This window comes from Sus scrofa, chromosome 6 (assembly GCF_054392235.1).
Source record: "Sus scrofa isolate SSC_HxYL_T2T_F1_AM1 chromosome 6, Sscrofa_HxYL_maternal_Yorkshire_Landrace_v2.0, whole genome shotgun sequence".
NCBI lineage: Eukaryota > Metazoa > Chordata > Mammalia > Artiodactyla > Suidae > Sus > Sus scrofa.
In genome coordinates, this window is record NC_139388.1 from 48759820 (window position 1) to 48826427 (window position 66608).

The window sequence follows — 66608 nt, forward strand, 5'->3', positions numbered from 1 at the left end:
GAAGCAGGTGAATCTGAGAAGAGAGTGGGAAAGAGACACTTAAAAATACTTTGTTGCTGGCGTCCAAGTGGGAGGCAGAGGCTAGAAGCTGGAGGGGGCAAGCAAAGGGATTCTCCCCCTCAAGCCTCCCTCTGGATCCAGATGCTGACACCTTGATTTTAGCTAAATGAGACCTATTTTGGACTTCCAACCTTCAGAACTATGGGGTTATATATATGCGTTGCTTTAAACCATTAAGTTTGTATTAATTTGTTACAGCAGCGTAGGAACTAATACGCCTTTCCTCCAGATGTCTACTTGCCCAGTTTTTTGTTATTCAAAAACGTCAAGGCTCTGGAGTTCCCGCTGTGGCTTAGTGGTAATGAACACAAGTACTATCCATGAGGACACGGGTTCGATCCCTGGCCTCCCTCAGTGGGCTAAGGATCCAGAGTTGCCATGAGCTGTGGTGTGGGTTACAGAGGCAACTTAGATCCTGAGTTGCTGTGACTGTGGCATAGACCAAAGGCTGCAGCTCCGATTCGACCCCTAGCCTGGGAACTTTCATATGCTGCAGGTGCGGCCCTAAAAAGAAAAAAAGAATAAAAGTCAAGGCTCATCTGAAATGCCATCTCTTCAGAGAAGCTACCCCCTGGCTTCTCTAGTTCAATAAATATTTGTGGAATGAATAATCGAAATGTGAACACTTGACCCCCATAAAGGCTGAAGCAAGAGCTCATGAACGAACACCCATGGACTGAAGTTAGCTGGCAAATGTATCTTATTTTGCTGGCATTGTGTTTGAAAACATTTTCGAGCCTACATTCATACATTGGACAGTTTCACTCAAACATACTCAGTTTCCGGAACCACATGGGACTTTCAGAAGAACCAGGCCTACAGGTTCCTTTTTGTCAGAATTTTATTGCCCAGGCCCATCAGTACCCCTCCCCCACTGCCCCATCGCCCAAGTGTAAGACCTCTTACAGAGCAGAAACCTCCCAAGGCCTGTCCCCGCTTTTTGGCTTTGCTCATGGGGGCCACTGAGTTAGCAACCCTGGTGTCTCAGGTGAAATTCCCCAAAAAGCAAATATGAAAATAGAACCTATCAACAAGGAGATAGAAGATACTCTATCAGTGTGTCTGGGGGATGCCCAGAAGCCCCTTTTCGCTCTCCCATCACTGGCCCCTTCCCAAGTTCACTGTGTGACCTCAGGCAGCTTGCCCCAGCCGCCTGTGTTGATGTCCTTAGCTACAAAATGAAGTGCAAAGCCAGCCTAGCTTCATAGGCGGCCAGGAGGACACAGTGTTTGTGAAGGGTGTGGGTTCTGACCACAGCAGGAATTGCAAAGGGTCTGCTATTATTTTCATTATTCTCTGCTTCTGCTTTCCCATGGACCCTCCGCACCCCCCCGCTTTTGCTTTTTAGGGCTGCACCTGCAGCATATGGAATTTCCTGGCTAGGAGTCGAAAGAGAGCTGTAGCCGCTGGCCTACACCACAGCCACAGCAACGCGGGATCCGAGCTACATCTGTGACCTACACCATAGCTTGCGGCAACCAGGATCCTTAACCCACTGAGTGAGGCCAGGGATGGATCCCTCATCCTCGTGGATACTAGTCGGGTTCATTTCCACTGAGCCACAACGGGAACTCCCTCGATGGACCCTCCTTCGTTCTCCAGGCCTTCCACGCTCTACAGGACCAGGCATCTCTGGGTACCACGTGAAGGCTTAGGTGTTTTGGCAACAGCGTTCTGTTCCGGACGTTTCAGATCTGCCTTGTTGTTGCTTTACAGGGGACTACCAGGCCAGGGCATTTTAGAGGGCATTAATATTTTATTTCTCACTCTTGCACTCTGCTAAACAGTATCTAACATTTATGGGAATGGCTGGGCCTGGTGATTCCCAAAGGTCCTGGGCCAGGCCTGGCACCTGGTCCCAGTGGAAGGGCCTGTGTCCCCTTCTCAGGGCATCTGAGGGGGCTTTCTCCACCGAAAAAGCCAGGAAGAGTCACACACGTAACTGCTGCCTGGTGGCACCTTTGACTTGGGGGAGCTGTGGCAAGGCTGGGAGGCCCTTGGCACACTTGAGGCAGGGTGGGGCCAGCGACTGGTAGGGAAGCAGCCCAGTGCAGACCTGGGGGCCTGGGGGACCCACTCCCATCCCCACCCTTGTTCTTGAGAGTGTGTGGTGAGCGAAGTGGCCTATAGTTTACACCCCCAGAGGCTCGCCCCCCAAATCACCTCATCCCACCCCTCCCTTCCGCTCTGCGAAGCGTGCAGGCCTTGAGCTGGGCAACCTGAGTTTGAATGGGAGCCTCTCTACCTCCAATCACAAGGCAGGGAGTCCAGCCTCAGTTTCCTCAGCTGTGCAGTGGGGATTGCGATGGAGTTAACAGAACAGAACCCAAACCAGGGAGAGGTCAGTGGCCCTGGGTCTGTTTGGGTCCATACGTGTTCAGAGTGAGGAGAGTGGACCCAAGGCAGGGGCTATGGGAGGACAGGTGAGGCGATGAAGGCACAAGAGACCCCGAGGGCTTGCTTTATTTCACCACCAGCAGCTGGTCCCTCCTCCGGCCCCAGGAAGGATGGAAAAGTTTGAACAGCACCCCAAGCAGGCCCAGGCCCGTGCCCAGCAGCAGCATCAGCTTCAGCCCCTTGAGGACGGAGTCAGCCTTGCCTTTCCAGGCCTCTTCTACCCCCGGCTGTTGCTGAAGGTCCTCTGTGTTCAGAGATGCCAGAACGTCCAACTTGGACCTGGGGTTGAACCGAGCTGTGAGCTCCTGCTGCAGGAAGCACTCGTAAATGGCCCCCTGGAACACCTGCAGCCGACTGCCGCCGTTGGAGGCGTCCAGGACCGTGTTTACATCCTGGCCGGAGAGCTGGCCCTTCCAGGTCAGGGGGATGCTGTTGGCTTCCCAGGTGATGGGCCTGCAAAGGAGGACAAGGTCAGCTGCAGCGCCCCAGAGAAAAAGGGAGTGCTGACGTCTGAAAGGGGAGGGAGGTGGCTGCACCCTTCCCCCTGGGAACAGCAAACGGAGCACCCCCTCCAAGGACGTGCTGCTGAGCAGTGAGCAGGGGGAGGGCGGGGGCAGGACTGCTGGGTGGCTCCCAGAGCCCGGCCCCTTACTGCAGGGCCCCTGGCCAAATGCCTCTAGCTCTTTCTCTCTCTTCCTCTTTTTATTTTATTTTATTTTACTTTGCTTTTTAGAGTTGCACCTACGGCATATGGAAGTTCCTAGGCTAGGGGTTGAATAGGAGCTGCAGCTGCCAGCCTACACCACAGCCCCAGTGATGCAGGATCTGAGCTGTGTCTTCAACCTGCACCGAAGCTCGTGGCAACGCAGGATCCTGTTCCCACTGATTGGGGCCAGGGATCGAACCTGTGTCCTCATGGATATGAGTCGGGTTCGTAACCCGCTGAGCCACAAGGCAACTCCTGCCTCTAGCTTTTTAAGGCTCTATTTCCTCATCTGAAACCTGGGGTGTCATGACTGCACCGACCTCAGGGGGTCTGGAGGCATTAGCAAACACAGTCCCTAAAGGATGCCTGCCCCCCTTTACCTGCCTGGCCCCCCCTCTTCCGCTCCCACCCACCCCCTCTCCCCCCGCCACACAGACCGCCTACATGCTCCTACATGTTCCATCCACCATGCTGGGCAAGTCCTGCCTCAGGCCTTTGTCCTGGCTGTGCCCTGGTCTTAGAACATTCTCCCTCAGGGCACAGGGCTCACTTATCTCCTTTCAGTCTCAGCTGAACGGCACCTGCTCAGAGACACCTTCCCAGACCCATCCTTTAAGACTTTCACACCCCCCTCACCTCCCATTCCCCTTCCTGGCCTTTATCACCATCTAAAATGCCATGTGTTTTATTCATATACTTGGTTTATCACTCCGTGAGGGCAGGAAATCTTTTTTTAGTTTGTTCTTCCTTGCACCTCAGGTACCTAGAGCAGTGTTTGGCTTATAAATGCTCGGCGAAAAAGCTGGTCAATGGATAAGTGAATCAGGCATGTGCCGTGCCCATCGGGTCTGGGGGACAGAGGGGACTGTCGACAGACAGCATCGACAAGGCCTGTGACCACAAATGCGATAGTGACACCTGTCGGAGTGTGGGACCCTGTGTCAGATGCTGTCGGAAGTGTCTTTACGGGTTTGGCGCCCTCCGAGATCACAATGACCCCCCAAGGCTGGGGCCAGCGAGACCTCTACGCAGAGCTGGATGGTGTCCTCCTCGAATTCACGTCTTAACCTGAACCTCAGAGCCGAGGGCGACCTTATTTGGGGAAAGGATGGTTGCAGAGGGACTTAGTTAAGTTAGACCAGAGTCAGGTGTGCCCTAAATCCAAAGTGATCTGTATCCTCCTGAGAAAAGAAGAGACAGAGACCCAGACACGTGGGAGAGCAGCAGGTGGTGACAGAGGCAGAGGCTGGAGGAGTAGGTGCCATCGTGGCTCAGCGGTAACAAACCTGACCAGGATCCATGAAGACGCGGGATTGATCCCTGGCCTCGCTGAGTGAGTTAAGGATCTGGCGTTGCTGTGAGCTGTGGTGTAGGTCGCAGATGCGGCTGGGATCTGGCATGGCTCTGGCTGTGGTGCAGGCCAGCAGCTGCAGCTCCGATTCAACCCCTAGCCTGGGAACGTCCATATGCCGCAGGTGGGATCCTGAAAAGGGACATAAATCAATGAATGAATTAATTTTTTTAAAAAAGTCAAGGCAGGCTAAGGATTGCTGGCCACCAGCAGCAGCTAGAAAGAGGCGAGGAAGCACGCTACCCAGGGTCTCAGAGGGTACATGACACTTTAATCAGACTCTGGCTTCCAGAACTGTAGGAGAAGAAAATTCTGTTGTTTTAAGCCACCAGTTTGCGGTACTTTGCTACGGCAGCCATAGGCAACGAACACGACCCATGTACTTGGATAGGAAAACCGAGGCCCAGAGAGAAGCCACAGGCTCCAAGTCACGCAACAGGAAAGTGGCAGAGCTGGAACTGGAACCCAGGCCTGGCTGAATCCAGAGTCCCAGTCAGACACCTTACATGAAATGTCACTCCCCTCGGCTCCCGAGAGACACGGCAATTCTGGAAGCCTTGCTGCCCTCTCTTTTTATCTCAGGTTCCCTGAAATGGGCAGTTGGGTTCTCCCTGTCTGGCTAAGGACACGGAGTGTGGGTGTCCTTGTCTAGGTGGGAGGCTCATTCAGGGGTTTCTGAATTGCGGGCCGTTTGAAAGAGTGGCTCTTGTACATAAAGGAGGAGGAAGAAAGGAGGAAGGGAGACAGAGAGAGAGGAGAAGAGAAGCGCCAGCTTCTGCTACAAGGAAAAGAAAACCAGATGGGCCCAGAGCGCCCAAGAGGCTGCTCAGGCTCCCTGATGGCAAGAGAGGGCCCCAGCTGGCAAGGGGGGAAGGAGGGCCAGGCGGGCCCATGGCCAAGGATGTGAGATGTAGGGTCTACGCTGCCACCTGCTGCCACGGATTCCTGCCACAGCACCGCTCTGAACAGCAGTTCCCCTCCCTGGAGTTTACAGCTCCTGGGAGCAGGAAGAGGGATGGAAGAGGATGTGACTTATCTTATTTCATTTTGGTTTTTGACTTTTTAGGGCCACACCTATGGCACATTCAAGCCCGGGCTAGGGGTTGAATCCAAGCTGCATCTGCGACCTACGCCGCAGCTTGTGGCAATGGCAGACCCTTAACCCACTGAGCAGGGCCAGGGATAAAACCCACCTCCTTATGGATACTAGTCGGGTTCATTACCACTGAGCCACGGTGGGAACTCCCGAGGATGTGGTTTAAAAAGAGCGTTTTCCCAAGGACCAGCCCGTGGTGAGCTCGCAGCACTGCGAGTGGTTGTCGTTCTGATTACAGGTGGGCTGGGGGATAAACGAGGGGAGAAGGAGATTTCCCAGGGAGTTCAGGCTGGAAGATAAGAACATGAAGCTGAGCTCCAGGAGGGGGTGGGCAGGTCTTGATGGGCACCCTTGGGGCACATCCTCCCCTCCCTCAGCTTGCTGACTTTCCCCGATGAGTCAGAGGCTTCAGAATCTCCCAGCTTCTCCGGGCTGCCCCCCGAACACACTCTCATCACTCGCCTGGGCTTCTGTCATCCCAGCCCCAGCCACCACCCTGGGCTGTCTCCCCACTTGGCTGGGGGCTTTCTAAGGGCCAGGCCCGCAGCTGTCTGATGGCCACCGTGTCCACCGTACCAAGGCTGGGCACAGCATCCACCAGGCCCTCCCTGAATGCCAGCTGTCCTGGTTCTACCTGTGTTTGACTCTGGGCACCAGGAGATTCTTGCCAAAGGAGCATCCAAAGAAGTCAGTGGAGAGAGCCTGGGGGGGCCGATCCACGCAGAACTCCTCCCTCTCCGCACAGATTAACCACAAAGACTCCCACAAAGATGGGTGGCGCCGGGCTGGGGGCCAAGGGCAGGACTTGGTACCTGCTTCCATCACCTGTAGATGGATCCTAAGGGGCAGGTGAGCCAAGCAGATTCTGAATTCTCACTGAGCTCGAAGTCGTCAAAAGTGACATGTTCCTCACTTAATGATGTACACGGGACGTGGCAGGTTTCCACCTGCATCTCAGGCCGCATGCGGTGGGACCACAGCTTCATATCTCCCAGGTAGAGCCAGCAGGGCATGGGTTTTTCCAGGGACTCCTCGATGTAGCAGAACCCCAGGCGTTTGCGCTCACCTGGCTTCCCACAGCGGTTACAGTCCTGCCAGGGCTCCCAGTGGGTGAAGACGAGCTCCTTGCCACCTAGACTCAGGGTCTCATTCTGCAGGGGCTTTTGGCCCAGGTCTTTGTGTGTGATATGCATGGTCTCGACATCCTGGAAGTCGATATCGTACTGCACCACCTTCCGGCCCTCCTGGTCCCGGCAGCTGTAGAAGCCGGTCTGCGAGGACAATGGGTTTCTGATGAGAAGGCTGCCATCAGGCATTGTTTCCATGTTGGACGTGCTGGCGGGGTTGTACACCCAGATGGCCTTGTTTTGCAGGAAGATGAAGTGCCACTGTGCCCCAGAGGTATTGCAGTGCAGCATGATGTCATTGTTTGAGAGAAGGGCCCGTTGGCAATGCCGGCGACTGGGACAGCTGACGGAAAAGTAGGACCCTTGCACTGGGACAGCGAGGCTGAGCAGCAGCCACAGGGAGGTCAGCATGGTGGACTGGGACTTTGGCAATGGGCTGGGCACTGCCCTGGACTTTGTGAGGTCGCCCATGAAACTCTGGCCTCAGCCCTGGGCAGCTTGTAATTCACCCCAGGGGGTGTGAGGTCACAATTCCCACATTTGTTCTGTGACAAGTGAACAATCCTATTTCGTTTCTATTCTACACCCCCCACTCTGCTGAGGTAGGAGAAAACTTAAACGGTCTCTTCAGGATTTTCTCTACCACTCCCTGGCTTTGGCATTAAAATATTCAACACACTTTTTTCTGGACACCTACTATATTCTGGGCACACCTCTTAGTGCTGGGGATGGAGAGGTGAATACATCTTCTTTGCTTCCATTCTGACCTCCTGTTCCCTCCCCACCTGCTCCAGCCAGGCTGGCCTCCCTACTGGCCCCTGAACATAGCAGGCAAGCCAAGAGTTCCTGCCCCAGGACATTTGCACATTCTGGTCTTCCCATAGATATCTGTATGACTCAATTCATTTTAAACAAATGAATATTTTTCTCAATGGCTCCTTTCCCACAACCGTTTCCTAAACTCCTCCTCAGTTCTCAAAAATAATTATTGTCAAAAAAAAAAATTATGGTCCAGCTTGACCTGCCATTGTTCACCCCTTCCAAAAATGTTGCCTGAATTCCTACTATGTGCTGGCCGTTATTCTAATCAAAGCAGTGAACGGGTTAAACGAAACCTCTGGCCTCCTTAAACTTACCTTCTCGTGGAAGAGACAGATAATAAATATATAATACATAACATCAGATATCCTAAATTCTCGTCATTCATGGAGAAATGTTCTATAAAGTCACTGACTTAAAAAATAGTGAAAACTTGGTCCTGGGAGAAATACAAGCTTTGAGTTCTATAAGACTTTGGCCTAGCGTTTTTGTCAGCTGATCAACACTTAACCTTGTTTTATGCATGTTTTGGGGGTTTTTTTTTTGGTGTTGTCTGTTTGCTTGCTTGCTTTTCAGGCCTGCACCCGTGGCATACGCAAGTTCCCAGGCTAGGGGTCCAATCGGAGCTACGGCTGCAGCAACGCCAGATCCGAGCCTTGTCTGCGACCTACACTGTAGCATATGGAAATGCCGGATCCTTAACCCACTGAACAGGGCCAGGGATTGAACCCACATCTTCATGGATACTCGTCGAATTTGTTACCGATGAGCCAGATGGGAACTCCTACGTATGTTTTTGTTGAAAGACACTTAAGATACATTGCTGATTCATCAACACTGAAGTTGTCGCCAACAGTATTGCTAATTCATTTCTGAACAAAGCTAATAAGCATTGCCTTCTCTTTGTAAGGCACACCACAGCCTTCCTGCACTTGGGAACCCTTCAGTTCCATGCTTGGGAGCCACTGTAAACAGCAAAATCACCAGTAGAAAGTGCAAAAAGCCAAAACCAAAACCAAAAATGTGGCATTAAATAGACCGTGAAAAGGATACTCGCTAACAGGGTATGGGAACCGAGACAAGAAGGCAGAGTGTCACCTTGTTTGACCTCAACTAAGGAATGTGCATTATGAGGTGACTCAATTTTCTCACCACTCTGCGCATGTCTGCAAATGACTGTGGAAACACTGTGGGTGTTGACTTGGGGGTTCCAAATACATTTTAGCGAGTCGGTGAATTCGCAAGTGTGGTTTCTTTTCTTTGCTTTTTTTTTCCAAAGCACCTGCCATGGAGTCGGCCATTATTTCATTTATTTTTTATTTTTTATAATGATTTTTATTTTTTCCGTGATAGATGGTTTACAGTGTTCTGTCAATTTTCTACTGCCCAGCGAGGCAACCCAGTCACACATACATGAATACATTCTTTTTTCGCACATTATCCTGCCCCATCATAAGTGATCGGACATAGTGCCCAGTGCTACACAGCAGGGTCCATGGATGTGGTTTCTTGAGTGATGAGGATAATAACTGCTAAAGCAGAAAATAAAGCAGGGAAAAGGGGATGGAATGTGAGAGGCTGGTGTGTAGGGCGAGCTATTTTGAGAGAGAGGAGTCTGAGCACCCTCTGCGTTTCACAAACACCCAGATGAGGTGAGATAAAGAGCCATAAGGAGGTTTTAAAGGAAGGATATGTCCAGGAGAGGCCTGGACCCTGACACGGCTGCCGGATTAGTATAAGCAGAGTTGTGATAAGCAGTGAGATCCTGCTGTGTAGCACCGGGAACGGGGTCTAGTCACGCACGAGTATAATAATATGAGAAAAAAGGATGTATACATGTATGTGTGACTGAGTCGCCTTACTGCACAGTAGAAAATTGACAGAACACTGTAAACCAGCTATCATGGGAAAAACAAAAATCATTTAAAAAAAAAAAAAGTTGTGGAGGCCAGATGACTAAGGAGGAACAGACTCGAGGGAGAGTCCTGAGTGGGTGGGATCAGAGGTTCCTCTAGGTTTTTGCTAAGACAGCCTGCCTCCCTCTACCTGGCTCCTAATGGCTGGGAGCATGTTTTGTCATGCTCCTGCCCCATGTGGGGACCTCTCCAGGCTGTATGTGGCATAAGCGACTTGCTTAGACTCTGAAACTGTTTCCTCTATGGTGTCTTGCTGCTGGGTATCTGGACCCTCCGGGGAAAGGGTCCCTTCTGCTCATAGATTGATGCAACCACCGAGCGTCTCTGACGGCTCCCCGAACTTTATAAAGATTCTCGGAGACACATCCCACCCCCATCCGATCTCCCTCTCTCTGTCTCTCTCTTCAGCCCAGAGAACCTTGTCTAAACAGGTAAACAGAGGGCTATGAGGACACTGTGAGAAATTCTCACTTTATCTAGGTGAGACATCACACTGGCTGGATCCAGCCTGAAGAAATGTATTAATTGGCCTCCCTAGGGTGTTTTTTAGAATATTTAAATCAGTGAGACCAACATGTAAAGAGATTTCATATAAGACTCCAGATTCCATGCTATTCTTGAAATAATCCGTGTGTGATTTCTGCTTCTTGCTACAGTTGAGTAACATATCAGAATACCCTCTTGCTAAGAACAAGTGTGACCTTTAAGATAATTATGATTAGTATGTCTAAGGGATGACAAGATGAGAAAATATGAATGTATATAGAAGAATCAAATGGAAATACTAGAAGTAAAAAATAAAATTTGTGAAATTAAGAATTCACCAGGCAGGATAACTACTTTTTTTGCGGGGGCGGGGGGGGGGCATCCCTGAAGCATCGAAAAGTTCCCAGGCCAGGGACTGAACCTGAACCACCGCAGCGACCTAAGCCATTGCAGTGACAAAAAGATACACCACTTTCAAAGCAACAATAACACTCTACCTTGACTTTTAAAAAGAAATAACAGAACTTTTCAGAAGCTTTTCAGAAGACTGGCAGCTTCAAAGCACTAAGAGAAAATGACCACCAATCTAAAATTCTACATATAGAATCTTATGCGAGAATGAAATTTCCTTCAAAGATGGAGGCAAAAAAATAAAGATGCTTTCAGAAGAAAACAGAGAATTCACCACAGCAGAACACACTAAAGGTTATACAAAAGAGAATTCTCCAGACAGCAGGAAAATGAGTCCCCACCAAAGCAAGGTAGTACAGGAATGAAAAGCACCAGAAGAATAAATATGTGTTTAAAACTAAATTAATATTGAAAGTGTTTTAAAATGTCATAGGGTTTAAAATATATGTAAAATAAAAATACCTGATAATAGGAGTACAACAAACAGAAGAGGAATAAATGGAGCTAAAGAGTCTTTAAGTTCTCTGCATTGTCTAGGAAATGGTACACGTACAATTTTATATTACATTCAATGAGTGATGGTTAATGTAATTTATAGGACAAATAATAAAAGAATAATAAAGGAATACATATCTAATAAACTAAGAGAGGAAAAATGGACTAATAATTTTAAAAAGGACTTAGTGACTCCAAAAGCAAGAAAAGACAAAAGCACTAGAGACAGAACAAGTAAAACAACAAATAGGAAGATGGTACATTTAAACCCAACCGTGTCAATAATTACATTAAACACTCCAAATAAAGACAAAGATTTTCAGTCGTAATATCAAAACAAAAATATATACTGCTTAAAAGAAATTCACCTTAAATACAAGAATATAGAAAAGTTGAAAATAAAAACATGGGGAGGAGTTCCCGTTGTGGCACAGTGGTTAACGAATTCGACTAGGAACCATGAGGTTGAGGGTTCGATCCCTGGCCTTGCTCAGTGGGTTAAGGATCTGGCATTGCCATGAGCTGTGGTGTAGGTCGCAGATGAGGCTCGGATCCTGCGTTGCTGTGGCTCTGGCATAGCCTGGTGGCTAGCTCTGTTCCTAGCCGCAGGAACAGCCCAAGAAATGGCAAAAAGACCAAAAAAAAAGAAAAAAAAAAAAAAAGCACGGGGAAATATCAGGCAAACATTTAAGGAAAATTGATACAGTAGTTATAACAACAAAAAGTAGATATAAGGACCAAAACATTAACAGAGATTTACAAGAGACCTTTTATAAACTGCCAACGGGAAGACATAAAGACCCTAAGTTCGTTTAGGCCTCAAAGTAGATGAAGCAAAACCCGAGAGTATGAAATGTTGAAACAGACAAATCCACAATAAGACATGCAAACAAAAATTTAGTAGAAAGGTGGAAGAATTGAACCCGATGATACGAACTTGACCTAATTCATCTAACATGGAACACGGCACTCACCTCTGGTATCAAGGTGATTCAGATGCATTAAAGATTCAGATTCATCTTTTTTATTTCTGTAAAGATTCTGAAGGCTTTAGGCCATTTCTTTTGATACCAAAACCTGATAAGGACATTACAACAAAGGACAACATCAGGCCACTTCTTCATGAATGTGAACACAATATCCTAAATGAGACATTAGCAAACCACCTCCAATGATAAATAAAAAGGATAAACAACGTGACCAAATTGGGTTTATCCCAAAAAGGCAGGATTAGCTTTACATTTGAACACCAGTCAATGTAATTTACCACATTAACAGAATAATGGAGAAAAACCATATTATCATCTCAGCAGAGGCAGGAAAATCATTTGATAAAACTCAACACTCATTCATGGCTCAAAACTCTTGGCAAAATAGGAATAAAAAAGAATCTTAATATGATGAAGTTCTATTAAAAACCAAGGGCAGAATTATATTCAATAGTGAAATATTAAGAATAACATAAGCACGAGGTCATACCAAATATATTTTATATACAATAAACGACCAGAAAATGAAAAATTTTTTTTCTGTCTTATTGTCTTTTGGGGCCAAACCAGCTGCACATGGAGGTTCCCAGGCTAGGGGTCTGATTGAAGCTACAGCTGCCGGCCTGCACCACAGCCACAGCAACGCCAGATCCGAGCTGCATCTGTGACCTACATCACAGCTCACAGTAACGTCAGATCCTTGACCCGCTGAGCAAGGCCAGGGATCAAACCCTCAACCTCATGGCTCCAAGTCGGATTTGTTTCTGCTTTACCACAATGGGAACTCCCATTTTTTTTTTTTTTTAACAAGGGGCCAAGAATAACGAAGATAATTTTGAAGAACAGATATCATGACTTAATATAAAGGTATAATAATTAAGATATCCTAGCACTGGTTCAAGGATTGATGGACGAATTGTATCAGTCAGAGTCCAGTGAAGAGATAGAAACCACACTAACGTCGGAGTTCCCGTCGTGGCTCTGTGGTTAATGAACCTGACTGGTATCCATGAGGATGCGGGTTTGATCCCTGGCCTTGCTCAGTGGGTTAAGGATCCGGCGTTGCTGTGAGCTATGGTGTAGGTCACAGAGGCGGCTTGGATCCCATGTTGATGTGACTGTGGCGTAGGCCAGCAGCTGTAGCTCCTATTGGACCTCTAGCCTGGGAACCTCCATATGCCATGAGTGTGGCACTAAAAAGACAAAAATAGAGAGAGAGAGAAAGGAAGGAAGGAAGGAAGGAAGAAAAAGAAAGAAAGAAAGAAAGAAACAAACAAACAAACCGCACTAGTGTCTGTGTGGGCGTGAGCATGGGCCTGAATGTCCCATTTTATATTTGGTCTACCCCTGAATATCAGAAGCCTATGAAGGCAGGGACTAGGTCTTTGTTGGTCACTGCTATGTCCCCAGCATCACCTGCCCAGGGCAGCAGGGAATTCTTGCTGAATAAACACCTGAACAAGCCAGTGAAAGGACCCCCTTCCTGCACAGATTGACCTTGAAGGCTTCTGAGCCAGGAGGTAGACCCTGCTTTTCTATTGGCAGGTAACCCCCTGGCCGGAGGGGGCAAAGGAAACAAAGCCTGGGTGAGGGTCAAAGGCAGGGCTGATGTCCTGATCCAGTCACCTGTAGATGGAGGCCAAGGGGCAGGTGAGCCACATGCTGTTGGTCAACTTGCCCAACTGGGAAATGTCAAAGGTGAGGTAGGGCTGGTTGAGTTCCTTGATGTGGTTGCAGCGTGTCAGGCAGGCTTCCACCTGCATCTCAGGCCGCAGGCGGCTATTATGCACCTTCTCTGTTCGCAGATAGAGGCTGCAGGGCATGGGTTTTTCCAGGGACTCCTCGATGTAGCAGAACCCCAGGCGTTTGCGCTCACCTGGCTCCCCACAGAGGTTGCAGTCCTGCCAGGGCTCCCAGTGGGTGAAGATGAGCTCCTTGCCACCTAGACCCAGGGTCTCATTCTGCAAGGGCTTCTGGCCCAGGTCTTTGTGCGTAATGTGGAGGGTGGTGACATCTTGGAAATCAATCTCATATTCCACCACAAGGGCTTTGTCATTGTCCTGGCAGTGATAGAGGCCTGTCTGGGAGGGCTGAGGGTTGGTCAACTGGAGGCTGCCCCCAGGCAGTTTCCGTATGTTGGGCATCGAGGACAGCAACAAAGGCTCCTCCCCCAGGAGGGAAGAGAAGTACCAGTGGGCCTTGAGATGGTCACACTGCAAGACGACATCGTTGCCTGAGAGGAGGGCCTGCTGACAGAGACTCTTGTAGGCACAGCTAATTAATACCTGGGCCCACGAAGCGCGGATGGAAAGGCTAAGCAGCCACAGCATGGCCAGCATGGTAGCCTGGGACTACGGAAGGAAGCGGGGAACCCAGGCATTGTGAAGTCACCCACAGAACTCAGGCATCAGGCCTGGGCAGTGGATTGGACCTCGAGCCACTGCATTTCCAGGAATCCACTTCAGCTCATGTCATCAAATAGCTTAGTGGCGGTCATGGGGTGGAAAACTCAAATGTCCATAAAAGCTGGGCAGAGGCATGATACGTGAAGCTATGTCAGAACAAGTGAACTAAAAACTCAAATTATCTGCTCTCCAGACACCCATTGTACAGTGATGGAACGGGACAAAGCAGCTTCATACCAATGCGAAAGTTGGAAAGGGGAAGAGGGGTAGACCCACAGAAAACACTGGTCTCTACCATTTCTCAAATCCAGCGAAAAGCTACTGCAAGGGCTTCTGATCTTGTAGACGGGGGGGCGGGGGGGGGGGCCTCCTTAATGCACACCAAACCAGCTCCTTGAAGGAGGGGAGCTTCCCAACCCTTTGCTCCCTGTGGCTTATGTCCTTGCTCTCCAGGGAAATATCTCCTTTTCACTGTCCTCCTTGGCTACAGCGGAGGTGGCATTGGAAGAGGCATGCCCTCCTTGGCACATGCGCAGTTTTCTCAGCCTGCTTTCTGCCTCTGTGGGACCTAAGGGTTCTTATCAGCCTCCAGTCAACTCCATGTGCAGAAAAACCTCATCCACGGTTCTGTTCATGATGTTCCTTATAATTCCCTCTTTCTCGCTTTCTCTCTCTGTCATTGCAGGCACCTTAAACTCTATCAGGCATCCATGGAAAACCATATTCTGAGCCATTTGTCTACCTGGGATCTTAAGGGTTTCCTGGGAGTATCTTAATTCATTCAGAGATCTTAACAATGGTTAATAATGATTTAATTAGTGTTATATCTTAATCTTATCCCCTTTTTTTTTGTCTTTTTAGGGCCACCCCCATGGCATATGGAGGTTCCCAGGCTAGGGGTTGAATGGGAGCTATAGCCGCTGGCCTACACCATAGCCACAGCAACACCAGATCCGAGCTGCATCTGTGACCCAGACCACAGCTCACGGCAATGCCAGATTCTTAACCCACTGAGTGGAGGCCAGGGATCGAACCTGTGTCCTCATGGATGCTAGTTGGGTTCACGATGGGAGCTCCTTAATCTTATCCTTGATGAAAGCTGAGTTCTGATTAGACTTTGCCTCTCAAAGATCCTTCCAATTGGGGGCCAGCTTTGGCCAACATTCATTTCTAATGTTGTGTGTTCCAACTCCTTCCCCTAAAGCTGAGAGTTCAAAGAGTATAATATCCCCCTCCCAATAGTACTCCCCAAATACTTTGGCAATAATCTCTATCCTTCTGATTTTTTTTTGTTTGCTTTTTTAGGGCCGCATTCCTGGCATATGGAGGTTCCCAGGCTAGGGGCTGAATCGGAGCTGTAGCTGCCAGCCTATGCCACATCCACAGCCACAGCAATGCGGGATCCAAGCCGTGTCTGCGACCTACACTACAGCTCATGGCAACGCCGGATCCTTAACCCAGTAAGCAAGGCCAGGGATCGAAGCCGAAACCTCATGGTTCCTAGTCGGATTCGTTTCCGCTGAGCCATGACAGGAATTCCCATCCTTCTGATTTCAAATGGTATTTCTTGTTATCTGTGCTTTCTGTCTAAGCCAATGCCATGTGTTTTTATTTTTTATTTATGACAGAAGCACCCCGCTCCTGATACTATTCTGTATCACTCAAGATAGGCTATTTGCTATTATAATAAACTTCACCCAAATCTCAATGACTCAAGTTTCCTTCTCACTCATGCTCCATGTCCTTCGTGGGTTGGACACGGATCACTCAGGGATCCAGTGTGATTAAGCAACTGCCCTTTTGAACATTTCCAGTTTTATGCTAGAGGAGGAAGAAACAGAGCTTTTGGAGTTCCCCAGTGGCACAGTGGGTTAAGGATCCAGTGTTGTCACTGCTGTGGGGCATAGGTTGGATCCCTAGTCCAGGAACATTCGGATGCTACATGCACAGCCAAAAATAAAAAAGAAAGAGCGAGCTCTGTAGTCAGTCATGTCTACAAATAAATGCTCTGGCCTTAAATGTCACTTGCTCATAAACCGTTGGCCAGAAAGGGTTCCATGGCACCACTAATCCAACAAAGGCAATGGAATTCTACCATGTCCAGGAAACATTTTGCAAATGGCAGTCAATAATGCTTACCACAGCCACCGTCTATGCCGAGGCGTGTTCTTTTATACCCTAAACCTAAAACCATTCCCCAGGGAATTCCCCGTGTGGCTCAGTGGTAATGAAACCGAGCCACGAGGACACAGGTTGGATCCCTGGCCTCATTCAGTGGGTTACAGGATCCCTTGTTGCCACGAACTGTGGTGTAGGTGGCAGCACGGATCTGGCGTGGCTGTGGCTGTGGCTTAGGGCAGCAGCTACATTTCCGATTCCACACCTATTCTCGGAACCTCCACATGCCCTGGGTGTGGCCCCCAAAAGACAAACAAACAAAAACAAAACCATCCCCCAAGTCCTCCCATCAGATCTCCCTTAAAGTTCCATTGTCCAGAATTAGGTCCCACATGCAGATCCAAGCCAACCTCTGAAAGAAAAGAAAATTCCCCTAATTGATTTAAGCCAGTCAGAATTTGGTCTCTAGGATTAGGGAAGTATAACCTTCTCTGACCACAGAAGTTATTGCAGCTCCCCTGCCCCCAAATCGGGGCTTTGTATGCAGGAAAGATATAGAAGAAAATGCTTATTTGGTGCAACTAACCATGTCTGCCACAGCATCCAGGAATGGGAAATATCAGTTGTACCAGGATGGCAGTGGGCACTACGCCCGCTACCTGACCTTAGTTGCTGAGGCTTTTGCTACGCTTCACTTCCCCCATTTGTAAAATGAGACATTAGAGCTTTCCATCGCAAACTCTGTTATAAAGCAGTCAAGAGATTTTCTTTTTCTTTGTTTTGGGGGGGTGGGGGCCACACCTGCGGCATATGGAAGTTCCCAGGCTAGGGATCGAATTAGAGCTATAGCCACTAGCCCACACCACAGCCCCAACAACCGCTGGATCCAAGCTGCATCTGCAACCTATGCACAGCTCACGGCAATACCAGATCTTTTAAAACACTGAGCAAGGCCAGGGATCCAACCCTCCTTCTCACGGATGCTAGTCGGGTTCATTACTGTTGAGCCATGAAGGGAACTCCCACGTTTCATTTCTTGATCCACCTTTTATTAGACCTGCTTTTATTAGAGCAATCCATGCCCAGCAACTTCACTGTCTTGTGCCTGGCACATTCATTTATTCTGTAAATAATTATTGCTTACTCACTTTCTACCAGGCCCTAAGGATCCAGGTTAAGTCCCTGATCTCCTGGAGCTTACATTCTAGTGGGGGATGCATTAATAGGGATAAGTCAGGTTATGCTGTATAACAGAAGAATTCTGGGATCTCAGAGTTCCCTTTGTGGCTCAGCAGTTAACGAACCCAAATAGGATCCGTGAGGATGCATGTTCCATCTCTGGCCTCGCTCAGTGGGTTAAGGATCTGGTGTTGCCGTGAGCTGTGGTGTAGGTCACAGACGTGACTCAGATCCCACATGGCTGTGGCGGAGGCCAGCAGCTGTAGCTCCTATCTGGCTGGGAACTTCCATGTGCGGCGGGTGCAGCCCTAAAAAGCAAAAAAAAAAAAAAAATTCTGGGATCTCTGCTTACATGAAGTACCCAGAATAGGCAATTTGATAAAGAAAGTAGAACAGAGGTTTCCAGGGGCTGAAGGCAGAGCGAAGTAATTGTTAAATTGGTACAGCGTTTACCTCGGGGATGATGAAAGAGATTATAGACAGTAATGATGAGTACACAACAATGCGAACGTCATTAATGCTACGGAATCGTACCGTTACAAATGCTAAAATGATTACAATTATGGTACGTATTGTTTACCACAATAAAAGACCAAAGAGAAGTGAGGGAGGGATGCAACCCGATTGAAGTTTTATACAAAGTGGTCAGGGAAGGTGTCACCGCAAAGGCGATCCTTTAAGAAAAGCTCTAAAGGAGGTGGAGGCGACCCCCGCGGCAATGGTGGGGGCAACGGGCCTGAAGTGGGAGGGTAGGAGGCACATTTTGAAAGCTAAAGAGGCCAATGTGGCTCTAGTTGGGTGAGCTGGCCGGAGAGGGGTGAAGTCAGGAAGGAATCAGGCCACTCTATGTCAATTTCTGCTAGGAGGGGGAGACACGGTAAGGTTTTGAGCAGAGGGTCGTGATCCAACTTGGATTTTAACAGGATGTGGTCAAACAAAACATCCCTGGGTACCTAGCCCGCCAGCAAGGAACCAGTTTGCGAGCTCCAAGGAGTCGCTTCAGCAGCTGTGTTCCCCAGGGCGCGCTTCCCCTAGCCACCATCGGGAGGCAGCAGAGCCGCGCCGAGCGCCCCAGGTTCCGGGTGCCATGCCTCGCTCCTGCCCTGCCCTGGGCGCAGGTGGCCCGTCCCTAGGAATCCTTAGGCAGAAACCCGTCCCTAGTCTCGCGCCTCCGCTCGGCCCCTTTAAGAGCCATAGTTTCCGGAGGCCAGGCCTGGGGCGAGGTAAGCCCCGGGGCCAAACCAAGAGTTAAGAATCGGGGGGAGGGTGGCGGAGAAAATTTCCAAAGTAGAATTCCAACTTTCCCTAGGCTGGATTCCCTTCGGACGTCCCTAAAACGGGGGAAGGGAGAGCAGGCTTCCTTTCCGAGAACTTCGCTTGCTCCTTTATATTATCTAAGAGGAAGGCAGTCCGGCAGCGCCTCCGTCCACCTAGAAGAGAGGAACCCCCAGGGCTAGCGGAAAAGGCAGGCGCTAGGAACTAGCCTTTTCCAGCCCAAAGCTCACGCAGACTCGCCCCTCCCCGCAGGGTGGACCTAGGCGGGTCCATCGCCAGCCGAGGAGAGGGGTGTGGGCAGAGAGGGAACAGGTGCGCGGCGGGGCCCGCCTCCCTCAACAGGTGAATCACCCCAATTGAGTCTCGGTTCGCCTGATTCACGCTCCGCTCGGTGTGACCCGAGCAGGAGGGGGCCAGACGGGAACCCTGGTCTGCAGGCGCCCTCCCGGCGGGCTGGTCACTTGGTCCCGACCCTCGGGGGCTGGAGCGCACCTGGGTCAGCCCACTTCCGGGGAGGGAGGTGGAGGAGCCCCTCCTCGCCGCCCACCCCATTAGCCCAGCCCTCGGTTCTCACCCTGTGTACCTGGGTCGATCCATTCCCCAGAGCCATGGGGGGTGGAGTGGCTCGGAGATCCACAGTGGGTCAAGCAAGTTTCTTCTAGAAAGCGGGAGGCGTGCTTTTCGTCCACGGTGTTTCCTTTCGTTAAAATCCTAGAACAGGGTAGTGTAGGCTTGGAATAGGGACAAGAAACGGAAGCGGGAAGGGGAGGAGCAGGCACCCCTCCCAACCTTGGTGCGCGCCGCGCCCCCTACCCTCTCGGTACCTGGAGCGGGAGCGCGGGCGGGACGCGCCCAGACCGCAGCGATGGCGCCTTCGGCCCGCCGTCGCGGCGGGGTTTTGGGCTCCCATTCGGCCACCCCGGGCCGGGGTGCGGTCGTCTTCGTGTGGCTTTTCCTCAGCACCTTGTGCACAGGTACGGAGAGCGGGTCCCCTGCTGCCGCGGAACGGCGGGCGGGCGCTATAGAAGGGCGATGGATGGAGTTCTACACCGCCCAGGAGGCAGGACTGGGGGAGGGCGAACACGGAGACTAAGACCTCCTGGTGCCCAAGGTCTCTGGAGATTTCTTGTGTGCCAGAGTGAGAGGAATTCTCTATTCATGCCTGAGAGCGCTCCCCCGCCCTTGCTCATAGATAGCAGGAAGTGAAACTCCCTGGACGGCGAACCCGGGAGCGGCAGGGAGAATGGGACCCTTTGTGGGGTAGGGGAGAGGGACCGCCCGATCACTGGGATGAGGACTTGGTAACACGCCGAGACTTCTAGGTGGTGGGGTAATGGGGAGAGGACACTCGAAGGCTGGATCAGACGATTCCTAGAGGGAGAGATCAAGAAACAGTGCCCAGGCCTCGGATGGGTGCGGTATTGGAAATTCCCCACTCCCCAACGCAACCCGAGTCCCGCGGGCTCCGAAGTATCCGTGTGGTAAGGGTCTGGCGGAGTGGACCTACGGACTTGGTTGGAAACCATCGTCAGCTGGCAAGCTTTCACCTGGATCTGATGTTTGTTTGGATGGGGGTACCAGGAGGACTTTTACCTTTCGGCAGGCTCTTTTGGTGTATTCACTTGGGATGGCTTTGGGTAGGGCGCGGTGGGAGGCTGCTGGAGACGTTATGGGAGCTGTAGCGACCGTGTGGCAAAGCAGTTCAAACAGCTCTGAAATGCCCACCACCCCCCACATTCAGAAAACCTGAATTAACTTGGAAGCTTGGTGGGTGTTTTTGAAGGGGGTGCCTTGAGTACTGGGCTTTGTAGGGGGCCATTTGGGCTTGCCTGTACAGGCCACAGAGAGGCCCTTTCCATGAGAGAATGGCCAAGGGAGGAAGGGGCCAGGGCAGTTGAGAGGCCACACTCTGGGAAGAGGGATGGACAGAAAGTCCCAAGGAATCTGGCTAAGTGACCTTGCACTGGCCGCTTCAGCCCCCTGGGTTTATAAAATAGGCATAATTATTGGAGCTCGCTCACCGGTCCTGGGGATTAAGGAACAATGTGTGCCAGGCGCTGTGTAAAACTGGTAAATGTCAGGCTGGTGACAAGTGATGGTGCTCCTTCATGCTGCAGAATTTCCTTGGGCTCACAGCGGTGCCTTGCTGACTCCCTTCTTGTCCTCAGCCCCTGCCAGCGCCATCCAGGTCACGGTGTCCAACCCCTACCACGTGGTGATCCTCTTCCAACCCGTGACCCTGCCCTGCACCTACCAGTCGACCACGACCCCCACGGCACCCATCGTGATCTGGAAGTACAAGTCTTTCTGCCGGGACCGCATCGCCGATGCCTTCTCCCCTGCCAGTGTCGACAACCAGCTCAATGCCCAGCTGGCGGCTGGTAACCCGGGCTACAACCCCTACGTGGAATGCCAGGACAGCGTGCGCACCGTCAGGGTTGTGGCCACCAAGCAGGGCAATGCTGTGACCTTGGGAGACTACTACCAGGGCCGGAGGATCACCATCACTGGAAGTATGTTGGACGTCGGGGAGGGGAGAAGGCAGGGGGCGGGGCCGGCGGGCTTGGGCGATGGCTCTGGCACCCTCGCCCTCAAACATTATCCCTTTGAGTTCTCCTGCTACCGAGGCCCAACGTGGAGTCCCCACCCAGAGGCTCATCAGTGCCAGTGTCAGAAGGAATTGACAGAGGGAAGGCTCCATTGACAAAGGCATCTGTCCATTCCTTGATTTATTTAATTAACAGCAAAGATTTTCTGAGCACCTGCCATATACCAGGCACTGAGGCCCTGAAAATACAGCAGCAAACACAGTCCTCAAATCCCTTCCCTTCTGGGGCTCAAATTCCAGTGAGGGAGATGAACCAGGGAAAGACTACACACGCTGTCCACTGCTGGAAGATAAAGAAAAGTGGATAATAGAGAGGCAGGGGTTCTAAGATTATATTAATAACGTCAGCAATAAGAAGTAACATTTATATGAGTAACAACTTATAAAGGGCCTCCTGTGTGCCAGGCTGTAATCCAGGCTGACGTGGATTGACTCATGTAGACCACAGTAATTGAGTGAGTGTATTTTGTTATTGTCGTTTTATTAGAGACCTGGAGTCTCTGCTGTCGTTTTATTCTAGACTTGGGGTCTAGTCTCCAAGCTCGTTGCCCCTTTGGTTGCCCAGCAAGGTCAGCAAAGCCCTCACCAAGGAGGTAACGGGAGTGAAGCGAAGGGATGAGGGATTTAATGGAGAAAGCCTACCACTCGCCAGGTGCTTTACAAACATTATCCCTTTGAGTTCTCCTGCTACCTTGTACACTCAGGACAGCCGAGGCACAGAGAGGTTAAGTAGCTCATCTCAGGTGCACAGCCAGTAAAGAAAGAGCCGGAGCTTGGATCTGAACCCAGGCAGCCCTGAGAGCCCTCGTCCTTAAACTGTAATGCTGCCTGCAGATAGGAGGTGCCTATTGGGACTAGGTCAGGGGCGGTGGGAAAGTCATTCATTCATGCCTCCATTCATTCGGTATTTATCCCGCATCTTCTAAGTGCCAGAGGCTGTGGTGGATGCTGGGGCTAGAGGGGTGATCAGGTCAGCCGAGATCCCTGCCCTCAAGGAGGTGGCGTTATCATGGGATGAAACAGGCAGCAGACAAGCAGAAAAGAAAGAGGAAGAGAATTTCAGAGAGTACTAAGTGCTATAAAGAGAACAGACCTGGGCGATGAGCTATCTGGAATGACTCAGGCTCATCATACCTTAAGATTGTGGCGAATGTGATTTGAGGAGGAACTAGGACTGAGCCTGAAAGAATCTAGCGGGCAGAGAGGCAGGTGATGGGCAGCAGTGGGTGAGGGGTGAAGGCTCACCCACTTAAGCAAGGATTCACGTTCTAATCGCAGCATGGGGGCGGAGGAGGGAAAGGGGCATCCCTTTGCAGACCCCAAGAGACTAGGCCGTGGAACACATCCCTTCCCTCCCTGTCTATAGACCGTGGACAGGGACCTAACCTATCAGTCCTGCTCCCTGGAGGGACTGGCCCTGCTGGCCCCAAACTTCCACGGGCAGCTCATCCCAAAGCAGCCTTGAGAATAAAAGGTTTTGGGGGGTTCAGCCTGTACACGCCCCCTCCCCCATACCCCAGGGACCTCTCCAGCCTGAACCAGACATCACTGGACAGCCCTGCAGCACTGTCAGGACACCTCCAGTGCCGAGAGTACCCTTGAAGGCTGGTGGCAGCCATGCCCTTCTGCTGGGTCCAGACTCTAGAGTCACCCTTGGGCTCTATCTGAGCAGACTCTTCCTGCTCCAAAGGCCTCGCAGGCCCAGGTCTTACGAGTTGCTTGACCTGGGCCCATGTTTGATAGAGGCCAGGGTTTGTAAACATCCATTGTGTGTAGGCCCTTTCAGGAAGCTGAGCGGCCATGGGTGCTTCCTCCATTTCAGCTCTGAGGATGGAGGAAGGCTCCTTTTGGTGTTTTAAGGGTGGCCAACCGCCCAGGTTTTAAAAGTAAAAGTTGTCCTGGGCCAACCAGAGCAGTGTCCCTCAGCTGGGGCGGGTCCCACTTCTCCATCCGTTCTTCTCTGCTTTGGCTGATGGCGCCTGGATTGGGCCCATGTCCCCACCCCAACTCAGCAGCGCTGGACCTGAGAGCTCATGGGCCCCCTGAGATCACGAAGTGATCTCTTTAGTGTACGGATGAGGAGCAAGCGCCCAGAGAGGTAGAAGAAACCCGGCTTCTGTTCCCACCTGGGGAGTTGGCATCTTTTCCCTTCCCCGTGAACAGTTAGAGCGATGCCCAGCCCAGGTGATGTCAGGACCAGATGCACACTGAGAACAGGGCGCGCCTTGCAGGAAGGAGGTGGGTCCAGGCCTTAGAATTGATCAAAAGAAACTGGAAAGCCATATTTTTCATGGGTTTTGAAAAACATTGTGTGGGCCAAACAAAACAAAATGCATTGAGGCCTGGATCCGGCCCACGGGAGCCCAGATTTCAGCTCCTGGCCTATGAGCTCCTGCTTGTGGCCGCGGCTGCCCTCCTGCCCACCTCCAGCTTTGGGCGAGGATCTGCTCATGGGCTCTGGTTTTGGAGAGGTGGTTTTGGGAGTCTGGTTTAAAAGTACAGGTAGGAGAAGGGGATGGGCTGAGAGGGTGTCACGGAGAGTCTGCAGGATTTAGGAGAATATGGTTTCGAGTTGTATGGTGATTCCACAAAAGAACGTACAGAAAGGGACCCAGAGCGTAGTAGGAGGTCAGCTGGATGCATGACCATGAAGGGGAGCGTGCCCTCGACCCCGGGTCTGCCCTGAAGGTCACTGTGCCTGGGGGCCTTCCCCGGTCACTGTACTTAACCTGGCCCAGCCCCCACCTCCACACCAGAGGCACTTCCCGTCTGACTTCTCTACTGCTTGTCGCCATCGGATCCATGATATATTTAAATTTTTTATTTGCCTCTCTTTCCCCATTCAGATCTGGCTCTGTACCGGCAAGGATTCCTATCTGCTCTTTGTAGCAGTGGTTCTCAAACCACCCAGGTCTTAGGGCCTCTTTACACTTTGAATTATTCAAGTCCTCAGAGAGCTTTGTTTTTCATGGCTAGGAAATACAGAAGTTTAAAAATATTGAAAATGATGATGATGCAGCCTATACATTAAATGACATATATATAGATATAAAATAACCATGTTTTCCAAAAAACAAAACAAAAAAACTTTAATGACAAAGGGTGGCATTGCCTTTAGGTTTTAATACCTTTCCTTCAAGTCTAGCTGAATAGAAGCAGCTGGAGTCTCAAGGCTGCTTCTGCATTCGGTATATTCCAGGGTAGCCTCTGGAAAACTGCACAGTACACTCATGAGATTAGGGGGGAAAGGCAAATACCGTACTGTTACTATGAAAATAACTTTGAACTCAGGGATTCCCGCGAAGAGGTCTGGGAAAACCCCAGTTTCCATGGATCACACTTTGAGAACTGCTGCCCTGGAGTTCCTATCATGGCACAGTGGCATGAGGTTGCAGGTTCGATCCCTGGCCTTGCTCAGTGGGTTAAGGATCCGACGTTGCCGTGAGCTGTGGTGTAAGTTGCAGACGTGGCTCAGATCCCACGTTGCTGTGGCTCTGGTGCAGACCGGAGGCTCCAGCTCCGATTGGACCCCAGCCTGGGAGCCTCCATATGCTGCGGGAAGCAGCCCTTAGAAAAGGCAAAAAGACCAAAACAACAAAAAACAAAAAACAAAACAAAAGAACTGCTGCCCCGGGTAAACCAGGAGCCCCAGATACTGCCTGGAATGGCAGATGCCTTCAGTAACCATGTGCTGAGGATTGAATGACCTCTTCAGGTGCCTCTCTGAATACAGCCATGTACAGAACCCAAAGGAAGGTCAGCCTGAGGAGGGAAGGGGTCCATTTCCAGGTCCTGGCCAGGCCCTGGGGACTCAGCAGTGATCGAGACAGACCAGGTTCTGTTCCCCTGGAGCCCACATATCCCTGGGGGCAGGATCCTGGGCCATCAGCCCCTAAGCTGGCTGATACCACTCAGCGGCCAGGTTGGGTAGCTGTGCAGGCAGGATGGAACCAGCCCTTTGAGGGTCTGAGAGCCCCGCGCCAGGCAGAGGGAACCAAACTGGCACATTGGGAGACGTGAGAAGGCCATTGTGTCTGGAGTTCAGGGAGCAAAGGCGAGTGGCAGGGACGAGGCCAGCCCGGTAACCAGTGGCCAGATCACCCCAAGGGCCCTGTGGGCCAGGGTAAGGCGCTGGGAGCAGTGTAGATTGTTGAAAGGTGGGTTTTCTATGGATGTGAGGTCTTCCTTCCAAAGAAAGCTCTGGTCCTTTCATTCCTTCGGCAATTGACAGATGCCCTGCTGGATGCCAGGTGCTAGGGACCGGGGCACACACAGTGGCTGCCCTCGGAGCTATTCTGGGGAAGGGTGGGGCATCTGTGGGGAGAAAGGCTGTAGGGTGCCCATCTCTGGGCCCGTCCTATGCCTGCTCCTCCGTAGACCTGGGGTGGAGTTGCCCAGTGGGCCCCACCCTGTCCTGCCCCAAAGGGATTTAACTCCTGAGGGCCTGAGGAGTAGAGAGGAAACCGGATGTGCAGAAAGACTTTCATTAGTGGCGTAAGTAATTAACAGGCTCCCTGCCCCGGCTGCTTCTCTGGGCTGCTTCCCTGGAGCGTCCCCAAGCCCTGGGCCTGACCTGGAACATGGGGCTGACTGATGGTGGCTGGTGGACAGGGAATTAAGTCTCTCCCTCCCACCCCCGCCTGCCCGTGCCTGGCCGTCTCCTGACGCCTGGAATCTGCCCTGTTTATCTTTGCCTCCTGATTCTGGGCCCAGGCTGTGGGTCCCCACCAGGCGCCGTGGCGGGTCGTGGCGGGAAGCTGACTTCTGCTTCGAGAGCTGCTGCAGAGAAAGGCTCTAAGGCTGAAGCGCTGGAACTTCTGGGGTCAGACCGCCCAGCTCCACTACTGATGCGCTGCAGTGGTCTCGACAGCCCCCTTTCCCCCTTCACACAACCAGGAGGCCAAGGCGCCCACCTCACAGACCTCCTGAAACGCCCCCATCTTAAGTATCTAGAACAGCCTGAGAGGTAGCACGCCCTTGGTCTGAGCAACTCAGTTTCCCCTCGGTCCATCTGCAGCCCCCTTCCTGGTGGCGGGGGTGGGGGTCTCTGGCCCTGCTGGGGTCAGGCGCCCTCACCCGTCTCCTCCCCCCCACAGATGCCGACCTGACCTTTGACCAGACGGCTTGGGGGGACAGTGGTGTGTACTACTGCTCCGTGGTCTCGGCCCAGGACCTCCAGGGGAACAACGAGGCCTACGCAGAGCTCATCGTCCTGGGTGAGTGGGCACCAGGCCCTTGCGGGAGGCAGGGCTGGGGGCCTCTTCTGCCACTTCCGCACGTCTGCCCTCCGCCCTCCAGCTCACTCTCTGGGCTCTGTTGCCTGCTTTGCTCTCCCCTCAGCACCACCAGTCACTTGGGCTTATCTGTATCCTGCACCCCAGGCTGGGACCCCTGCCCCCACCACATTGCCAATAAGCCGGAGCCAAACTGAGAGGGGAGAGAAAAGAAGACTCTACCCAGTCTCAGTTTTCAAAAATGCAGAAACGCTCAGAGTTGATGGCAGTGAGCAAGGAGGGTTGATGGTGGGTGTGATGGAGGGGAGGCTCCTGCCCACCCCCAGGGCTGCGTCTCACCCCGGAGACCCTTGCCCCCAGCACAGGAACCTGCCCTCTGCATTGCTGGGGTGGCGCTGTGTGGCCTGCATAGACAGAGTGGCTCGCATAGTGCTCCCCTCATGCAAGGCTGCCCCCACAAGCCCAGGGCTGGGCTGGGGTATCCGCCCGCAGCCCCTGTCCAGCTGTGAGGCCCCCCGCCTTCCCGCCATGTGTGGAAAGGTTGCTTGAGCCAGATGCTCTGTTCTCAGCCAACACATATAGTCCCGCGTGGCGCATGCTATATGTGCAACACTACCGGGACACACATTGCCATCGTCATACGCACGATGCAAGGGTTCACACGTGTGGGGATGTACCCTCCCTCCAGGGTGCTCAGGTCCTGCGACAGAGCTCACGTATGGGTGACAGAAAGCAGGCACCAGCGACCCAGAGAAGCCTGTGTGTCCTTTGGTGAAATGCACAAGCTACAAAATTTTGTCTCAAAATCGACATCTCAGGACCCTCTTACACTAGAAAGTTATTGAGGATCTCAAAGGAGTATTGTGACGTGTTTTGGGGTTACATCCATAGTTGCTTAACCTATTTGAAATTGAAGCTGGGAAATTTTGAAAGCACAGGGCACACACACGCACACGAGCCATTATCATCCAAGCGGTGACACGAGCACACATCACAGCCTCCCGAAGGCCCCCGCACCTCTACCAGAGGAGGAGAGTGTGAGGGGCAAATAGCAGCGTAGTGTGCTTAGGAGAGTGGCTTGGCCTCGGGGACAGGACCACACTCCCAGAAATGCCGGGCTGCACACCAGGTCCCCCTCCTGGGGGCACGGGCACGAGGGGTGGAACTCTGGACCCGGCTTTGTTGATGTTGAGCCAGGGGTGCAGATGCCCCTGAGACACAGCACTTTGGGGCATGAGGTGATCGGTGGCACCCAGAGGAAGGCTTCAGCTGGGCCCTGAAACTTTCACAGGGGACCCTGGTGGGCAGAGAACCAGGGCTGAACTGTGACTTGCATGGGCTGTAGGTACTTTTGTCTTCATGGGCCCCTTTAGATTTAAAAAAAAAAAAAAAAAAAAAAGTTCTATCTTATGATCGTCTTGCTCTAAAGACAATTCATGGTTATATGTTTGGTGTCATTACATGTTTTTCTTCAGGTTTTGAGATAAGATTAAAACATTTTCACCCGTCCTAGCCCACTGTGCCTGCCGCCCCTCTCACCTGGCACGGAACCCCTTGGGGCCATAGGACACGTTTCTGTGGGACAGAGTGCCCAAGCTGATGTTGAACCTGGGATAGGTCAGAACCCACAGGATAGGCCCCGGAACCCTTGTGGGCTACAGAGTCCCCCGTGGCAGGAGAGAGTGAAAGAACTACGTGGCGGACGCCTTCTGGAAAACAGCACCCACACAGGGTGGGGGCTTGGGGGGCGAGGAACTGCGTGCTGGGACCCTTCTAGGCCACCGACCCTGTCTCTGCTGCAGGGCACACCTCCACCCTGATGAGCCTGGAGCTCGGCCTCAGGGGAGGGGCGGCCTGGCTGGCTCTTGCCAGCGTAATCTGTCTCTCTTTTGTCCCTCCAGGCAGGACCTCGGGGGTGGCTGAGCTCTTACCTGGTTTTCAGGCGGGGCCCATGGAAGGTACGGGGTGGAGCCCCCCACCCACACCACTTACTGTTGTCTAAGTATCCTGCCCCACCCTGAACGCGGCTTGCTCGGACCCCCCTAACCCCTCCTGACTCCTACTCCGTGGCATCTAGAGACCTGGCTCTGGGCTGTGGGGTGGACTGGGCTGCTTGACGAGGGACAACTGGGGTGCAGGCAGGGGGCTCTTGTGACTGGTGTCTTCTGGGGGCTGGGATCCGGGCAGCTGGCCCTCTGTCCCCTCTCAAGGTTACAGCCTATCTCACTCTGGCCAGGTGGCCTCTCGCTTCCTGCCTGCTCCAGAGGAGCCCAGGGCCAGTTCCAAACACTGGGGCTGGCCTGGGTCGTGGAGGAGCGGGCGTCCCTCTGCAGCTGCGCTCCAGCCTCTGCTGTGGAGGCTTCGGCAAGGGCTGCAGCCTGCCCCACCTGCTCCGCCTGTGTCCCCGCTCCCTTCCAGGCCTCCCTCCTTTCCAGGCCTCCCGGCTCAGGGCCCGTCCTCGTCTCTCCACAGACTGGCTGTTTGTGGTCGTGGTCTGCCTGGCGGTCTTCCTCGTCTTCCTCCTGCTGGGCATCTGCTGGTGTCAGTGCTGCCCCCACACCTGCTGCTGTTACGTCAGGTGCCCCTGCTGCCCGGACAAGTGCTGCTGCCCAGAGGCCCGTAAGTGCCCTCCGCGTATCCCCCCCGCCCCTTCCCCAGGCCTCCCTCCTAGATCCGAGGAGGGGAGGTGGCCGTCTTCCTGCCTCCCGGGGCAGTGCCACTCACCTGGCTGAGCAGCTGGGGGGAAAGGGGCCAGGCAGGACCGGCTCCTTTGGATTATCATCTATATACTCCAGCTTCTCACTTATTTTTCCCTTCTATTTATTTTGGGGCTTTCCTTTTGAAAGTATAATCATGCATGTGGTTTAAAAAAAAAAAAATCAAACAGTATAAAACATCATTCACTGGAAAGTTAAACTCCCTGTAGAAACAAAATCTTAAGGAGAAAAAGGTAAGAAACCAAGGTTTGCAGCCCCAGCGAACTTAAGCACCTCTGAACAACCCACGTCCACATAAGCACAGCAGAGGCCCCGCAGATGCCACTTAAGGACACAGCCGGCACGCCAGAGTGTGTACCTGCACGGCTGGGACACGGGACCAGAGATGGGGGGAGAAGCAAACCAAACAGGAAGGGGGTCAGGAGGAGAGAGCCGCCCTCCTCCTGCCACCCAGGTCCCCCCACCCCCACCCCCGGAACATCAGCACGGCCAGTTCCCTGCGTGCCTTCCAGGGAGGGTCTGGGTGAAGCAGCACCTCTGCATTCAGTTGTTTGGAAGTTTCTGTGAATATTTTCATCAACTCTGACATGGAAGTTTACAGTGGCCACTTTCTGATAGTCAGACACAATCTGCTTTCTTGTCCCCGGCACGGAAGGTGGGCCACAAAAGCCTACTACTTCTCTACTAGCTCTGAGTGAGGGCACCTCGCCTTTTCCTTTGTCAGGTTCACCTCCGGTTGATGAACAGATGCCGCTGGCAGTTAGAAGCAAGTAACTTTACATGTTAGAAGCACCAAGACCCTGAGAGACCAAAAGAGGGCTAGACCTGCCCCTGGCACCTGCTCACTTCTAGGCCAAGAGTGAACAGGGGCTGGAAAGAATTACCCATGTACTGCAGAGAGATGCACGCTGGCATCCTTCTGTTCAAGGCCTCCATGCGCCATAAATGCAGCCTAGCACCGTCCGAGTACAATCCCAGGCAGCTGTCGCGAGCCTGGGCAGCTGGAGATTTGAGGCCTGGCCAGACACAGTACCTGTTGGGAGGCCCGGTGTTCTCTGTAAAATGGGGCCACAGCCGAGCCTGCTGTACAGGGTGAGTCAGGATCCAGTGAGCTGGTGCATCTGGCATTTAGCGCAGGGCTTGGCCTACCTAGAATGCTCCACGCCCACTAGCTCTCGGACGTGGCTGTTGTCAGCGTCGGTAATGACCGAGGGCCAGGATGCAAACGTGTGAGTCCTGCCGCTCACACCGTGTGATTGGAGATGAGCTGCTAGTTTCCTTCTCTGCAAAATCGCGCCATCACAGGCATCCTGAGCATTACCGAGGGACTGTGTGAGAGGGCCCCGCCTGGGGCCTGGCTCAGTCCATGCTGGTCACTGTTCACGGTCATTAAACTCAGCGCCAGGCAGCCTGCTTCATCAAAGTATCACTGCCCCCCAAAAAGAGATCCATGGCTCTCTGGATACCTGCGCTGCTGTCCCTTCCCTCTTGTCATTTTTTAATTGAGCTTCTTGGTTCTTGCTTATGTGGTGGGTGTTATTCTATTTCATAGGTTGGGCGGGACCCCCAAGGCCTGCAACCAAGGTGGCAGTTATGCCATTAAGGCTGGATGAAGACTGCAAATGCCTGTTCCAGGGCCCCCTTTCCTCCACCCTGAGACCCTGTTACCCCAAACCGAGATTCCATTAACTCCCCGCCGCAGGTCCTGTTATTTCTGCCAAAACCATAGCCCTGATGAGCCATCCTGGGGCAGCAACTCCCACAGCTAATTATAAAAGAGCAAATCAGCTGAGCCACTGAGGGGCTTCGAGGTGGTGGGCCTGAGCATGGAGCCTTCCGCTTCCCAACTGAGTCAGAGGCAAAGGGAGCTTTCTGCGCCTTGCTCCCCAATCCATCTTCCTGGGGAGGAAGCGACTGGCCTAGGCCCATGACTTTGCTGCAAGAGCAGCCACCAGAACCCCCAGCTTCATACCTGGGGAGGAAGGATTTGCCCTTGAGCTGTCAAGCCTAGAACCAGGCGAGGGTGGAGTGGGCGTGGCCCCCAGCTGGAAACACTAGAGTTGCCGCTTTGCTGCTTGGCTGTGGCAAGTGCATGCTGAGGCTCTGACTCCCATCAGATCTGGGTCTGGAAGAGCCCATGGGGAGAGCCTAGCAGGCACCCCCTCCCCTTAGATGGTCCATTTTTCCAGAGCAAGAGCTCAGCTGCCAAAAAGAATACCTGACTTGGGCTTGTGGGTCCAACACATGGGCTTTACCACCTACAGGGCCCCTCTGCCCCTGTCGCCCTGGAGGAACGCAGGCACAGGGCAGCCCCATCTCGTGCGAGGTCTTGGCAGCCCATCATACTGTCAGACAAAAGCTACTGGCCTGCCAGATTGGGGCCTCAGGCTGCCACTGTGCACCCTGTCCTCAAACGGTGAGCAACTGCATAGGAGGTGTAGACTAAGCGAAGCTGGTGTCCCCTAGCCTCAGGGACCCTGCAGAAACGGACCAAGCACCTCAGGCAGCTCCTCAGCTGAGAGGTTGGGGAGAAGGCGCACGGCTCCTAGGGGGCCTTCTCATGCTCTGTACGCCCTCCCCAGTGTATGCTGCAGGCAAAGCGGCCACCTCAGGCGTCCCAAGCATCTACGCCCCCAGCACCTATGCCCACCTCGCCCCTGCCAAGACCCCGCCCCCGCCGGCCATGATTCCCATGGGCCCCCTCTACAACGGCTACTCTGGAGACTTCGACAGGAATAGCTCAGGTGAGGCTGGGGTTGGGGGTGGAAGCCAGGAGCACCTGGGGTAGAGGGGAGGCTGGGCATTTGGCCATTGAGGGGTCTCAGGCTGGAAGAGGGGAAGGGGGGTGAGAATGCTGGGGTTTGCTCCTGACACCAATCTCCCCTAGTCGGTGGCCACAGTTCCCAGGTGCCCCTGCTTCGCGACACAGACAGCAACATGACCTCTGGTGAGAACCCATTTTTATGAGGTTGGAGGTGCCTAAAGGGGGAGGGGGCTGGGTCAGCATCCACCCTCCCAAACCCATCACCTCCTGCCCTGTCCCTAGACATCCGGAGCGGCTATAGGATTCAGGCCAACCAGCAGGACGACTCCATGAGGGTGCTGTACTACATGGAGAAGGAACTGGCCAACTTCGACCCTTCTCGGCCTGGTCCCCCCAATGGCCGTGTAGAGCGAGGTGAGCAGGAGCCTTGGGGTCTGAGGGCTTCTTGAGGGGGCGGTGGAAGCATGTCTCCCTGATACCTGCCCCAGGGATGCTTACTCCAAATCCCGGACACAATCCTTTATTCCCTGCCATGACCACAATCAAGTGTACAGGACCCTGCATATCACGAAATACATGAGAGGCCTAGGGTCCCCCAGGGTGTATGAGCCAAGTGGGTCATGGTGCCGGCCCTGGGGGCTCTTGATGTTAGGTCCTGACCTCCCCCCAGCAAGTCACTTTCCTTCCCTTACAGCCATGAGTGAAGTCACCTCCCTCCATGAGGACGACTGGAGATCCCGGCCTTCCCGGGGCCCTGCCCTCACCCCGATCCGGGATGAGGAATGGAGTCACCATTCCCCCCGGAGTTCCAGGAGGTGGGAACAAGAACCCCCCATGGAACGGCCAGGGAGTGGCTGGGGGGCTGGGCGGCCCCGAGCCCGCTCTGTGGATGCTCTGGATGACCTCACCCGGCCCAACTCGGCTGAATCAGGGAGGAGGTCTCCCCCAAGTAGTGGGAGGAGAGGCCGGGCCTATGCACCTCCCCGAAGCCGCAGCCGTGATGACCTCTATGACCAAGACGACTCAAGGCACTTTCCACAGTCCCGGGATCCCCACTACGATGACTTCAGGTCTAGAGACCGCCCTCAGGCTGACCCTAGGGCCCGTTACAACCGCTCCCGAGATCCTCGGGATGATGGTTCCAGGTCCAGGGACCCCGAATACGATGGGCGGCTACTGGAAGAGGCCTTGAGGAGAAAGGGGCCTATGGAGAGAAGGAGACCTTACAGGGATGAAGAGGAAGAAGAGGAGGCCTGCTTCCCTCCAGCGCCTCCCCCTTACTCTGAGACTGACTCCCAGGCCTCGAGGGAGCGGAGGCTTAAGAAGGTGAGTGACAGCCCTTCCTAGCTCTAAGACCCAACTGGATCCTCTTCTCCAGTCTTCCCAGCTCACACTCACTTTTTTCCTTTCTCCCTTGCAGAACTTGGCCCTGAGTCGGGAAAGTTTAGTTGTCTGATCTCAACGTTTTGTATGTAGCTTTTGTACTTTTTTTAATTTGAGGGACCATGGATCATCTTCCTCGCCTAAGACTAATAAAACTTGTGATCATAAGTCCTAAGTCTGGAAGGAAGTGTTTGTTTTGCTGCGCGAGGTTGGGAGCCCAAAAAGCTACTGTGTGTGTGTGGGGGGGGGGGTGGGTGTGTGTGTGTCCGCAAAAGGCCGCAGGTCCAGTTCTCTCATGGGACTTGCGTTGTGAGCCAGGAGGAAAGGACCCGCTCTGCCTTCTGCCTTCTCCCTTTCCGCGGCCAGGAATACGTGCCCCACGCTGGCCCCGCCCCGCCCTGCGTGCGCGCCCCGGCCCCGCCCAGACATGCGCATGCGCCCCGGGACCCCACCTTCGCGCACTTCAGCCCGGCCGCCGGGGGCGCGCGTGCGCGCTCCTGTCCCCTTCCACCCCCATTCACCCCTCCCCCCCGACCTACTTTTCTGTTTCCAAGCCCCGCCGCCTGCATCGTCCCCGGCGACCAGAACCCCTCCTTCAGGTCCCCTGGCGTTCCATCTGGGCCCGCGTTCCACACCGGCGGGCGGCCGGCGAGTACCGGGCAGACACTGAGGCTGTGGCGGCAACCTCTCGCCCCACCGGTACCCGGCCCGCGCGCCCGCCCGCCGTCCCAGACAGACAGCGCGCGCGCTCCCCGGGGGCTGCCCCCCCCCCCCCCGCGCGCGTCGGCCCCGGGCTCGCGCCGCCGCCGCCGCCGCGCGCGCGCAGCTCAAGTAAAGGAGGAAAAAAAAGGGGGAAAAAATAGAAAGCAGCGGCGGCTGCAGCAGCGATCCGCCGCCGGACTGGGCCAGGCCGGGCGGCGGACGCGCGAGCCGGCGATCCAAGGGAGAGGCGGCGGCCATCTAGGGCGGGCCGGGTTAAAAAAAAGTCGCGGCGGCGACGGCTGCTCAGGGAAGGAGGCCCGAGGGCCGCGTGCACCGGGCGGGGGGCGGCTGCGCTGCGTCCCGGAGCCTAGAGCCGCCGGGAGCCGGCCGGCGGGCGAGCGGGCGGAGGCGGCGGCGGCGGCGGCTGCAGGAGCAGCGGCGGCGGCGGCGGCGGCGGCATCTCCTCCTCACATGACCCCACTGTTTGTCCCCGTGATCAGCGCGAGCGGCTCCCGTGTCTCCTCCGTCCCCTCCTGCCGCGCGGCGTGAGCGCCGGGCTCGGGGCCCCCCCGGCCGCCCGCCCCCTCCCCTCCCTCCCTCCCCTCCCCTCCCCTCCCCCCCGGGCCCGGCGCCCCCCCCGCCCCCACCCCCCCATGGACATGCTGGACCCGGGTCTGGATCCCGCTGCCTCGGCCACCGCTGCTGCAGCCGCCAGGTAAGGGCGCCCGGCCGGTCCGTGCCCCCGCGCGCCCTGGCCCCGGCCCTTCGGCCTGGCGGCCGGGCCGCCATGATCCCGAGCGGCCGCCGAGCCCAGCTCAAAATGGAGGCCGCGAGGGAGGGGGGACTTGCGCGAACACCCCTGGCCCCCGGTCCTGGAGGTGCCCCTGCCCCAGACTGTGTCAGGCGGCATGGGGGCCCTGCACCTGGGCAGAGGGGCGGGGGCGCTGGCGGCCCTGACCCCCTCTTCCCGTCCTCCCCGCAGTCACGACAAGGGACCCGAGGCAGAGGAGGGCGTCGAGCTGCAGGAAGGTGAGTGCTCGCGGGGCCCACCGGGGTCTCGGCCTGCGCCCGGGAGGGCACTGGGGGCGCTCAGGCCCGCACCACCGCTGACCATCCCCCCTACCCTCCTCCGACCGCAGGCGGGGACGGCCCTGGGGCGGAGGAGCAGACGGCGGTGGCCATCGCTAGCGTCCAGCAGGCGGCGTTCGGCGACCACAACATCCAGTACCAGTTCCGCACAGAGAATAATGGAGGACAGGTGAGGCTGCGGGCCCGGAGCCCGGCGGCAAAAGGAGGGCTCAGCCCGGGGTCGAGCGGGCGGGCTGGGAGGGGCTCGAACCTGGCCCCTGCCCGGGCCCCAGCGCGGGTCTCGCTGCTCTGCCGCCCCCTGCAGGTGACATACCGCGTAGTCCAGGTGACTGATGGTCAGCTGGACGGCCAGGGCGACACAGCAGGCGCCGTCAGCGTCGTGTCTACGGCTGCCTTCGCGGGGGGGCAGCAGGCTGTGACCCAGGTGGGTGTGGAGGGGGCCACCCAGCGCCCCGGCCCCGCTGCTGCCTCTGTGCCCCCAGGTCCCGCAGCGCCCTTCCCACTGGTAGGTGCCCAGCAACCTCTGGGGGGGGGGGTGAGGATGGAGAAGGGACGTGCAGTCTTTTCTTGGGGAATCCCGCGGGAGGGGCAAGTGGGACCAAGATGCTGCCTTCAGGGCCTCAGGTCAAATCCCTGATGTGCCCATGAAACCTTGGGGAAGACCTTTGGAGCATCTTTCCTTTTTTTTTTGTAAACTGGGGACTATGGCAACAGAGAAGTCTCTGAGAGTTAAAAGTGGGTCAGTTCTCCGAGTGATTGCTGAGTACCTGCCAAGTTCCAGGGCTATGAGAGGCAGGGCAGAGCGGCACACACAGAGGGCTTCCCCACTCTCCGTAGGGAATGCAGTAAACATCAAACATGGCAACCAGGGGATGGCTTGGGGAACAAAGATGGCTAAGGGTGGCCTCTGTGTCCTCCTGCTCCCTAGGCTGTAATCCAAAATCCCTTCAGCAATGGTGGCAGCCCGGCAGCTGAGGCTGTCAGTGGGGAGGCACGATTTGCCTATTTCCCAGCGTCCAGTGTGGGAGATACCACGGCTGTGTCCGTACAGACCACAGACCAGAGCTTGCAGGCCGGAGGTAAAGGAGGAAAGGGGCCAGGGCGGAAGGCAGGGGAGGCAGTAGGCCTAGCAGGGAGGGAAGCCCCCCCACCAGTTCTGACTCTACCCCCAGTTTTAGCTCTAACCCCGCTTTCCCTGCAGGCCAGTTCTATGTCATGATGACGCCCCAGGACGTGCTTCAGACAGGAACGCAGAGGACAATTGCACCCCGGACACACCCCTACTCCCCGTATGTGCTGGAGACCTGGTCCCAGGAGCAGGGGACACTGGGAGGGCCTCTTGTGGGGGTCCAAGGAAGAAAAGGTTTTCTGGAATGGGAGTCAGGCAGCTGAGAACTCAGCAGGCAGTTGGTGTATTTTTGGATCAATTTCTGCTTCCCTTTTCCTTACTCTCCTTGTTTATCTTGCAGAGGTAAATTGCAAGTCTGAATCCTTAACAAATGCTTAGACAAACGAGCCAGAGGTAACACGTGCCCATATTTCCCATCCTTTTCTAGGAAAATCGACGGAACCAGAACACCCCGGGATGAGAGAAGGAGAGCCCAGCACAATGAAGGTAGGTCAGGGTGGCGCTCCCAGGCCTCATGGGCACAGTCTGGCCCAGGGCTTGGAGTCACAGATCAGCAGGTACGCGACAAGTGCATGAGAGATGTTTGTCGAGTGCTGGAAAGGTAGAAGTGGGAGAGAAAGTTCATTGTCAGGCGCAGATAGGCAGCAGGTGTGAATTGCAATGTGTTGCTCATCCCGGCTGGCGACCTGGCGACCTAGTAATGACCGGCGTTTTAATGGCAAGTTTTATATTCATGTATGGATTTCCTGTTCCTCTTGAAAGGTGGGTCGAGCTGGCTTCCCACAGGGCAGCTGTTTTGCTCAAGTCCCTCACTCCCCTGTCAGCCTGGCTCCCGAAAGTAGCTCTGGTCTGAGATGGAGCATATCTGAAGATGAAACCGTAGGAAGCCATGCCCTCGCCTGCGGCCGGGGCACCGTCTCCTTCCCATGAGACTGAAATCCCACCCTCAGGTGGTTTTGGGCCCTGTGCTCTGCCTTAGACAACTCACCTCTCACAGGGGGTTCATTCAGGTGGGAGAGACAGAAACTACACAAAGCTGTGGCGTTGGCCCAGCGGTTACGAATCTGACTAGTACCCATGAGGAAGTGGGTTCAATCCCTGGCTCTGCTTGGTGGGTTAAGAATCCAGCATTGCCGCAAGCTGTGGTGTAGGCTGCAGATATGGCTTGCATCCCACGTTGCTGTGGCTGTGGTGTAGGCCGGCAGCTGCAGCTCCGATTCAACCCCTAACCTGAGACCTTTCCATGTGGCGAGGGTGTGGCTGTTAAAAAAGAAAAAAAGAAAGAAAAAAACTACATAAAGCAACAATGTGACCTTAGGGAGCATGAGCTCTAAGTCACCTGAAGGAGGATGAGTTTGAGTGAGGAGATACCGGGTTATGGCCGCGCACTGTTGGCCTCTCTAGAAGGGACCCTTGAGCAGGGGCTGTGGCCCTAAGGAGGCGTCCCCGGCAGAGAGGGACCAGCAAGTGCAAGCGTTGGGCCTGAGCCGGAGCGGACTTGGTGCGTTAGAGGGAGAGCAGAATTCAGGAAAGGAAAGAGGAAGCTGGCGGGGGTGTGGGCAGACTGGCCAGGGCCAGCTCACACGGGGCCTTGCGAGGGCCCACACTGCGTCTGCAGCCCCGGATTTGTATTCTAGTTTGAGAAGGAGCCAGCAGGGGGGTTTGTGTTTGGAGGCTGGATGGTAAGGGTGATGAGGGGCCAGGGGTGAGGAAAATAGGGGGTGACTGCAGATGTGGGCCTCGGACAGGACAGGGCTTGAAAGGGGCAAGAGGGGGCCGGGTCGGGGGGAGAGTCTAAGGCTGAAGAATCAGGATTTCGTGATGGGGCCAGGTTTGTTTAAAGAGAAGCAGTGCGCCTGAGCTTGGTTTGGGGTGTGATGGGTCTAGCGGGGTCTCCGGTTGGTTGCCCAGGCCGTCATGGCTCTACTGCCCACTGGTCATATGGCCCCAGGCTGGCTCAGTCTCTGCACCTTCTTTAAGGATGTCTTAACGTGACCATCCCAGAGGCTCAGAGTGAGGCTGTTGAGCCCTGAGCCCCCCTCAGGGCTGTGTGCCACCTGCTAAGACTCGAGCAGGCGGCTCTCAGGATGCCATGCAGCCACCCTCCAGCCTGCTCTCACGCTGTGCCTCTCGTTGGATTTATCCAGTTTCAAACAGTCTTGAATCTTCCTCCCCCTGCAGAAATCAGTCTTGCACGTTACCCTCCAGCTGCAGCCTGGCCCCTCTCTCCCACCCGCAGGGGGTTTGACCCACCCTCCCTGTCCCCTTGGCATTGGCAGTCTGGCTCATTTCTCTCCCAGAACAGCTCTGTTTAAGGTCACCCGTGATGACCGCATTGCCAAATCCGCTGGCTTCCTTTCCTGTCTGCACTCCAAGCATCTGACCCTGCCTGTTCTCCTCCTTTCGAGAGTATTCCTTTCTGTTCCACCTGCTCCGATTCCCCTTCCCAGCCTGCTCCTGAGAACACAAGAACACAGTCCCCGTGGGAAGCTTGTTGACAGTCATGGCCTCCACACAGTCCTCACTGGTGCTGGGTGGGTCGGCAGGACAAGGCCTGGGAGCCTGTTTCAAGTTCCCCAGGTGCCTCTTCGCAACAGGCAAGGTTGGGGACCTACTGTGGCTGTTGATGTTTCTTAAGGTCCAGCCCCTTCCAGCAGCCTTGGGAGAGTGAAACTTCAGGCCCAGGGACGGTCATTTTCCCCAAGACCCTGTCCCCATTTCTCAGTGTTCGTCATTTCTCCCGAGGGAAGGGCCTACCGAGCTTTCTCCAAAAAAGTATATGACTCCAAACAGGTGAGACCTGCTCCCCGATGTCCTCCCAGGGCGCCCCCCACCCCGCCTGCTGGCCCTGCGCAAAGCTCTTACCCCCCTCTGGCGCTCCAGACCCGGGTTTCGAAGTGCCCGCTCATTTCAAAATCTCCATCTCTGGATGTCCTTGAAACACCTTGACTTGTCCAAGATGGAATCTGCTGTCTTTCCTTCCCAGAGGCTTCCATGCAACATTGCTTTTTCCAAAGCAGCAAACATGACTCCAGCCAGATTCCCAAACGGGGCCACCTTCAGCTCTGCCCTCCTCTCCCCTCACATCCGCAAGCCCTGACATGCTGCGCTGAAGTGACCTCAAATCCGCTCTTCTTTTCCCCTTTCCCATGTTTCTCGGTACCACAGGAGCCCATCTCTGGGCTGCAAATGCCTGCAGGGACCTGAGGGAATAACTAGGTTTGGCGTGGCAGACAGGCGCTGTGGGCTCTGCCATGAACAGGGGCTCACACTGCCAGCCATTGCCACTGTGTCAGAATTTGCACCCACTGCTGCCAGAATCTCTGAGAAGCTAGAAATCCAGACCTTTATGTGAAATCTGATTTTTGAATTGCTTTTTCTGTCTCACGGGTGTCTGCTCTTACTGTTACAAACTTACTCTTTGTGCATAATTTGGGTTTCCTTTGCCGAGGGCTTTCCCCTAGCTTTTTAACGTGGTTTTGAGCCTGCCTTTTTTCTCAGGAAGCCTCTGGTTGCACATTTCAGTTTAACACTCCTTTAGCTGCGTCCCATCTGGATATATTGTTGTGTTTCATTGTCATTCAACTCAAAATATTTTCTAGTGCCCCTTATGATTTCTTCTTTGACCTGTGGGTTCTTTAGAACATGTCTTGTTGACTGTATAAATCCTTAGGGGCTTTCTGAATGTCTTTCTGTTACTCTGATTTTTAAGTGAGTTCTTTTGTGATCAGAGGGCAGATTCTATGTATAGAGTGGCAGATCTTTGGAATTTATTGAGGCTTCTTTTATAGGCCTCAGTATGGTCTCTTTTGGTGGAAGTTTTTGTGTGCACTTGAAAAGGACGTGCATGTGCTGTTGCATGTGCAGCGTCCCCCGGTGGTAGCGAGGTCAGGATGGTCGAGAGTGTTCGGGTTTTCTATCCCCGTTTTTTGGTCTGCTCGTCCTGTCAGTTACTGAGAAGGAACGCTGGGCTGTGCTTGTGGATTTGCCCATTTCTCTCATCCGTCCTGGCAGATCTTGCTTCTAAATTGGTTTCAATGTTGTCTGGGTGTGACTTAAGTCTTCTGAGGAAAGGACGAGGCCTTGGTTTTAACAGGCCTACCTCCATTTCAGTCATGCCAGCATGGTTTTCCCGAGCCACGGGCCTGACCGCATCACCTCCTGCTGAAGGCGGAGCCCTAGACTAGGTCCTTAGGGGAAGAGAAAGTGAGGTCCAGACCTGCTGGCCAGACATTCGAGGCCTTCACTGCCTGTTTCTACAAGCTTTTCCTGCTGCCCCGCCCCACCCACCCCTGCCCTAAGGTATTGCCTTCTTACCATGTCTGGGTTTCTTGACACCTGTTAAGTTTTTCTCCAGAGATACAGCCCACTCCACTCTGTGCAGAAAGCACTGCTCCTCCCTGGCATTCCCTGGGCACTCGGTCCAGTCTTCAGTATAACACACAATCCCGTGGCGTCAGTATCTCCTGTTCACGTGCATTTCATGGAGGTCCCGCATGTGCCAGCAGGGCCGAGGTTGAATCTTTCGTGGACTCCAGCCTCACGGAGCACCCTGCACACAGTAGGGCAGGCATTTTAAAGAAGTAAATGCGAACTGCAGATGTGCCCTGCCCCACCCCTGTCCCCTGCTGGCCTGAAATGAGGGGGGTCGGGCATGCAGGTGCAGCCCGGTGCCCGGGGTCAGGAATGCCCGGCTGCAGGAGGGTCGAGAAGGAAACTGAGCTGCCATCGCCTGTTCCCCAGCTGGAACCCAGGAGCACACTGCCAGGGGACGTGGCAGCCAGCGCTGCCCTGCCTGGGCTGGGCTCTTAGCTCTGCTGTGGCTTTGGGCCACTGAGTCCCCAAAGACTGTAAGACATGGCTGTCCCCACGGGGAAGGCTCACTCTGTGATGGTGACAGGGCCCAGGTCTTATGCACTCCCTGACCGTGGGCCAGGGTCAGGTGAAGCCCGATACCGGCACCGTTCTTAGCATGGCATCAGGGAGGGTTCGGCAGAGAGAGGAGAGCGAGGGAGGAAGCAAGGGTCCGTGTGGGAGGGTGTTGTCACCTAGGCCAAAGTTGGGCCACTGGGGAGGACCGGGCAGCAAGCGGAGGGCAGCGAGTGCCAGGAGAAGACAGTTGGATTTGCTCGTAAGGGACCAGACGCACTCTCCGAGGGGTTGGCCCGGCGGAGGGGCAGTGCCGGCCTCAGAGGAGCTGAAGAGTGAGGGGCACGCTTCTGGTCAACCCTGCCGTTCTCACTCTCCCCCAGACCCCTCCCCCGGTCTCCTGTCACTGCCCCCATCCCGGAGACAGTGCCGCCTTGCCCTCCTTTGCAAATCCCCCCCACAGTACCCTCCTCCACCACGCCACCCACGTCTGTCCACGGCTCTCTTGGCAGGGGGATGAGAGTGTGGGTGAGAGTTGGGGGGCGGGGGGGCAAATGAGCTTTCTTCCGTGTCCCCAGCAGTGCCTGGCACCGTGCTCAGTAGGTCAGGGAGGGCTTGGATAGTTTCGCTCAGCAAGCCCCACACCAGGGGTCTCAGGCTGCAGTGCGGGCAGGCCCCAGGCAGCTGTCATAGGTTGCGACAAGCCAGATGAGGAGCCAAGTGAAGACACACGTGCCCTCTCTGAAGGGGGCAGCTGCCAATCAACTCAGCAGGTAGAATCCGATTGTGGCGTTTTATGACATAAAATCACAAATCTGGACTTTTCAAGGAGACTCTGCCAGTAGTTTGCCAAACGTGGCCTTCGAGATGGGGTTTGTATTGTTCCTGGGGGACCCGGTGGGTGCCCTACAGGCCAGGCCCTGAGAGCCACGCTGCCAGCTGGGGAAGCTGAGATGTCCGCCGGGACCCCAGATAAGGGGGATAAGGATTTTAAGCAGAGGTGAGACATGGTCATACTGGGATTTGAAAGAGGAAGAGAAAAGCAGAATCTGGGGAGACCCGAGCACTGTGGAAAGTCAGACACAGCGGGCACGGGCAAGGGGCCCTCCGGGCCTGGGTAGAGGGGCTCTGGCCCATCTTGCCTCCCAAGCGGACCTGCCCACTGTAGTCACAGCTCTATTTTTTAAGAGGCTGGTTGTTATGTGACATCTCCTCATTTTTGGACGTTGGTTCCAATGTTGGAACACATGCTGGGCAGGCAATGTTGGAACACATGCGGCTGAACGGGCCGCACGGTGTATGTGGCCCTTGGGCTGAGAGTTTCTTGGTTCCCCTCGAGGAGCAGGGTGAGGCGGGCTGCTCGCGCTGTGCCCCCTCGGCTTCGGGTCCCTAGGCTTCTGCCTGGGGAGGAAGCGCCGTGAACACAGCCTTGTTCTTGCTGTTCTGGCTGCAGTGGAGCGGAGGCGGAGGGACAAGATCAACAACTGGATCGTCCAGCTTTCAAAAATCATTCCAGATTGTAACGCAGATAATAGCAAGACGGGAGCGGTGAGTGCCCCCGGCCCCTCTGGGCCTCGGTGTGGCGGCGGCCGGTCCCCCAGTCCCTTTGCAGAGGGAGAGTGGGCCTGACGCAGTGCGGGAGTCGGCCAGGGCAGGGCCCAGCGGGCAGTGCTGGCTGACGCCCGTGCCCACCCCCCAGAGCAAAGGTGGGATCCTGTCGAAGGCCTGTGACTACATCCGGGAGCTGCGCCAGACCAACCAGCGCATGCAGGAGACCTTCAAGGAGGCCGAGCGGCTGCAGATGGACAATGAGCTCCTGAGGCAACAGGTGAGAGGTGGGGCCGGGAGCCAAGGCCTGGGGGCGGGCGGGGGGCGGGTGTGGCTGGAGCCCCAGGGTGCAGGGAGCCAGCCCTGGCTGCTTGTCCCCTGGCGTGTCTGGCAGATCGAGGAGCTGAAGAACGAGAATGCCGTGCTCCGTGCGCAGCTGCAGCAGCACAACCTGGAGATGGTGGGCGAGAGCGCCCGGCAGTGACGCCCGCCCAACCCCAGCGAGCGGCGGGGGCCGCCTCCGGGCCTCTGCTGTCCCCTTCCCCAGCCCTTAGCACAGAGAGGGACAGATGCCCCTCCCCCAGCTGCGTTTTTTTATAGTAGATTTTTAACAAAAACAAAAAACAAAAACGGGGAGAAATAATGCATTTCTGTGGATAAGCCCCCACCACTCTCCTCAACTTGAAAGCGCTATCCTCCCGCCCCCCCCGCCGCCCTTCTCCCAGCCCCACTAAGCCCAGCACTTCTAGTGGCCTCGCCGGAGGCAGGCCGGAGGAGGACAGAGGCCCTGCCATATCCCACTGCCTCCTTGGTCTCTAGAGGTACTGACACAGGGTGCTTACGGGAAGGGGGGGAGCCTTTGGGGGCCAGCCCCGGGGCCTGGGCCTAAGCAGGGAGGCCATGTCCCACCCCACCTCTTGTTTCTGGAACCCTGCTCCCCTTTGGGTGTGTGAGTGTGTTTTAATTTTCTTTATGGAAAAATGGACAAAAAAAAGAGAGAGAGAGAGGTATTTAACTGCAATAAACTGGCCCCATGTGGCCCCGCCTTGTCTGTTTGTGTATCTGTCCATCTCAGGTGTCGGGAGGGGGCCTGGGGTCTATGCAGAGCTCCTGAGGCCAGGACCTCAGCTGTCGTGTGTGTGGCCGTGTGCCAGTCCTTGGCGTCCTGTACCACCTGGTACCCAGTTTGTTGGTCATAGGGATGGAGGAATTCAGGAAGGAATAGCTTCTTTGAGGCCCCAGGTGTGTATATGTGGTGTGGGGGCAGGAAGAGCCGGGGTCAAGGACATGTCCCATGTGTTTGGAGAAGAGGCTGGGGTCTCCTGTGTTACCAGTTCCTAAAAACAGGACTCGCTCCTGGCCCTGCCCTTCTGGGCTGACGCCCTCCCCTCTGGACCAGCCAATGGTGGGGCCTGGCCTTGAGCCCCCCACCCCCAGGGAGGGCAGATGGCCAAAAAGCCAAGCTTGGCCCGTCAGCCTGTCGCCTTGCACCGCGACTCTGGCGCCTGTGCTGTGTGACCCCTGCCCCTGGCTGATGATGAAACCTGGCCTGAGCTGAGATGCAGTGATGCCCAGCAGGGCTGGGGGATGCTGCTATGTCTCCCTGTGGATGCGAGGGCGGCCTTCCCCCAGACCCTGCCTCAACCAGCAGCCCCTGCGCAGCTCCAGCCACTCCTAGAATCTAGGCCTGCTGGTCTGGTCACCTTGCTGAGCTCACCACCCTGCGCCCACCCCAAGTGCCCCCAGCTGGTCTCCTCCCTGTGCGAACCCTGTCTGCTTTTCCTGGCCATTGCTCTCTCTGAGGCCGTCTTCCGGAGGGAGGGTCATGGAGCAGGAGGAACCGAGCCTAGAGTGCTTGGGGAGGCGGAGGTGGGGAACAGCGCTACATCCCAGGGGCCTCCTGTTTTTGTGAATCTTTTTTTCCAGGGGGCCTTGACAGCATTTGAGGGCCAGGAGGTATTCATCCTTGGCCACCGTGACAGGCTGATGCTGGGTGGCCCAGAGTGAGTTGGAGGAGGAAATGCCCAAGGGCCCGTCTCTGGAGTCACTGTTTGCCATTCCCCTGAGCCATAGGCATCCTGAGATGGTTCCAGTGGCGGACAGGCATGAGGTGGCCACAGCCAGGCGGCCTGAGCTCTGCTCCCTTTCTGGCCATGCTCGGGCAGCAGGCTCCTGGAAGAAAAGCCCAGCTTGGGGTGTGTGCTGTCGTCTGTGGCCCGAGTGCCCCACCACTGCTGGTTTCCAGGTGCCAGTGCCCGGCCCTGACTGCGGAGTTGGGATGAGCCACGCACGATCTGCTTGCCAAGCCATTATGCCCCAGGCCCAGCAGCCCCCAGCCCCAACCCCGTGCCTTCCTGGGTCTCCAGAGAGGCAGGAAAGCCTGGGGAGAAGGCCACAGCCCCAGTCAGGCTGCCTGGGCCGGAATCCCGGCTCTGCCTCCGGCTGGGCGAGCTTGGGCCGTGCCCTGGGCTTGGCCTTTAGTTCCTCCCTGTAAAGTGAGGAAAATGAGGCTCAGGTGAGCACGATGGGTTCCTCTCTCGGGAGCAGCGTCTGGGAGGCCAGGCCCCTGGGGTCAGTGGCTGGGACAGCAGCGAGGGCCCAGAACAGGGAGCAGAGCCCAGGATGGGGCAGGCGGGAGCCGCTCCGAGGCCAGGTCGCCAGGGCTGAGTTAACACAAATGTGAGTCCCTATCTCTGCTGGCTTGTGTGGTGCGGTCCTCAGATGTGAGTTGGCTGTGACTGTCACCACTGTCTTTGGGGGCCGAAAATTCACGGGGACATTTCCCAGATACCAGGGCCGCATCTTAAGGTTCTGACGCTTTTGGAAAAGCCCACACACGCACCGGTGGCTCCTGCGGACACAAACTTCCGCGCCTGCCCATGTCCCCTCCCAGAAGCGAACCCCTGAGGGTTCCGCCAAGGGACAGTCAGCCTCCTTGTGAATGAGCAGGTCCGGGAAGGGCAGGGAGGAGGGCACCTTGCTCCTGCTCATCGACCTGTTCAACCTCCTGGGCGAAAGGGTTTTGGTTTTTGTTTTTGTTTTTTAAATCAACAGGGTGATGTCCCGTCGGGGACAGTGTCTCCCAGGTGGCTGACTCCAGGCGGGTGTCTGTGGCCGCATCGGCCCCACCTCCTGGACACACCTCTGCTGGCCAAGGGTGACATAACCCTGTTCCCTGTCACTCTGTTCCCGCTTATCTCTCCCGCCTTTTGGGCGCCACCACCTTCTTGGAAATGAGTTGGGCCAAAGGGGAGGGGGCTTAGCATCCCCGCCTCCCCCAGGAGGCTCCATAAAAGCAACTGTAACTGGACTCCCGGACACCAGAGCGAGTCCTAGAGCTAACAAGCAGGACAGCTGGACGGACAGACAGCACCATGGCGCTGAGCGTGCAGATCCGGGCCGCCTGCCTCCTGCTCCTCCTCCTCGTCAGCCTGACCGCCGGCTCCGTTCTCCCATCCCAGGTGAGAGTCCGAGGGGCCTGGGCCCAGCAGACGGCCAGAATCACACAGGAGCCCCAAGCCCTGGGGAGGGGACTGCTGCGGGCAGCCAGCGAGAGACCCCAGCATAGGGCAGAGCCCAGGCCAGGGAAGGGGATGGGGTACTGCGTGCAGAGACGGGGGGCCCCAACCGAATCCCACAGGTGTTTTCCGAGTGCCTCCTCTTACGCCCATTCGAGACAGGGGCGATCAAACAGTGAGCAAAGTAGGCGAGAGGAGATATTCGCGGGGCCAGGGAACGAATGAGCTTCAAAGAAGTAAACTCGTGTGTAGGAAAGGCTGCTCCAGGATAACGTAAAAGATGGGCGGGAGGGAGCGTGATGGGTGGGGGGATCCTCCTCCGATGGGATAAAGAGCTGGCTGTTTTGTTTAAAAATGTTTCTTGACCTATGACTGGGAGGGTGAGAAAAGGTAAGATGAGCAAGTCAAGGCCAGGGCGGGGGCGAGCATGGCCCCGCTCCATCCCCGAGGATCAGAGGGCTTGGTGAGGGACGTACTTGGTACTTGGTACTTGGTACCTAGAGGTGAGATCCAAGGGTGGTCATGCCACGTCTTGCCAGCCACCGTGCAAACGCTGATTATCCTCCAAGGGCAGGGGAAGCCCTGTTGGCTTTTGAAACAGAGAAAGCCAAGAAACAGAGAAAGCCAAGATCTGACAGCTAACACGTGGGGGAATGGATGGGCAGGGGCGAGATGCGGAGGGGGGCCTGGCATCCAGGCCCTGGAGAGGGCTACGGAAGATTAGCAGCTGCAGAGAGAAAAGGAGACAGATCTGGGATGTTTGGAGGCAGGAGAGCCGCCTGTGGGAAGGTGAGGAAAGGTCCGGAATTCCAGCTGAGCCAGGGGAACAGCAACCCCAGAGAGGAGCTGCTGCTGGAAGCGAGTCCGAGAGCACGGCCGGGGCCCTGCCATCCTCAATACTCCCTTTGCTTCCACAGACAAGACAGCTCACAGACCTCCGGACCCAGGACACAGCAGGAGCCACCGCTGGTTTGACGGTGAGCACACCTGGGACTCCCTCCCGAGCCTCCCCGGCCCGCCCCGGCCCAAGCCCTGCTCACGGGCCGTCTTTCCCTTCTCACAGCCCGTGGCCCAGAGGCTAAGAAGAGACACCCACTTCCCCATCTGCATCTTCTGCTGCGGCTGCTGTCGCAAAGCAATCTGTGGGATGTGCTGCAAGACGTAGAGCTGCCCACCCTGCCCCAGCCCCTGCGTCACCCCTTATTTATTCCGGCTGCCTCCAACCCTGAATGGTCTTGGAATAAAATAGCTTTTCTTTTCCAAACTGGAGTCTCTGTTGTCTTTTCTCCCTGCCAGAGGCTGTGCCCGAGCCTCATCCTGGCCCCTGTCTGGTGAAGAGCAATGCTTGGAGGGGGTGTGTGGTTGGTGGGTGCTGGGGGTGGGGGGATGCTGGGCGGGGTGCTGGGAGGGGGGGTTGCAAGGCAGCTCGGTGAGGAAAATTTGTTTTTCTGTTCCTCCCTTTCTTTCCCCACTTCAAAAGACCTCAAATTTATGTGAAGACAGCTGGGAATGAAAGTTAAATTTTCCTCCCTGAAATCTTAACACAGGGGTCAAATCAAACCTGTGAACCTGATCCAGTAAAGCGTGAGAACTGCTCCAGGGCTCCACAGGGTGGAAACGACCAAGATGTCACTGGTCTTTCTCACTCTCGTTCTCTCCTGAGTGGACAGTGGAGCTTTCCAGAGGCCCCGTGGCCTGTGATGACGTCATCGCACTGACATCATCGCTGGTGAATCCTGTGCTTGTGTATCTTGTGCTTTAAAAACCACCCAGTTTCTGGGAGTTCCCTTCGTGGCTCAGCGGTTAAAAACCCAACTAGGATCCACTAGGTTCGATCCCTGGCCTCGCTCAGTGGGTTAAGGATCTGGTGTTGCTGTGAGCTGTGGTGTGGGTCCCAGACCCGGCTTGGATCCCGCATTGCTGTGGCTGTGGTGTAGCCCCAGCAGCTGTAGCTCTGATGCGACCCCTAGCCTGGGAACCTCCACATGCCACAAGGGCAGCCCTAAAAAGCAAAAAGAAATAAAATACATAATAAATAAATAATAAAACTTCCCAGTTTCCAATGACACGTTACTTAGCCAAAGAAAAGAATGAAATAGTGCCATCTGCAGCACCATGGATGGACCTAGAGATGATCACACTAAGTGAAGTAAGTCGGACAGAGACAAATGTCACATGCTGTCACTTGTAGTTTGAAGCCGAAAAATAATACAAATGAATACATTACACAATGGAAACATACTTACAAACAGGGGGAAAAAAACACTTACTGGTTACCAAAGGGGAAAAGGAAGGAGGGGAGAGATACATTAGGAGTATGGAATTAATAGAAAAAAAAAAAAAAACTACTGTACATAAACTAGGCAGACAACAAGGATTTACTGTATAGCACAGGACGTTGCATTCAATATTTTGTAATGAACTATAATGGAAGATAATCTGAAAAAGAATGTCTATCTTAATCACATTACTGTACACCTGAAACTAACACGATATTATAAATCAACTATACCTTAATAAAAATAAAATAAAAAAATAAAAAAGTGCAGTTCCCGTCATGGCTCAGCAGTTAACGAATCTGACTAGGAACCATAAGGACATGGGTTCGATCCCTGGCCTCGCTCAGTGGGTTAAGGATCTGGCGTTGCCGTGAGCTCTGGTGTAGGTCGCAGATGCAGCTTGGATCCCGAGTTGCTGTGGCTGTGGTGTAGGCTGGTGGCTACAGCTCCGACTGGACCCCTAGCCTGGGAACCTCCATATGCCGTGGGTACAGCCCTAAAAAAGCCAAAAAATAAAAAATAAAAAACTTTCTACTTTAAATTTCTTTTTCTTTTTTTGCTTTTTACATTCACACCCGGGGCATGTGTGTGGCCAGGGATTGAACCCACATCGTCATGGATACTAGTCAGGTTCGTTTCTGCTGAGCCACAACGGGAACTCCCCAGTTTCAATTTCGAAAACATTAAGTAACTGTAGATATAACTCATTAGATCAAAAGGTTTTTGGAGTTCTCAGTAATTTTTCAGAGTACAAGAGGGTCCTGAGACCAAACTGTTTGAGAAGCCCTGGCCTTCAGAGGCCAGACAGGTGAAGTAAAGGAGAGAGGTGTGATGGATTTGTTTCACAGAGCATCTTAACCTGTCCTCGCTCAGTAAAGACACACTTTGCCCGTGAGACACATAGGACAATACTCCCACTTCCCCACGGGGTTGAGGTCCTCCCTGTCTTCTTGAAAACCGTATCCCTCTGAATTTATCCGATGACCTCACTTTTGATAGCAAAAGAGATACGAGACGCATTTCACCATCTTCTTAGAGAACGCATCGACCCTGGCTTGGTGATGATAAGGTCCTCAGCCATTTGGCCTCAGTGTGGCATAAAGATAGGAGTGGGAAGTCCTGGGGCCCCATCTAATGAGGGTTACAGGCTAGAAAAGAAGTGGCTAGAACTTCTTTTCAAGAGAAGGTGGCCATCTTTATTTCTATGTGAAATTTCCTAAATTTTACAATATTGGCATCTGACTAAAGGAAACCTGATTTTTAAAACATCAACACTCTGGGAGCCAAACTAAAAACCCAGCCCGGAGCCACATCAGTGCCACACACCACCAGCTTCTGCCTCGGAAGCCATGGGAAGCTGCTCCTTGGGGTTTTCCTGAGGGGAGACAGCAGGATGGGGAGAGGAAGGCCAGGCGGGGAGCTTGGCCTCCTCTCAGCTGAGGGGATCTGGCCGGTGCCCTCTCCCCACTCTGAAACCCCACCTCCTCATCTGTAAAAGAAGAGATGTGTCTGGACAGCGCTCAGCTCCCTGGGCGGCTGAGATGCTCGGTGAGGGAAGAGTGAGAGGCAGGTGGGGAAATCTTCCCTCCCCAGCGTAAAGGATTCATATTGACGGGGAGGTGGAGGTCTCTTAGAGCCTCCTGATAAATACCCGGGAGGTGGGAACCCCCCAATTGCTAATTACGTTTAATGATACCACACTCTTCTCTCAGCTTAGCCAGTCCTGGAGGTGGTCCTGGAGATGGGAGGAAAAGGTACCCAAATGTTTGCATGCACCTGAATGCTAAGGGCCGGGTAAAATGCGGGTCTGGTGAGGGGCTCTAGAATATGCATTTCTTTCTTTCTTTCTTTCTTTCTTTTTTTTTTTTTTTTTTTTTTTTTTTGTCCTTTTATGACCTCACCCACGGCATAGGGAGGTTCCCAGGCTAGGGGTCTAATCGGCCTCCGGGCCTACACCACAGCCACAGCAATGCAGGATCCAAGCCGTGTCTGCAACCTACACCACAGCTCATGGCAAGGCCGGATCCTTAACCCACTGGGCAAGGCCAGGGATCGAACGCTCAACCTCATGGTTCCTAGTCGGATTCGTTAACCACTGAGCCACGACAGGAACTCCTCTCGCTCTTGTTCTTTCTTTCTTTTTTTAATGGCTGCACCCGCGACATATGGAAGTTCCCAGGCCAGGGAATCGAATCCCAGCTCCAGCTGCAGCTGCAACAACACCAAATTTTTTAACCCACTTCGTCCTGGCTGGGGATGGAACCTGTACCTCCACAGTTACCCAAGCCACTGCAATTGGATTCTTTGTTGTTGTTGTTGTTGTTTGGTTTTATTTGCTTTTTAGGACCACATCCACAGCAAATGGAAGTTCCCAGGCTGGGGTCCAATCAGAGCTATATCTGCCAGCCATAACCACAGCAACGCAGGATCCGAGCTACGTCTGTGACCTACACCACAGCTTAGGGCAATGCCAGATCCCCAACACACTGAACAAAGCCAGGGATGGAACCCGAGTCTCATGGAGATTAGTCAGGTTCATTTTTGCTGTGCCACAATGGGAACTCCTGCAATTGGATTCTTAACCCACTGCACCACAACAGGAACTCCTGGAATATGCATTTCTAACAAGGTCCCAGGTGATACACCCGCTGCTGGCCTGGGGGCCACACTTTGAAGACTCCTCTGTGAAGCTGACAACTCTGGCTGAGGGCAGAGCATGCCTCTTGGTAGGACCAAGCAGCTGCTCCCCCTCCAGAGAGCACAGAACAAATGGCCTGGGAGCTCCATTCTGCCCTGAGAAGAGGTTTGCTTGGTCTGCACCTTGTTTTAGAAAAAGATTGGACTGATACTTAAAGATCAAGATATTTCTCATGGGGAGTTCCCGTCGTTACTCAGGAAAGGAATCTGACTAGTATCCATGAGGATGCCGATTTGATCCCTGGCCTCACTCAGTGGGTTAAGGATCTGGCGTTGCTGTGAGCTCTGGTGTAGGTCGAAGATATGGCTTGGATCTGGTGTTGCTGTGGCTGTGGTGTAGGTCGGTGGCTACAGCTCTGATTCGAGCCCTAGCCTGGGAACCTCCATATGCCTCGAGGGCAGCCCTAAGAGACAAAAAAAAAAAAAAAAAAAAGATATTTCAGATAAAATCTGAACTTCTGCTTTTAGGGGTTGAACTACATCCCTCTAAATTTATATGTTCAAGTCCTTACCCCACAGTGCCTCAGATTATGCAAGCTTATTTGGCAAAAGGGTCTTTAAAGAGGTAATCATGGGAAAATGAGGTCCTAGTCCAACAGGACTGGCGCGCTTATAAAAGGGAATTTTCAGAGTTCCTGCTGTGGCGCAGCCGAAACAAATCCAGCTAGTATCCATGAGGATGCAGGTTGGATCCCTGGCCTCACCCAGTGGGTTAAGGATCCAGTGCTGCTGTGAGCTGTGGTGTAGGTCGCAGATTCGGCCTGGATCTGGTGTTGTTGTGGCTGTGGTGTAGGCCAGCAGCTGCAGCTCCGATTGGACCCCTAGCCTGGGAACTTCCATATGCCACAGGTATGGCTCTAAAAAGCATTAGGGGCGGGGCGGGGGGGAAAGGCAAATTTGGGGAGTTTCCATTGTGGCTCAGCAGGTTAAGAACCTGACTAGTATCCATAAGGATGCTGGTTCCATCCCTGGGCTCGCTCAGTGGGTTGAGGATCGGGCATTGTGGCAAGCTGCAGTGTAGGTTGCAGATGCATTGCTGTGGCTGTGGTGTAGGCCAGCAGCTGAAGCTCTGATTTGACCCCTAGCCCAGGAACTTCCATATGCCACAGGTGTGGCCATAAAAAGAAAAAATGGGGGGGGGACGACAGGAATTTGGACATAGAGATCCACATACAGGGAGAACATGTCTAGCTTCCAGCACTGAGACCAATAAACTCTGTTTTTTAAGCCACTCAGTCTGTGACACTTTGTCCTAAAAGCCCTAGCAAACCTGCCTGGTCTGGAAGGATCAGGGGATGAGGCAGCCCTGGGAGCTGGGTCTGAGTGGCACATCTCCTTTCACCTGCTGGCACAGGCTCACTGATCCCCCAGCCCTGTGGGCTGGAGAGTGGAGTTCCGATCTCAGCAATAGCGCCCTCTGTTGGACTCACTCATCTGTGCATCCTGCCCCCAGAGGCAGCCTTTAGTTCACAGGTGGAGAACAGACACACCCCCACACTGCTCAGGAACCCGACCCCTGGGGGGCTGGTGTTGACAGTGAAGGCTGTGACGTAGGGGTCCCCCAAGATCTCTGTCTCCTCCCCCAAAGCCCAGGCACCAGGCCCCTCTCTCCTCCCGGACCCAGGCGTTCAAGCCCCACCCCACTCTCAATGGGCCTTTGTCCCTGACTTGGGAAAGGCACGGGCAGAGTCTGACATCACGAAGCCTGAGGTGGGGGCGGGAGTCCCCCTCCCCCTCCATCCAGGCCTCTCTGAGTCCTCACTCCCCAGTCTGAGGGATTCCCCGCCCCTCACGTCCCCCCTATTCCCCCTCAACCCAGGGGGCCGGGTTCTCCCTTGGGGGAAAGGACCCTCTCTCCCTCCCTCCCCACTGCTCTGGCCAGAAGGCAGACTGAAGATGCTCCAGCGTGACCGAACAGCTCCTGGTCAAACCACGACTACACCTAATCACACCACCACTGCCATGTAAATGTCATGACCAGGGGCAGGGGCTGGGGTGGCAGGAGGCTCACCATGGAATCTGCACACAGAGGGTCCCCAGCCGGCTCAAAGAGCCGGCACAGCCTTCTCTGAGCACCCTCTGTGCACCAGGCACAGTTCTAGGGGACACAAGAGTAAACAAGACAGACAGACAGGCACTTGGAAACCCGAGCTCAGAGGCCAGTGGGGAAGCAGCTCACTGAGGGTTCAGGTCGGCGAACGACACAGAAGGATAGGGCATCATTCATTTAATTTATTAATTTCTTTATTTTTGGCTGTGCCCAAGGCATGCGGACATTCTCAGGCCAGGGATCGAACCAGGGCCATGGCAGCAACCTGAGCTGCAGCTGGGATGACACTAGGTCCTTAACCTGCTGAGCCACCAGGGAACTCTGAGGACAGCGTTTAAATAGAGGGTCTTGGCTTGGAGAGTGGGTCCCAGCAGGCTCCCAGGGGAAGGGGCACCCAAGCTGGGAGCTGAAAGGATGCACAGGCTGCAGCCAGGGCAGTGGGAGTGGATTGGAAGGGGAGCTTTCCAGGAGGCAGGCGCAGACACAAAGGCCTCCAGTCAGGGCATTTCAGGAACACATGCATGCACCCACACTGCGTTTACGAATCCTAACTCTGCCAGGAGCCTCTACCAGCAGGGGAGACTGCGAGTAAGCAGGCCAGGCCCTGTCCTGCTGGAGGTCACGTTCTCACGGGAGGAAACTGTCCCTTTAAGGTCATTTCCAATGGCAAGAAGAGCCTGGAAGAACCTGGGATGTGGGCACCAAACCAGACTCAGGGAAGTGGTTCTAGAGAAGGTGGAGGTGACTGGAGCCCAGAGTGGGAGGTCCTGCCGCCTCTGCCTGGCCACCCTGGGCCTCTGCGGCCTCCCGGGCCCGAGGTTATTCCTAACATTGCCCCCCAAGATTCCTTTGAAGCTGAGGACAACACCTTCTGCCTCTCAGGCTGAGACTTGCAGAGGTATTAGAGCCCCCTCCCCGGGCCCTGGAGCCAGGGTGCACGGTGACGGAGAGGGGAACAAGTAAGGCAGCCACCCCCAGGAAGGAGCTCGTGGAACCCAGGCATCAGGCTGCCCAGTTCGAGCAGTGGTGACAAGGGCCCTTTGTGCCCCCCTCCCCCGGGGGCAGGGAGGAGCTGGGCCCTGGAGGCAGGCGGCCCCTGGCACCCAGGGGGGAGGGGAGGGACTGGCAAGTGGGGGCCTAGACCCTGGGAGGCCAGGGGACTGCGAACGGGCCTGGAGGAGCAGAGGGTGCAGAAGCAGGAGCGGCAAGTGAGTACGGCAGCCCAGAGGGGCCGAGGGTCAGGGAGGACAGCAGAGGAGCGGGCCAAGAGCTCAGGGCACGGTCGCCCAGGGTGTGTGCAACGCTGGGCGGTCTGGGCCATGGGTGGTGGCTGTGAGCGGCCTCTGATTTAGGATGGGGCAGTGTGCTTCGGGCATGGGCTGGGACCCTGGCAGGGATAGTGATGGGGCTTTGGGAAGAAATCACAGAGACCCAGAAAGAGGTGCCCTCTCAGCAGCCCTCTGATGGAGACTCTGCAGAGACAGTGGCCCTCAGGGTGGAAGTGGTCCAGGGCCAGGAGAAGAGTGGGAGGATGCCCTGGGGATCAGACACCTGCATCCTGCCCTCTGGGAAGGGGTGGGATCTGTGGGCTGCGAATAAGCAGGCTGCAGCACCTGAGGGCAGGACAGGGGCCTGTGGGCGCACACATGCACCTCCCAGAGTGCGTCTTAATTCACCTCAGTGTTTCTCGACCGTTTTTTACACCCCACTGAAAACACGTTATAGACCTGTTTTACCTAAACCCATGCTCCCCGTGAAATCTTAATACTCTGGTTATACTGTGTCTGTTTCTGCACCGTGGCCCTTTAGAGAGCCACAAACCACTGTAACAGCTAAGATTTTTCTGGACACCACCCCAAGACCCCCACTCAGAATGCATGGGTTACAAGCTTGCTTCAAGGGTGTGCCCAGCCCTGTGGCCCTCACCTGTGTCCACATCCTGTGCCTTCCGGTCGCAGGTACAAAGGTGGCATCTGCCGTGTGTCCATCAGCCTGTATCGGGGTGGGTCTGTCCACAGTCACCCCTCAGTGTTCTTGCCGGGCCGAGGGCCTTTGTGCGCATGGCACGCAGGCAGGTCCGCGTGCATGTGCCTGACTGCCATGTCCATGTCAGTCCAGGTGTGGGGGGGCAGGAGGGAGGTTGGCACAGGTTCGCCTCTGTGACTCCGAGTGAGTCTGCTGCACGGGGCTCTCAGCGCCTGTCCGTGTGTATGGGGCCTGACCGGTGTCCCTGTGCCAGGCTGCAGCTTCTGGCTGGGTCTAGATCTGTCACATTTCATACCAGCATTTGCATGCATCGGACTGCCTGCATCCGTGGGAAGAGAGTGTTGAAAGCCAAGAAAGGCCGCCCCTTGGAAACGCTGGCAACCGCCCTGAGGTGACCCACAGAGCAGCCCCATGCTGGGGACTCCCTAACCCCAACCCCTGGTCCTTCCAGGCTCTGCTCAGAGCCCAGCCAGGCGCGCCCAGCTCTTCTCTCACCCCCACCTACCCCAGAAGCCCCCCAGGAGGAAGCACACTCACCCTTGGGGAACAGGGCTCTTTTGTACCCGGCTCTGGCCTCTGGAGGGTGGGGACACCAGGGACCGTCTGTGGGGTGGGAGAGGGCGGCAGGAATTCACACGGCATGTGGGGAATGCCAATGCTGTGAAACCCAGTCATTGATGGGTCGGGTCCCTGCCTGCCACCCCCAAGCCTCAGCCGTGGGACATCTGCTCCTTCATCCCACTCACCTCCCCGCCTCCCCCTACCCTGACCCCAAAGCTCTGCTGCTCCCCTTTCTTTATCCAGAGTCTCCCCCATCCCAGTGTGCTTGCCAGAGGTGACCATGGAGTAACTTTGAGGCTATGTGGGAGGGTCCTAAGCATCCATGGGTAAAAGAGACCATGTGGGCAGCCTTACAACAGCCAGGCCTCATAGTAGATCCTGAAAGCAGGGGGGCGGGGGCGGGGTGACTCAGGCCCCGCCTCCTTGCACCTGTCTGACTCTTGTTCCAGGTTGGCTGGCTGACAGCTTCCAGTGGGGCCAGAAGACATTCCCAACTCAGGGAGACGGAGGTGAGGGGCAGGGTTCCCATGTCCCCTTCCTCCTGGCTTCCTCTGCTTCCTGCTGCTGGTCCAGCCTTGGCTCTGTCCCTCCTTTCTGGAGATCCCCAGGGGCACAGTGGCGATGAAGATGTTTATTAGCACATCACTGCCCCATGGAGACAGGACAGTTGGGTGGTTAAGGCTGCAGACGTGGACAGGCAGACAGGGCTTGAATCCTAGCTCAGCCACGTACAAGCTGTGTGGCCTCGGGCAAGTGCCTCAACCTCTCTGGACCTCCCTCTATAACATGAGGATGGTAATTGCACCCGCCTCAAAGAGACCAAATGAATTCATAGAGCCAACCACAGGGGGTGGTACAGAGTGGATCCCACAGAAATATTTGTGATTATAAATACGGACGGCAGCTCTGGCTCACGTCTGAACAGGCAGCTTCCTGAAGCCCCACTGGAAAGAAGCACGCTTTTCACTTCCCCGGGCTTTAACCATCTGCTCGCCTCTCCCCTCTCCAGCTGTTGCTCACTTGCTGTACAAAATGATCTTCCTCACGGCGCTGCCTCTGTTTTGGATCATGATTTCAGGTAGTGGCGGAGGGTTTGGGGGGGTCTTGGGACTTTGGCCCCTGGGCAGGCTGGGGTTGCTTCTGTGGGTCCCCGGATGCCCCACCTCCACCCCCCACTGGGTGGTGGAAGGTGATGGGCGTGGGGGAGGGGGGCATCCAGGCTGGACATGCCCCTTAGCCTCGGGTCCTGCTCGCCCACAGCCTCTCGCGGCGGCCACTGGGGGGCCTGGATGCCCTCGTCCATCTCGGCCTTTGAGGGCACGTGTGTCTCCATCCCCTGCCGCTTTGACTTTCCCGACGAGCTGCGGCCTGCCGTCGTGCATGGCGTCTGGTACTTCAATAGCCCCTATCCGAAAAACTACCCTCCGGTGGTCTTCAAGTCACGCACGCAAGTGGTCCACGAGAGCTTCCAGGGCCGCAGCCGCCTCCTGGGGGACCTGGGCCTGCGTAACTGCACCCTCTTGCTCAGCAACCTCAGTCCCGAGCTGGGCGGCAAGTACTACTTCCGCGGGGACCTGGGCGGCTACAACCAGTACACCTTCTCCGAGCACAGCGTCCTGGACATCATCAGTGAGTCCCCAGAGGCTGTCTGGGAGCCGCAGGGCGGGGACAGGGGCGGCGCAGGGGAGGCAGGGGGAGCAGGACCTCCTCGGCATCTTTCCCGGGAGGTCTGGCTGGCAGGACCGGGGGCTTGGATTGGCTGGGGGAGTAAACCCTTGTGCCCACACAGACTGGGCAGATGATAGAAATGAGCCCTCAGGAGTTGAGAAAAGCCGTGCTCTTCCTCTTCCAGAAACACCTGGGAGAAAGGCAGTGGGGCCTCAGGGTTGGGGTAAGACCTCTAGATCCCTGTGTGAGCCGGCCTACTGTGGGCAAGTTATTTAACTTCTCTGGGCCTTGTTTTCCTCTTCTGTGAAATGGGGATAAGAACAGCACGTAATGTTTAATGGGGGAAGGTTGTCAAATGCTCAAAGCAGGGCCTGGCACGTGGCACCAGCTCTGGCCAACTGGTGCTGGGTGAGAATGCAGGGCCATTGCCGGCAGGCAGTCTGAATGCCAAAGGGAAACCAGAGCTGTGTATTTTTCTGTGTATTCTCAACATCGGCTCAGAATTCCCACTGTGGCTCAGTGGGGTAAGAACCTAACTAGTATCCATGAGGATATATGTTCAATCCCTGGCCTCGCTCAGGGAGTTAAGGATCCAGCATTGTCAAAAACTACAGATGAGGCTCGGATCTGTTGTTGCTACGGCTGTGGTGTAGGCTGGCATCTGCAGCTCTATTTGACCCCTACCTTGGGAACTTACATATACCTCTAGAGTGGCCCTAAAAATCAATCAGACAGACAAACAAACAACATTGGCTGCTGGTGCAGATATTTTAAAAAATATGCTAGAAGTTCCCTTGTGGAGCAGCAGGTCAAGGATCCGGCATTGTCACTGCAATGGCTGGAGTAGCTGCTGTGGCATGAGTTGGATCCCTGGCCTGAGAACTTCCACATGCTGCAGGCGTGGCAAAAAAAAAAAAAAAAAAAAAAAAAAAAAAAAATCTATATTTAGGCCAAATGAAAGACAGCTCCAGGTCAGCTTTGGCAGACCAGGCCTGATGCCTCACTTCTGAGTGGCTCTGAGAAGCATGGAGCCCTTAGATTCGGGCTCCCCATCAACTCCGAGTCTATGTTAGGAGCCACGTTACAGCCCTGATGCAGAAAGAGACACCCTCCAACCCCAGGCACAGCCACATCCCTGGGATACACACCACACACACGAAAGGAAACCAGAGCAAACATGGGACGCCAAAGTGACAGGGTTTGAAGCTCAGTTTTACCCCCTATCACCCCTCATCTGCAAAATGAGCAAAATATTACCCACCCTTAGCTTTGGCATGGCTGGAAGGACTAGCAAGTCAAACAGTATAAACAATACTCAGACCACTATACTGTTCTCATGATTGTTACATCCGTGGCTGGATGTGTGGAGGGCTTGGGATGAAGGTGCCCAGGAGGAGAGGAGGTTGTAGGGAATTCTGCATCCAAGCCTGGGGAGGAGACCAGGTACCAGGAATGGAGTCCCGGCGAGGTGGGTGTGTCTGATGTTGCTTCCTCACCCTCCTCCTTCTTGTCTCACATAGACACCCCCAGCATCGTGGTCCCCCCGGAAGTGGTGGCTGGCACGGAAGTGGAGGTCAGCTGCATGGTGCCTGACAACTGCCCTGAGCTGCACCCGGAGCTGAGCTGGCTGGGCCACGAGGGGCTGGGGGAGCCGGCTGTGCTGGGGCGGCTGCGCGAGGACGAGGGCACCTGGGTGCAGGTGTCGCTGCTACACTTCGTGCCCACCAGGGAGGCCAACGGCCACCGGCTCGGCTGCCAGGCCTCCTTCCCCAACACCAGCCTGCAGTTCGAGGGCTACGCCAGCCTGAACGTCAAGTGTGAGCCCGGGGGCGGGCCGGGGGCGGGGCGGGGTCCGGGCCGGGGGCGGGGCCTACGGCGGGGCCCGCTGACTCCCGGGGCTCCGCCCCCGCTGCCCGCAGACCCCCCGGTGATTGTGGAGGTGAACTCTTCGGTGGAGGCCATCGAGGGTTCCCACGTCAGCCTGCTCTGCGGGGCTGACAGCAACCCGCCACCGCTGCTGACCTGGATGCGGGACGGCGCGGTGCTCCAGGAGGCCGTGGCCGAGAGCCTGTCCCTGGAGCTGGACGAGGTGACTCCCGCCGAGGACGGCGTCTACGCCTGCCTGGCCGAGAATGCCTATGGCCAGGACAACCGCACCGTGGAGCTCAGCGTCATGTGTGAGTTTCCGCCCTGTGTTTGCCCCCCCAGGGAGCTAGGGTTGGGGTTGCCATTGGGGCCATACCTGCGGTTGAGGTGAAGTTAGAGAGGAGGTTGCAGGTTAAGGAGTTCCTTCATTCTTTCCACATCTGGTGAGCACCTATGCTGCACCACTCTCTGGGCTAGGACAAGTGGGGAAGACACAAATGCAGTCTTGCCCCCTGGGAAAGGCTGTTAAATTCAGCTTCCTGGGGCTGGATCTGGGCAAGGAATCTGCATTTTTAAATGAGCCCCATTGCAGTTCCAGTGGGAGAGTTGAGGGGAGCCCAAGCCTCACCCAGCCCCTGTGCACACCAGGAAGCCATGGGACTCCAGGGGGAGGGGCTGGTCAGACAGGGTTCTCAGCTAGAAGCCAGCAGAGGTCATTCATTCATTCATTCACAAATATTTATTGAGGCAAAATGCCCAGGGCTGGGGATAATAATAATGACAGCTCCAGCCAACATTTACTCAGCAGTTTTTGAGGGCCTTACAGAAATACTCTTCCCCCAGGCACCCCATGGCTGGCCTCTACCCACCTCCTTCTGGGCTCACAGGAGCCTTCCTTCAGCTTCCTAGTTCACATTGTAACTACCCTGATTTCCCATCCCACCTTTATTTTTCTCCAAAGTGCGTATCCTCATCTTGCGAACTGTATGTTTGATTTACTTATATAGCATCTGTCCACGTGGGCAAGGCTCTTCATCTGCCTTGTTCAGGCTAACACATTGCTGGTAACAACAGTAGGTTCTCAGTGACTGCTGTGAGGTTGGGACTTTTTTTTTTTTTTTTTTTTTTGTCCTTTTAGGGCCACACACCTGTGGCATATGGAGGTTCTCAGGCTAGGGGTTGAATCAGAGCTGTAGCCACTGGCCTACACCATAGCCACAGCAATACAGGATCTGAGCTGTGACTGCACTCTACACCACAGCTCATGGCAACACCAGACCCTTAACCCACTGAGCAGAGCCAGGGATCAAACCTGGGTCCTCATGGATACTGATCGGGTTTGTTACTGCTGGGCCACAATGGGAACTCCAGTTTGGGACTATTATTAAGCCCATTTTCCAGATGAGAAAAATGGGGCCCAGAAGGATAAGCCATGAGTCTACACAGCTGGGAAGGAGCAGAGATGGCACCGGAACCCCTGTCTCTGTCAATGAGATAGCCAGGCCTGGCGTTACCTGAGCCTCCCTGAGCTGGTGTGCTCCGATTGTGGTGTCAGGGGTCACATTTGTGGGTGGGAGTTGGCCAGAAGCCGAGGCACCCCTGGCTTCTGACCACTGGCCCCCTGTCCTGCCCCCCAGATGCACCCTGGAAGCCGACGGTGAACGGGACAGTGGTGGCCGTGGAGGGAGAGACAGTCTCCATCTTGTGCTCCACACAGAGCAACCCGGATCCTATTATCACCATCTTCAAGGAGAAGCAGATTCTGGCCACTGTCATCTATGAGAGCGAGCTGCAGCTGGAGCTGCCGGCCGTCACGCCCGAGGATGACGGAGAGTACTGGTGTGTGGCCGAGAACCAGTATGGCCAGAGGGCCACCGCCTTCAACCTATCTGTGGAGTGTGAGTACCCCCTCCGTTCCCCTGCCCCTCCCCACCCCCATGCCCTGCGGAGGGTGTGCTCTGGGGGACACCCCGGTTACTGGGGGGACCCTGTGCATCCCAACAAAGAGTCAGCTTTGCTCCGGCAGACGAGGGTGGGGAAGGCAGGGAAGCGGAATCCGCAGCAAGAAAATACAAGTCCCCCCCTGAGGAGTTCCCGTTGTAGCTCAGCGGGTTAGGAACCCGACATAGTGTCTGTGAGGATGTGGGTTCAATCCCTGGCCTCACTCAGTGGGTTAAGGATCTGGCACTGCCGTGGCTGTGGCGAAGGTGGGCAGCTGCAGCTCTGATTTGACCCCTAGCCTGGGAACTTCATATGCAGCAGGTATGGCCCTAAAAAGAAAAAAATAAAGTCCCATCTGAGACCAGGATGTCCACACATCCTGGGGTGGGCTTTTGACCAAGATTTCTGAAACCTGAGGCCACTGTCCCTTTTCATTAACTAAAACAATAACCAGAGTTCCCGTCCTGGCGCAGTGGTTAACGAATCCGACTAGGAACCATGAGGTTGCGGGTTCGATCCCTGGCCTCGCTCAGTGGGTGAAGGATCCGGTGTTGCCATGAGCTGTGGTGTAGGTCGCAGATGAGGCTCGGATCCGCGTTGCTGTGGCTCTGGCGTAGGCCGGTGGCTACAGCTCCGATTGGACCCCTAGCCTGGGAACCTCCCTATGCGGTGAGAGTGGCCCTAGAAAAGGCAAAAAGACAAAACAAACAAACAAACAAACAATAACCACGGCATCTGAGCCCTGTGGAGCATCGCTGGGTTCTAGGCGCTGAGGGAGGCGCTGTATAGGAACCCGCTCTTTCGTCTTCACGACATCCCAGTGAGAAAGGTTCTCTCACTGTCCCCCATTGCCAGAGAAGGAAACCAAGGCCCTGAGAGGTTATCCCCCGGCCCAAGGTCACACAGCCAGAAAACGGCAGAACTGCGATGCGGACCCCGTGGTCTGGCCAAAGTTGACGTCATCCTGTGTTACGACATCAGAACACATCCATCAAGCAGTTGTTTTGTGCAAGGCCGTGTGGCTTGGTGGGAGGTGGGGATGAAACCAAGGGGACAGCAAGTGTATTACTAGATATAGCGCAGCCAGAGAAATGAGACGATGCACATAAAAAGCCAACTGTCTTAGGAATGAAGCTCATTGTTCCACTGCCAATGTCAACCAGCGCCCTTCCTGACCCTCTCTGTGGGTAGACTGCCCCACCCCCACCCCGGCCCTCATCCGGGTCACAGCTCCTAAGCCACAGTTTTCCCTCCCCCTCCTCTAGCAGCTCCATCTGGAATGTCCCCTCTGTATTTCCATTTCCCCTGTTCCCTCTCAGCGCCACCCTGGCCTCTGGTACCTGTCTCCAAATGTCACCCCTCCCGGCCTCAATGATACCACCTACAAACAGTCCCCGTTCTCCCCCACCCCCCACCCCCCTACCCCCCCACCCCCGGCCCATCTGCCAGAAGGGATGGAGCACAGTCCTACTCAATACTCTGCCCTTCGCTTAGTCAGTGGGGACTCTCTTCCTGGAGTGTCATCTTCCACGGCAAGGCCATGGATGTCACTGCTCTTTGGGGACCTTCCCTCTCCGGTCTCTGCTGGCCCGTGGCATGCAATGTGATCGTGCGGATGGGTTGCCGGGTTCCCTGCCTTCTCCATACCTACTCTCCTTTCTGCTGCATGCTTTTCCCAAGCCAGGGGGTCTCAGGAGTTAGAGAACCCCCCGGGAATCTGCTGGAAGCCCCTGAACCTACATTCAGTGCCATCTCATCCCTTTCTTTTCCTTTCTTTTTTTTTTTTTTTTTTTTTTTTTTTTTTGCTATTTTTAGGGCCACACCTGCAGCATATGGAGGTTCCTAGGATAGGGGTCGAATCGGAGCTGTAGCCACCGGCCTACACCAGAGCCACAGCAATGCCAGATCCGAGCTGCGTCTGCCACCTACGCCACAGCTCACGGCAACACTGGATCCTTAACCCACTAAGCGAGGCCAGGGATCGAACCCACATCCTCATGGATATTAGTAAGGTTTGTCACTGCTGCGCCAAAAAGGGGAACTCCCATCTTATCCATTTCCAGTCGCGGACCCTCCTGTGTAATAAGAGCAGCCACAGCAAATGATCATTAAGGGCCTACTCTGAGCAAGGAGTTACATCCCTGGCACGTGTTATTTTGCTGGCCCGCGTGGTCGCCCGGCAGAGCAGCCACGTTTTGCCATTATGCCCCTTCACTGAAGAGAAACAGCAGGTCAGAATTCCCCAAGACCAGGCAGCTGGAAGGCTGGCCACTGCCAGGATTCTTCTGGATTCCTGTCTGCCCAGTTCTTAAACCTCTGGCTGCCACACCTCCCCTGCTGACCTTCATACCCAGGGACTCGCTCAGTCGGGCTTTTTTTGAAAACAAACAAATAAACAGATTCAGAGAATGAGGTCTTCAATCTGCTGAAGCAGAAAAGCTGGGCTCCCCACCCTCACCCCTGCTGAGCCCATCTCTGGGCTTCAAGGCCAGTATCACAGGGCTTGCCATCTTTGAGTCCAGCCTCAGGCTGCTGGGCAGAGTCATCCCTCAGACCCCTCTCTGTCCCCGAGGTCTGGGTCCCCTAGCCCTGGGGCTTCCATGCTCGCTGACAATGGTGGGTGCTCCTGAGTGGGGTTCCCAGCACAGCGTGGTATGTGCAGAGCGCTCACCCTTACTGAGAGCTTATGATGAGCAGGGGCTGGGTCTGAGCCCTTTGCACGTGTCGACCTATTTCGTTCTCACCACAGTGTGATTGGGGGCAGGGACTGCTCCTCACCCCCGTTGAATAGGAGGAAACTGAAGTGTCACTGGTGTCCAGCACCTGACAGCCAAACTGACCTGGGTCTGAATCCCAGCTCCTTGCTGTGTGGTCCCAAACAAGTGACTTCGCCTTTGCTCAGCTGATTCTCTTCTCTGAAAAACAGGCCTAACAGTATCTAAATCCCAATGAGTTGTGAAGACTAAGGAAATTATAGTGGGCGCCCACAGCGCCTGACACGTGCCTTGTGCCCCACAAGTCTCAGGCAGCCTGGCAGTTCCCATTCATCTTTCCTTTGGACTCTGCCTCCCTGTGGCCAAGGCTTTGCTCACGGGCTCCCTCTGCTGGATGGTTCTATGCACCTACTCCTGAATCCCTGGGTGGGCTGTAAAGCCTTCTTTTCAACACACTCACGTGCCCACTTCCCAGCAGAGTCCCCCCAGCCCCTCACAAGTTAAGGACCATTATCCTTGTCTGCACAGAGGAGAACTCCATCCTAGAGGCCCAGCAGTCTCAGAGTGGCCCGATTGCAGCCATCAGCCAGTAGATGACGGAGCTGGGATTCAAGCCAGAGCTGTCTGTCCTCAAACTTCCCATTCTTTGTGGGACTTGGGGTTTGTCTAGTGTCAATCAGGGTTTCACAGGTCTCGAGGCTGCTGGCCACTCCACAAAGATGCTGAGCATAGACAGCAAAGATGAATGGGTGTCAGTGTTTCCGCAGCATCAAGGGCAGACAGCATCATAGCAGCACCTGCAGTGCAGTCTTCAATGAAAGGGTTTTATTTTAAAATTAATGACTGTCAGTTTAGGTTTGTCATTACTAATTTAATTTGTTAACATGACAGCAAGTATAGTGCATGCCTAAACAGAATTTGGAATATTTAACTTTTAATTTATTAGACTTAGAGATATGTACACATCGAGGTTCCAAATGGGAATAATCCCTATTGCAAATATACAGGTAACATGACTCCCCACCCATCACTGTTACCTGCGTATTCCTTTTTTTTTTGGCGGGGGGTGGGAGGCTTGCCGGCAGCATGCATGATTTCCCAGGCCAGAGATGAAACCGAGGTCACAGCAGTGACAACGCCAAATCCTTAACCACTAGGCCACCAAGAAACTCTCCTTCATAGTCTGTTTTTTTTTGCTGGAAATTGAAAATAAATGGAGTAGGTGCACCAAGTGCCTTTTGCTCGCGTGTAAGTGGGTTTTGGTCAAAACTGAGAGAAGTTCCCATCGTGGCTCAGGGGTTAATCAATCCGACTAGGAACCACGAGGTTTCGGGTTCGATCCCTGGCTGCCTTGCTCAGTGGGTTAAGGATCCAGCACTGCCGTGAGCTGTGGTGTAGGTCGCAGACGCCGGTCTGATCCTGCGTTGCTGTGGCTGTGGCATAGGCCGACGGCTACAGCTCTGATTAAACCCCTAGCCTGGGAACCTCCAGATGCCGCGGGTGCGGCCCTAGAAAAGGCAGAAAGATTTAAAAAAAAAAAAGCTGAGAACCAGAGCTCAATCTAGAGTGAGCAGAAGGGATGCCGGATTCTCCAGGAGGGAAAGAGAACATGGTTTAAAAGGGAACAGGACGCCGGTCTGATCCTGCGTTGCTGTGGCTGTGGCATAGGCCGACGGCTACAGCTCTGATTAAACCCCTAGCCTGGGAACCTCCAGATGCCGCGGGTGCGGCCCTAGAAAAGGCAGAAAGATTTAAAAAAAAAAAAGCTGAGAACCAGAGCTCAATCTAGAGTGAGCAGAAGGGATGCCGGATTCTCCAGGAGGGAAAGAGAACATGGTTTAAAAGGGAACAGGTGGCGTGGCGATTAAGGATTCGGTGTTGTCATTGCTGTGGTACAGGTTTGACCCCTGGCCCAGGAACCTCATGCTTCAGGCGGGGCCAAAAAAACAAGTAACATTCAATATTCGATTATACGTTCATATTTTGGAAAAAGAAACCAATCATCCTAGTATCATGCTTGTAATTGGCAGCAAAGCAAAGCTCGATAAAATGATCTTGGGTGGAAGGTGGTGTTTGGTGCCCCAGGGAAGCCAGGGAGGGAGGGAGGGTCAGGATGCAGGGGGCTGGGTGGGGGGTGTTCCCAGGAGCATCTGCAGGACGGCCTGAAAGGGACGCTGGCTGCGTTCAGGAGCTGATCCCAGAGCGCCTGCTAGGCCTGTGCTAAGTGTGGGCGACAGAATGGCATGGCGACAGAGCAAGAGGCCGTCTTGGTGGAAACAGGAGGCCCGCTGTGTGGGAATATCACGCAGGCTGGGGAGGAAAGCCGGGTGAGTGGTGAGTGATGCAAGAGTGGTCTGCGCAGATGCTGCGTGGGGTGAGGGCGGGAGTGCGGCAGGTGTCAGGGAAGGGATCCCGGCTCAGGGAAGAAACGAAGGTCCCTGGGTGGGAAAGCTCT

General features: G+C 54.8%; 6 protein-coding genes across 28 annotated transcripts in view; 4 read left to right on the plus strand and 2 right to left on the minus strand.

The window, feature by feature from the left end:
- Positions 1-2505: 2505 nt before the first annotated feature.
- FAM187B (family with sequence similarity 187 member B) lies at positions 2506-19792 on the minus strand. Of its 6 annotated transcripts, none has more exons than XR_002345316.2 (3): positions 19414-19546; positions 11839-11941; positions 2867-2910 (listed from the first exon to the last, which is right to left on the minus strand). XR_002345316.2 is itself a non-coding variant. In XM_003355853.5 (2 exons), the coding sequence occupies exons 1-2, from the start codon at positions 7206-7208 to the stop codon at positions 2523-2525; spliced, it is 1161 nt and encodes a 386-aa protein (XP_003355901.2). In that variant the 5' UTR covers positions 7209-7306; the 3' UTR covers positions 2506-2522. The 6 variants fall into 6 exon arrangements, 2 of the variants coding, with proteins under 2 accessions (XP_003355901.2, XP_084816924.1); XR_014806100.1 differs by having other exon boundaries at positions 2883-2910; positions 19405-19540; XR_014806098.1 differs by lacking the exons at positions 2867-2910; positions 11839-11941 and adding exons at positions 18042-18985; positions 19655-19792 and having other exon boundaries at positions 19414-19541.
- Positions 13353-14307, minus strand: LOC110261277 (protein FAM187B-like). Its single transcript, XM_021097222.2, has one exon. It carries the CDS (start codon positions 14190-14192, stop codon positions 13476-13478), a length of 717 nt encoding a protein of 238 aa, XP_020952881.1. The 5' UTR covers positions 14193-14307; the 3' UTR covers positions 13353-13475.
- On the plus strand, positions 19664-33704 carry LSR (lipolysis stimulated lipoprotein receptor). Of its 2 annotated transcripts, XM_021097147.2 has the most exons (10): positions 19664-19804; positions 20999-21343; positions 26535-26654; positions 28574-28630; positions 29145-29291; positions 31972-32133; positions 32277-32336; positions 32436-32567; positions 32848-33479; positions 33574-33704. In XM_021097147.2, the coding sequence occupies exons 1-10, from the start codon at positions 19696-19698 to the stop codon at positions 33607-33609; spliced, it is 1800 nt and encodes a 599-aa protein (XP_020952806.2). In that variant the 5' UTR covers positions 19664-19695; the 3' UTR covers positions 33610-33704. The 2 variants fall into 2 exon arrangements, with proteins under 2 accessions (XP_020952806.2, XP_084816816.1); XM_084960690.1 differs by lacking the exon at positions 28574-28630.
- Positions 33705-34673: 969 nt separating this feature from the next.
- USF2 (upstream transcription factor 2, c-fos interacting) lies at positions 34674-43924 on the plus strand. 7 transcript variants are annotated; one of them, XM_021097200.2, is made up of 10 exons: positions 34674-34953; positions 35221-35267; positions 35378-35496; positions 35632-35832; positions 36256-36406; positions 36529-36616; positions 36884-36942; positions 42779-42873; positions 43025-43160; positions 43268-43924. In XM_021097200.2, exons 1-10 carry the CDS (start codon positions 34892-34894, stop codon positions 43471-43473), a joined length of 1164 nt encoding a protein of 387 aa, XP_020952859.2. In that variant the 5' UTR covers positions 34674-34891; the 3' UTR covers positions 43474-43924. The 7 variants fall into 7 exon arrangements, with proteins under 7 accessions (XP_020952859.2, XP_013853766.1, XP_003127089.1 ...); XM_013998312.3 differs by having other exon boundaries at positions 43025-43153; positions 43227-43924; XM_003127041.6 differs by having other exon boundaries at positions 43025-43153.
- A 2268-nt stretch (positions 43925-46192) lies between these two features.
- On the plus strand, positions 46193-47651 carry HAMP (hepcidin antimicrobial peptide). Its single transcript, NM_214117.1, is given in 3 exon segments — positions 46193-46334; positions 47309-47368; positions 47455-47651. Coding segments are annotated over 3 exon segments (249 nt in total). The 5' UTR covers positions 46193-46247; the 3' UTR covers positions 47557-47651.
- Positions 47652-54556: 6905 nt separating this feature from the next.
- MAG (myelin associated glycoprotein) overlaps positions 54557-66608 on the plus strand; it is a 15954-nt gene continuing 3902 nt past the window's right edge. For 2 of the 11 annotated variants that reach the window (XM_084960637.1, XM_084960640.1), the window contains exons 1-8: positions 54557-54625; positions 55657-55794; positions 56414-56473; positions 56974-57042; positions 57225-57593; positions 59153-59449; positions 59552-59809; positions 61136-61396. In XM_084960637.1, the coding sequence (XP_084816763.1) occupies positions 56997-57042; positions 57225-57593; positions 59153-59449; positions 59552-59809; positions 61136-61396 (1231 nt within the window). In that variant the 5' untranslated portion in view covers positions 54557-54625; positions 55657-55794; positions 56414-56473; positions 56974-56996. Of the gene's footprint in view, positions 54626-55656; positions 55795-56413; positions 56474-56973; positions 57043-57224; positions 57594-59152; positions 59450-59551; positions 59810-61135; positions 61943-63412; positions 65919-66608 lie in introns of those variants that run through there. The other 9 variants (XM_084960636.1, XM_084960639.1, XM_084960632.1 and 6 more) reach the window with 6 other exon arrangements.

Excerpts from the sequence above, each read along its gene's own strand:
- FAM187B (XM_003355853.5), bottom strand. The coding sequence starts at position 7,208 with ATGGGCGACCTCACAAAGTCCAGGGCAGTGCCCAGCCCATTGCCAAAG. Across the intron at positions 2,911-6,435 it reads CCCTTAGGATCCATCTACAG|GCCCATCACCTGGGAAGCCA; the intron begins GTGATGGAAGCA and ends CCTCCTTTGCAG.
- LOC110261277 (XM_021097222.2), bottom strand. The coding sequence starts at position 14,192 with ATGCTGGCCATGCTGTGGCTGCTTAGCCTTTCCATCCGCGCTTCGTGG.
- LSR (XM_021097147.2), top strand. The coding sequence starts at position 19,696 with ATGGCGCCTTCGGCCCGCCGTCGCGGCGGGGTTTTGGGCTCCCATTCG. Across the intron at positions 26,655-28,573 it reads CGCAGAGCTCATCGTCCTGG|GCAGGACCTCGGGGGTGGCT; the intron begins GTGAGTGGGCAC and ends TTGTCCCTCCAG. Across the intron at positions 33,480-33,573 it reads GGGAGCGGAGGCTTAAGAAG|AACTTGGCCCTGAGTCGGGA; the intron begins GTGAGTGACAGC and ends TCTCCCTTGCAG.
- USF2 (XM_021097200.2), top strand. The coding sequence starts at position 34,892 with ATGGACATGCTGGACCCGGGTCTGGATCCCGCTGCCTCGGCCACCGCT. Across the intron at positions 35,497-35,631 it reads CAGAGAATAATGGAGGACAG|GTGACATACCGCGTAGTCCA; the intron begins GTGAGGCTGCGG and ends CGCCCCCTGCAG. Across the intron at positions 36,943-42,778 it reads GAGAGCCCAGCACAATGAAG|TGGAGCGGAGGCGGAGGGAC; the intron begins GTAGGTCAGGGT and ends TTCTGGCTGCAG.